General features: G+C 40.0%; 1 protein-coding gene across 3 annotated transcripts; it reads left to right on the top strand.

The window, feature by feature from the left end:
• Window positions 1-11,566: 11,566 nt before the first annotated feature.
• Window positions 11,567-50,049, top strand: DPY19L4 (dpy-19 like 4). Of its 3 annotated transcripts, none has more exons than XM_074815715.1 (19): window positions 11,567-11,775; window positions 15,185-15,292; window positions 16,239-16,363; window positions 17,016-17,106; window positions 18,818-18,939; window positions 19,787-19,932; window positions 21,754-21,877; window positions 22,442-22,576; window positions 23,858-23,989; window positions 24,079-24,177; window positions 25,427-25,500; window positions 27,325-27,483; window positions 29,160-29,279; window positions 30,422-30,542; window positions 32,044-32,100; window positions 34,507-34,589; window positions 36,366-36,498; window positions 39,146-39,304; window positions 43,112-50,049. In XM_074815715.1, exons 1-19 carry the CDS (start codon window positions 11,637-11,639, stop codon window positions 43,274-43,276), a joined length of 2,292 nt encoding a protein of 763 aa, XP_074671816.1. In that variant the 5' UTR covers window positions 11,567-11,636; the 3' UTR covers window positions 43,277-50,049. The 3 variants fall into 3 exon arrangements, with proteins under 3 accessions (XP_074671816.1, XP_074671837.1, XP_074671827.1); XM_074815726.1 differs by lacking the exon at window positions 11,567-11,775 and adding an exon at window positions 12,277-12,348; XM_074815736.1 differs by lacking the exons at window positions 19,787-19,932; window positions 21,754-21,877.
• Window positions 50,050-51,712: the final 1,663 nt, after the last annotated feature.

The following is a 51,712-nucleotide window of genomic DNA, read 5'->3' as shown; positions in this document are numbered from 1 at the left end:
ATCAGGTCAGATATGACAAGAGCCATTGAATCAATAAATCATTACAAAACTGAAGGCCAGTGCTATTGGGAATCAAACAGAGAAGAGCACAAGACTGGCTGAATTCTGCACTGATCAATTTAATAAAAATTAAGTGACAATTTGAGGACTAACGAGAATTCAAAGAAGGCCAAAGTTCTCTCACAACGGTTGGCATCAGATGGGGCATAGTGCTTGCTAGGTGAGAAAGGCTGCCCTGCGCTTCTCCACCCTGAACCTGTTTGTGGGTAAATACATTAGTTCAATGTCCCAAATGACTTCAGTATTTCAGGCTACCACTCTGACCCTCAACTCTGTCTTTCTTGAAGCCTTGTTTATCAGTGCTAACAACCCATTTCAGGGGGCAAGTCTTTATCTTGGCTGGTATACTGTGTTCTCAAAGGCTGATGAAACAAGGGCCACAAATGTCTTGTGACAAATCTCTTCCATCCTGAAAAATTCCCATGTGAAATCAGCTTGCATGTATCCTAGTTTATACAGTGCTGAGCAAGGAGACAGTGTCTTGGCACAAGCACGTTTAAAGAAGAAGAAACAAAGATTCACTACAGTAATAAAGTTGCAGCCTTCTAGGGATGAGGTCAAATGAGACCAGCAGAGTGCTGGCAAACAGGAGAGAAGCATGTTATGTACATGTGTGCCATAAATAATCCCTCCGACGTCTGTCTGTTCAGCAGGGTCCATTGAGGCAAAATATCCACCCCATCACTGAACATTTCACAGGGCAAGAAATGTTCATTGGGCAGTTTTGTAGAAGTAGGAATATTTTTTTCTGTTTGAGTTTGCTTTCTTGGCTTATTTACCTTTGAACCTGGCCAGCAAGTGATAAGTCCTGACAATTTCTGTGTGTTTAATCCAATGGAAAAATGCTATGTGATTTGGTGCACTTAACAATTCTGTATTTACTGAGAAACCTTTCTTCATAATGATGAAAATTCAGCATTTAGGGTAGGAACTGTTCACTGCAATCAAGTCTGGAAACAGTGAGAGTGCGCTCCAGAATGCTGCCCACTTCTTTTGAGTCATTGAAAACGCACGTTCGTATTCATATGATTATATTACCACATATTAGTATGTTTTTGTTACAGAGTAAACGCCACTGATCAAAATGACAAAGCAAACTGAAAAGTACAACTAATATCTAGGTTGCAACATGTTGCCATAACATTTCCGAGAAACAGGAGCCTCCTGGGAGTGGTGTAGGTGGCATTCACTCACCTCGGAGCCCCAGCCTCTCTATCAAATTGCATTTCTCTGCCAGTGCGCATGCCAGAGCCTGCCTTAATTTAGACTCTGCTCTCACAAGACCCTGAACTCCCTCCACTGCTCCCTATTGCAGGCACAGGTGGCAGCCAGAATCTCCTAGGACTGGCCTCATATGTTTCTTGCACCTCCATTCAGTTCAGCAGAGTTATGTGACATATGCATTAGCCTGGATTTAGTTCGGTACTTTTCCAAATGTCAACTGCAAAAACAGGGGGGAGGGGGAGGAGGGAAGAAAACTCCGCAAGCAAATGTAATACCTGCAGGCCGATACTTCCATTAACCTTTCTAAGGAAAAGCAAGCACACTAGTTTTCTAGCAGTCTATCAGTTTTCTCCCCATTTATATACATACTCTTTGCCCTGGCCATAAAGTGTCTAAACAAAAATTTATTGCAGGGGACTGGCTATTGATTTGCAACCCTATACATCTGGAAGACATGAACCCAAAAAAAAAAAGTCCATTCTTTGATCTAATGAAAATTTAAACTCTAGCATATAAGAAATTGTTTCAGGATAAAATTAACTGACATTTTGAAGACTCACCATCTATGCTTGGTTTTAATTTATAGTCAAATCCTGTTTACAAAACTCACCAGAGAAGTTTCAATGGCATTTGTGGGATTATTTGAATTCAGTGAAGCCACACTGGGCCCTTACAGCAATTAATTATACCCTCCTGAAGTATTTTCCAGGAAAGGGTTACGTGATTGCTGCTTCTCAGGGTCCCTGATGTCAATGGGATGGATACTGTAGTCTCTCTTGTGGCTATCCGTAATGTTTTCTGTGAATGAAATGAGTTAGTCCATGACCAAGCAATTCCAGTAAACTTCCCCTCCAGGAGGGAATCCAGGTTTCCTTCTCTGCTGCTTTGTGTTTCATTCCTTCACATCTTTGCCAAAAATGACAAGTTCAAGTACTAAGCCTAAATTTCCTGTCAATTCCTGTCCAAGTTGTTGCTGTTGACATCCCAACTCACTGAAGGAAGGTATTATCTGTCTCTGTCAACAAACGTCATTCCCTTTGCAATTCCTAGGGCAGAACCAAATCTTCACCTGTAAGGTCAGAATTACGTAAAGCTGGGAAGTATGTTTAACAAATGACTCTAACATGATGTACACAGGAAAAAGTAGCACAGCCAACTAAGCTCAACCACAAACCCTGGTTTCTGCAGATTCTCTCATCACAGAAATCATATAAACATTTGGCCATTTCACTAGCAATATGCACCAACATGTTGAATGTTTGCTCACCTGAACTCTCCATAAATTAGTCTCTTCATAAATTGCTCATTAATGATAGATCTCTCATCCACTTACCATTCAGGTTGTCTGTTTCACCTGTGCAGAAAGCACTTACATCATTAACTCAGAAACACCCGGAAAGATTTACAAGGAAGCAAAGAATCTGCTTTTGTTTTGAGATGACTGTATTCAGATTAAATGTCAAGTTTAGCCACTTTTCACTTGAAGCAAACCCATAGGTTTCCTTCCCTCCCTCCACTTGCCAATGTATATTTGCATCTTGGGTAAGCATTGCAATAAGGTATTACGGTAACAGCCACTATAACACCAGTGGTAATACCACTAATAATAAATATCTTGCACTAATATAGTGCCTCTCCTCTGGGGATCACACCGTGCTTTAAGAAAATCAGTGCAGGCACCTCCTCCAGAGTTTCCATTTGAATGGAGTAAGCTGAGATCCCTGCCTAGCCAGCTCCTCTCTCTCATGGCATTGCTCCCTTTTGCTTCACTCTCCATCTAAGCAATAAGATTTCATTCAGAGCTAGCTGAGTGAGCTAAACAAGCTATCAGGGGTACCAGAAATGTTATGATGACTTTCGCTGGAAACAGAGCACAAATTCAAGTGCGGCGAGCATTGCAGCAACACAGCTGTGCTGCTTTCTGTGACCAAGGTTTGACCAACTCAATGCGTATCAGATGGTGGGACAGTTTGAGGAGAAATATGCAACTGCAAAAATGAGACCAAGGTGAATGGCATAAATAGAAGAATGGGGAGACTTCAGATGGAGGAGGAACAAAAGAGCTCCTATGCTTAGATTTGTTATCCCAGCTGATAGAAGTGCACCTGTCAGGAGGAGTCGATCTGCAAACAAGATAGTGATATTCTAGTAACATCATAAGCTTTGACACTTGGGGTAAATCTTTCCTCTTTCTCAGACAACGCAGTTTTATCACTGGATCAATCTCTCACCTTCATTAATTACTATTGAGATTGCAGGCAGTAATCCATTTAGTGTAGAACAAGCAAGAAACAAAGTATTCAAAGTATGATGAATCAGTGCTTTAACTAGCCCAAACACGTTAGGCAAAGCGTGCTGCCGTCACTGGTGATTCCTCAAGAAAAGCATTTATGTAACTGTATAGTTATGCATAATTACAGTGATGCGTGTCCTGCTTACACATTAGGTTTACTTGTTCCATGTGTTTTTCATAATGCCCCATGTCTCATAAAAGCAGTTATACAGACTGATGTAGGTGCCAGTAAAAGTAATAATTTAAAATGCAGCAGTTTAATTCAGACAACTCCAGGCTTGGGGAGCATCAGTTCTGGGAATGAAGTCAAAGCCCAACAAAGCCAACGAGGAGTCAAGAAAACCTCAGGGAACAGAACTGGCCTTCCTAGAGGAATCACACCTCTCCGTAACACACTGCCCGGCTTACATTTGCTCCTTGGAAAATTACAGCTGGGATTCTCAGAGCTGCCCAGGAGTCGAGAATCCACATCGCAGATGGAAGTTGTACCCTACATTAGGAGAAGCATATAGTCCCATCCTCTTCTTTTCCTGCTGTCTAGGAAATCCTAGCAGACAGCAAACAGTTTGGTAGCTTGGCAATAGCTAATCTGCCTGGTTGGAGTGCATTTTGCCTGTGTTGGGAGTCTGTGTCTACTCCCTCCACTGAAAAGCAGCACCAGCTGCAGAGTGCTGCTTTAGTCCAAGATGTTTTAATAACACCGGACATAACGCTTGAGAAGGGATCTAGTGTCTGCTTAATGTTAGGGCTATGAGTTGTATTCCTGATTTATAATATTCAAGCATCAGGCCAAACTCCTTCTTGCTTAAAGTTGGACACCCATCAAAAGCAGCGATATTGCCCTTCCTCCTGCCAGCAGTAACACGGCTGGATGGGAACATGGAGCTGAGGGTGGGAGTCACTGTGTTGGGATGGGGAGATGTGCCTGACTAGTGTATTTAGTAAGACCCAAAGGCATAAATACACTAAAGATTGCATTGCACCACTTCTCTGAAAAATATTTAAATAAAAAAAGACCAACACTATATTCCAAGAGCAATTTCCTGGATGTGATCAATCATTCCTGCTGATGTCAGTGCCTGGGATGGGGCTTCAGTGACTTCCAGTCATGCTAGCCCTGCCCTGCAGGGACAACATGGTGCCTGGGAAGTGACCTGGATTCTAGTGCTTGTTTTGCACCAGCTGAAGTGTTCACTAAGCCCTCATCATCAGCACCTGTGCGATGCCACCAACTGCACTGTCATCACACAAGTGTCACCGGTGACGCCGCTGGAAGCCGGGGAGGCTGCGCTGCTTGCGGCCAAGCAGCTGATTAACGGTGAGGATGCTGCACGGGGAGGCAAGGGGCCAGGCTGCCTTTCCGTGCTGGCAGGGCAGGCTGCGGCGGGGAGCAGCACCTTCTTCCTCAGAAATGCAGCTCCAACAGCCAGGCTCAGGAGAAAAGAGACCCTCCAGGCTCCAAAATCTGCAGGGGATGGTTAAAAAAACAAAGGCTATCTATCAAATCCAAGAGGAGAGAGAAAGGGGGAAATACCATTTTGCCCAACCGTAGAAAAACAAGCACAGCTCTGACCCAGCAGAAGTGATAGTGAAATCAGAGATGTGAGCTGCAAGGGATGTTGTCATAAGCAATAAAAAACCAAATTGTGGTTTAGTAAGAGCTGACCAATGTCCTAGGTGGCAAAGTGTGAGTCAAAGGAAGTGCTGAGCTGTGAGTCATCCACCTCAAAGGGCTTTATCCTTGGATAAAAGTCAAAGAGACAGCTCAGGGAGAAAAAAGGAGTGCAGGAAAGAACAGAGGCAATGGCAGAGCACTGGACCTCCTTGCAGAGCAGAGGCCAAGCGGAGGGCAAGGCTGCTATCGGCCAGTTACGCTCCCTTACAGCTATTTCTGGCCAGGCACATAATACACTGCGTGTTTTACAAATATGAGGGTCAGGCTCCTGCCCTGGGGAACTTTGTCTGCAGCACAAACAAGAATTAGAGCAAGAGTAGAAAGAGGAAAGTGGTACAGAAAGCAAGTCACATCACTAAGGGGGGTGTGTGTGTGTTTAAATAAACAAACAAACAAATAAATATCAAGTCTTTTCTTCGATAGTCCTTTTACCATGACTTTATGACCGATATAGTGCTCTGCAGGCACTTGGGCTGGAGGAGCAATTAGCCAGCTGACGTGGCTTGGTCTTATGAAGAAAGATGAAAAGTGAGAAACTAATACAGAAAATTACAGGTCAGATGAAGGCAACTGTGATAAGGATCAATGCATTTTTGGAGGGTGAAAACACAAAGAAGGGTGAAGAGTTATTTAAGGTGGTACAAAAAGGGATGGAGAAGATGATGGGATTGTTAGAGGGAAGTAGAAGAGAAAGCGGACAGGATCAGAGGCCGTACAGCATCACTCAAATCTAAACACAGGCTGACTTATAAATTGGTTCTAGATTACAGGAAAGCATCAGGAGTGACAGGAAGAAGTAAATAAAATGAATGTGCAGGATCTCATGCTGCTTCAAGGACAGTATTGGAAAATGCATCATTGAAGACATGGTAAATATAAGAGGCAGGTAGAAGACAGAAGAGAAGAGGAAGATGGTCATGGTAATCACATCAGTAGTGTCTTCCGTTTTCAGGGGATAAAAAACAATTACAAAGGCCCCAGTAGAATTTTACCACCAGAGGACTGAAGTAAAGAGAACAGAGCCAAAGAGTGTTCCCATGTCCCCAACTCAGTTTCAGTGCGCAAATCTAAATCAGCTCCATCGATTTAATGGATATTCACCCACTTTTACAATGAAGCAGGTGACAACAGAACCTGACTCACTTATATCCTGGGCAAGGCAGCCAAGAGCTGAAGTGATCAAAAGCACTGGAAGCTGTGCTGAGATAAAGTAGGAAGAGAATTAAATAGGTGGAAAAATCCCAAAGGTTCTGTATGGCTCTACATGGTTTGTGTAGTTTAATCTTCTGACTTCTCAGGTCCAGTTTTAAGTAACGCTTCTGTATTGTCATTATCCCTCAATATCGCCTCACTTATTTCCTTGCGTTCCCCATACCAGGTTGAAGAGCACAGTGCAAAATTTTGGTCCCATAAACACTTATGTAGGCAATATTTTTTATATCCTGGTAGAACATATACAGCTTTGGGGAGGGAAGGGTCTGAAATAATTAAAATAAGCAAAACCTTGGGGTACTGATAATGCAGAACCATAAATTAGAAGCCAGAAACTTAATCCCACAAAAGGCTGAAACCAGGAGAACAACTGAAAACTCTGCAGCCATTACGTGATTATTGAAACTACACTTTACAAAAATTTTTAGGCGTAGGATCTTTACCATACAAAAAATATAACTTGGTTCGTTTACAAATGAATAAGTACACATTCTTTACTTTTGAGAAATGACAAATATGCCCAGTATTAATGTTTTATACTAAGGTACATCTGTGTCTGTTTGCCTCCTGACATCTCTAAAAGAGAGAAAGAAAGATTATTAAACTAGAAAGCATCAGTATCACAGACTTGTAAACAAAAAGGAAAGTTATGTCTGTAGGGCTTAGAAATAATGTGTAAATAGAGAACAAATACCATCATGCAGATACATGATGCATGTTTGTACAGAGAAAGCTTGGAAAAAGAACACAACATCCCCGAATTTATTCATTGTAATGTATTACAGCACAATGTTTAGGGCACATAATAAGCTGTCAAATGAAATAACTTTCATATAATATTAGTTACAGAAAGCATTTTAGAAGATTGAAGTGCAGCAGTAATAGAATTTTCAACATTACTCTAAAAATTATTTCAGCATATTCATTCTGGGAGAAAGAAACTTGCATGAAAGATGATTTTTGGTTCTCTCACCTTCAAATGTGCAGTTTTTCCATAGAAGACCTCGGAAAAAATATGAAAACCAAGTGGGCAGGCTGGATTTTTCACTTGTCTGCTATCTGTACAGTTGTGCATGTAAATAACTTGATGTGCATTTTATAGTTCTACTGAATTCAAGGTGTGGGATGATCCACATGCTGGAGCATCAGCAGAAAACTGGAGTTGCACAAGGAATGTAACAAGGTACGGTATGAAACTGCAGGTACAAAGAAGGTTTAAGAAAAACAAAGTTTAGAGCATAACTGAGCAGTCATTTGTTTTATTCTTGTCCACATAGATGGTCTGAGTACAAATATTTAAAACGATTATTATTGTTTTGATTGCCATTATTATTTGTGCTTATTCCGGTAACTTACAACAGAATCAAGTTATGAAAAAAATAAACCAGATCAAAACCAATTACATTAAAAATGCAATGGATAATATATGGATCATTAAAAACATAAGCAACTCTCTTAACTATCCAATAAATCAACAACTGCAGAAGTATTTTAGATTTTATTAAAAAATCCAGGAAACTTATAAATCTCATTTTACGCTCCAATAGGACACACAAATTGGTTTAGTTTTTCCTTGCAGCTGCTAGTCAAGTAACCAAATAATTTTTCCAGAAGTTGATCAGCCATTGGCCCAACTGCACATCAGAAGACATGTCAGAAGACATGCAGTCCCCAAGGGGACATTCCCACAAACCTCTCAGATAGCTCCTCCAATGGTTTACTTCTGAGAGGTTTAAATAAGCCCTCCCCCCGCCCCCCCCCATGAGATGCAGACAGCACAGATCCTGGCAACCTCTCAGTTATTTCACTCTGGTTATTTCTAAACTATTAGTCAGCAAATGTCCCGGTGTCTCCAGCAATCTTTCAATATTTGGTTGATACCATCCTGCTCCCAGAGATGATGATCCTAATCTGACAGTTCATGTTCAGGGCAAGACTCCCTCAAAGAGTGGCAGAATTTAGTCCAGAGCATTTATACAGGGAACAATGTCTGCGCCCTTGTAGTGAACCTTGGTGCATCTCCACACACATGCCCCAGATCATTAGAGAGAGATCCCCAACCTTCGATATTCCAGGTCTGACCTCAGACAGAGAAAAATCTAAGGTGATTTAGCTAAGTATCAGATCTTGCCCCAGTCCTCCAGCTTTTGATAGACTATCTCTGCCAAGACCATAGTACTAGAGACTCTGGAGGTTTTCAGCATACTTTCAATGCATAGGGCCTTACATACCACCTATTAAACAACTCACCCTGACTGTGTGATGATGATGGGGGTAAATCCCACAGGTAAGGGTAGCCTGTAGTAGAGCTGTGGTCTGTTGAATGGCTGCCTGCCAACTCAAGCCTGCGCCTGTGCTCAATCCATCCCCTAGAGCTGTAGCAAGACATGACATTGGGAAAGAGACAAGATGATGCTCCTTGGAAGACATGCTGCTTAGGAGCACCTTTCCCCCTGGGCTGGGTCCTGCACCAGCTGTGTTGATCTTCTCTCTGCACAGCAGGTTTGGGCAAGACTTGGAGGTCCTCCTCAGCCCTTCACAGGGCTATGGCCAGCCGCCAAAACACAAATTCTCTCTGTGGTCCAAGCAGTCCCCTCAGCCCTGAGGTGGTGCCCACCACAGAGATCTGCAAGTGGATTCAGGGCATGCCAGGGTGAGAAATTTTGTCCTTGACAATCCCAACCCAAGAATCAAGCATTTGGGTGTCTGCAGCAGCCAATACAGTCAGTAATCAGCAAGACTCCTTCTCAGCAGGACCTCCTGAGGTGTGCCCCCAGGCAGTGGTCAGGGAGGACACCAGCCCTTGCCCTGGCCTGGCATCCCACGTGCAGCACAGCTGTAGCTTATGTTGCCATAGCTGCAAAATCAGGGCACTGTCATATCGCAGTGAACCCAGCTCCATGTATATAATTAGCTCAGCTCACGGTCACGGTCAGAACCCAGGACTTTCACCACCAAAAATCCAAGCTGCTACTGCTTTGGGGTGAAATATGCTCTTTCCCACAGCATCACTACTTTTGGATTGATGCAATCAAATGCTGTGCTTCACAGACTCCCCAAAAGGACAAGGTCTTGACTGGGCGGGGGGGGGGAGGGGAAGCCCATAAGGGCTCCTGCAATAAACAGTGTAGACAAGCGTTGCTGCAGTCATGTCATCCCATACTTTGCATCTCTTCCTTGGACCCCTATCTGTTGTCATTTCAAGCATAAAGTACAGAACTTCGCTTTAAAGACCTTGTGATGGTGCAATTCTTACACCTCCCCGCCCCTCCTTTTTGGGCTGCTTGGTGCTACGTGTGATTCCACCCACATCCCCCAAGCTATACACCAATCTGTGGAGATAAGGACTGATAACATTAAGGTGCCCCCTTAAGAGCCTGGCTCCTGCCCCTCCTGATTGCTCGGAAACAACGGCCCATCATCTCCTAATGGCCTGGCACACTTGTGCCTGGGATGTGGTCAAATGGGAACAATAACAGAGTTGCACATTCATCAAGTTCTTGTGCAACTGCTGGAAGGCACCAGAAGGTATCTGACAAAAGTCAATTATCTTGGACCCTATAAATGGCAACCACAAGGGAGACCCTTTGAGCTCTCCTGGATCGCAGCGGGCCTGTGACCAGCATCTCCCCTGAGCTGGGACGCCTCTCAGGTACCAAAACCCTTAAGGTGTCGTCTGCTGCCAGAGCTGACAGAAGGCCAGGGTGAAGTCAACCCGCTTGAGTCTCAATTATCGCCTGTTGAAGAATGCCAAGGCATTGGGAGTATTTACTCTAAACTCGAGAGGGAAATTTTTCTTTGAGCTAGCTTCTCTTTCACCTGTTCTTTCTCTGTTTATTGGTGTGTGGGTATGTACTTCATTCTACTGGAACCAAATACTTTTGTTTCTGTGTGTGTGCTTGTACGTCTTGTGTATGCACATGTATATATGTATAAATTAAGGTACCGTTAAGTTAGTTAGTGTGAATCTTGTCATTTTAGAATCTGTGAATAAGTCGCTTTTCTTTCTTTCAACATTTTGGAATTATTTTGTAACGATAAATTGCTGTTAGTTATTAATAAATCTAGACTTCCTGGTAAATCATTACCATGTCAATACTTTCATCCGTGACAGACCTTCATCGCCAGTCCCGTTCTTTTAACTTTGCTACTGTCTCTAATCGCATCCATCATGAACATACTGGCTTCCCCAGATCTTTTGTTATGTTACAGGAAACACTTTTCCATGCTATCCTTTCTGCTCTGAAGGCATGCCCCGCTCACATTCCAAAACTACCCCATCTCTCCAAATCCTTCTTTGCCAGGGTGCTGACAATAGCCACGATAATCATTAGGTGGCTGGTGTGCCGAAATGCCCACCTATGCCACTGCTTAAGGATGTTTCATCTCTTATGTTCTTTCACAGGCCTCCCTTTTACGCACACACAGCTCATTTTCCCCAAAAAGCTGCCTGTAACTTCATTGGGGTTGGGGGCATTCTTTTGTCCTGCATTTGTACAGCCTTTGCGACAGTGAGGTGCTGGTACTGTGCTCCGGCAGCTCATCATGATGAAAAATGAAGCCCAAAGCAGGTGTGTGTCGAGGCTCAACCAACCGCTTCTCTCACCAGGCCCTTGCAGCTGGTCCAGAGTTTTGTGCATGACCCTCACGCCTGGACCCTCCAGATAACGCTGTGCAGGAGGGAGACCTCCCCTCCCGGGGTGAGGGAGGCAGCTCACTGAGCGCAGGTGAGGTGCCGAGCCAGAGGCACCCACAGGAGATGTTCTGATTCAGGCCCTGCGCCCTGGGTGGGCCCCTCTAACGGGGCACGGTCCCTCTGGAGCCGGGGGGGGCGGCAGGGAACTGCGCTTCCCTGCCCGTGTGCTGCTGTTGCTGAAGGCTGCGAGGCGGGCCGGGCTGACAGGCGGCCGGGGCTTCGCACCTCCCCAGCGGGCCGGGGCGGCTGCAGGCAGGGCCCCCTCCCGCCGGAAGCGTGGGCCGGCGGCCGCCGGCGCCTCAGGAACACCTCGGTGCGCCTCGGTACTGCCTCGGCAACGCCTCGGTACGCGCTGCTGCGCTCCGGCCGCCCCCGCCCGCTCTGCCACCACAGTTCCGCCAGAGAAGGCGGCCGGCGGCGGGAGCGACAGCGGGGCGGCAGGAAGTGAGGGGCCGCTGCGCTCCGCTCGCCCTGTTATGCGAGAGCGCTCCCGCCCCCGGGGTCGAGGAGAGGCGGGCGGCAGCGACAGGAGCGCGGGCGGGGCAGCGTCGCCCCGGAGAGAGCGGCGGGGCGGCCCGGTGGCGGGCGGCGGCCGCAGGCTGGCGATGGAGGAAGGTGAGGGGGGCGGCGTGTGCCACTCTTATCCCCCTCCGCCGGCGGGGGGGGCTGCGGGCTGCCCCGTCCCGCGCCCGGCGGGACCGTGCGGGGGGCGCGCGCCCAGCGGCCGCCTCGGCGCGGCGGCGTCGCCTCAGGCCGCGGAGCGGGCGGGGGCGAGGAGGGAGGTCGGCGTGGCCCGGACCGGGGCCGCGTCCGCTGGCGCAGGGCAGCGGGACCGGGGCTGGGCGTTCAGTGTCAGGTACGCGCCGGGATAGCGACGCCCGCAGGAAGGTAGAACGCCCGCCCGCGGGACACGGGGCGGCCTCCCCGGGGGTTCCGGTCCCGCCGCTGCAGTGGCGGGGGGCCGTGCCGGCTCAGGCCAGACCGATCCCTCCCCGGCGGCCCCCTCGGGCCGCGCTGACGAGGCCTCCTCTTCCCCGCCCAGGGCAGCCCACGGTTCGTAGCACCGAGCGGGAGGAAGCCGGGCGGATGGGAGCCCAGAAACTTGGGGTCTGTTTCTCTTCCCTCGGCCGGCGTTGCCTCTGTGCAGAGCACCCCGGGGCAGCATCCGTCGGCTCCGTGGATGCCTCTGTGAGTGTGCTTGTTCTTTGGCATCCCTTCCGTTTCCCCGTTTGTATGTCTTAGTTTGTCTCCACGCTCGTTTCATTTCTAGCCCCCCACACAATTTTTTCTCCAGGTCTCTTTTGTGCTAACGTCCTTTGTGGGGACTAGGAGATGACATTTAGTTTTCTTTGGGAAATCAGCAGAAACATGACTCTAGGCACTTGGAGAAATGCAAAACAAGCATATGCGATACTGTCCCGTGGCATATTCCAGCCTCCCAGCGGTTCTCAGCTGGGGTACTTTCTGAGCTGGACATGGTTTCAGTGTACTTAGTAGTCTTTGGTTGTCCTCCACAAATATGTCCATCTTCTCTTGGATCTGTGTAAACTCTTCATTTACAGAACATTCTTTGGGTAGGAGTGGTCTACATGAAGGTGATGTGCGGTGAACTGGTTCGTTCTACCCTGACTCACTGGGTTTGTTTGATAACTTCTTGTTCCAGTATTAGAAGGTGAATCACTGCTCTCTATTCATCCTGTTTGTGCACTTCACTAGCTTGTAGGCTTCTGGCATGTTTCTGCTGGCCACCCTCTTTTCCAGACTGAGGCATCCTCAACTTTCTTCCTTGTTCCTTGTATGGGAACCATTGCACACCTTTGATCATCTCCGTGGCCCTTCTCTGAACACTTCCCAGCTCTATCTTACCCTTCTATAGATGAGACGACAAGAATTGCAGACAGCGCTCAATTTGTAGGTGAAAAATGGATTAATATAGTGGCACGCAGGAACAACGAGTTATGCTTTTCTGCAATAGATACACAAAAATAAGTGGAATGCAAGTTGTCTGAACAAGAGTTGAAAAAAAATGTACTGGAAACTTACAGGAAACTGGAAAGCAATCTTGGATGAGAAATTGTGAGCTGAATAGAGAAGTATTAGAGGCTGTGTCATCAGTTCAAAATCCTAGATTATTTTTAATTGTCACCTTGTTTGACTTTCATTTCACACCATTTAGAGGATTTGTAGAAGTGGAAACAGCATTTTTCTTGTTTGAGGCAACTGCAAATGAAACAGAAGTAGCACACTTGGATCTTTGTTACTGCTTTGAGTGGGGGAAATCTGTTGAGCAGTCTTCAAAACCGAGGTGAAGATCATTTGCTGACTGACATGTAGCTGTTTCAGAATTAGAATTTTAAATTGTTCTTTCTTTGGGAGTTTTCTATTACTGCTGCTAACTCTAGACTTTTTAAAAGTGTGTTATGCTTCTAATATGGCTCACTTCTCTGCCAGAAAAGTGAAGATATGCCTTTTCTTCCAGTGTTCTCACTGCTGTTGCTTTGGTCATAACTAGAACGGCAAGGGCAGACAGCTGGCTTTCCAAGCACATATCTGCCTATTCTGGTGATCTAGGGTTTTTTTGCCTCCAATTTTATTTTGTGTGGTACAAATGATTTTTTAATTGGACTGCACTTGGTGTTTGCATTGCTGATTAACTTCATATACAGGACATGAAGAGATACTGGTGTGTATTTCATTTTGGATTGACATAATGGTAAATGTGATACTGAACACCCTAAACCTTGTTTTGTTTTAATATCTTTCCAATTCCTTTCTTGTTTTAATATCTTCCCAGTTCTTATCTTGTTGAAGAAGGTAGACATTTTCTGTTCATTCAATGAAAAACGTTATCATTGAGATCTTAGTTTGCTCAGCATAATTTATACATTGCTTTGAAAATCCTGTTAAAACACAAATACATGTGTCCTTATGCAGGCAGATACCGCTTTGACAGTTTATTTATATTACTCTAGTTTCTAACTTTTAAATCTAGTAGTTGGGAGTTAAAAGTAGACTGATTTAGACTTGAAGTAATATACAACCAGAGTAATTAAAAGCTTTGTTGTGGGATATGGATATTGACACTTCAAGTTTGAAGTTGGATGGCTTTATGAAAGAGCTGGTTTAAGTCCAGAGGAAATAAGTGGCTACAAATTTCAGGCAATGTTGGACAGTAGGTCAAACTGGAGAGCTAAAAATTCTGGAGTGTGAGTTACAGTTAAACCTTTTCATCACACTTCTAAAATGACATAAAAGTTGTGGAGGTCATCTTTAATATAGGACTTATAACAGACTTTTTGCAATGAGTCTTTTTGTATGGAGACTTGCACTCTCTGTTAGCCTCGGTGCCTTTCAGAATGTAAAATAAATGGGCCAGAGCTTCAAACTGCTGTTGTTTACAGAAGCCAAAGAAGCCCTCAGTCTTGTGATGGGATCTACATGGCCTACCAGGATGGTCTTTTTAATTATATGTTAGACTAAAAGTTCATAAATCTACTTAGTTCCAGTAGATCTGGAAGCAGGAAAAAAGTGATCTTATATTTACTTTATAAAAGATTTCACCATATAAATAACAGACAGCTCAATTTAAAAGTAATGGACCAGCCCAATTTTTGTATCACTACCAGTACACTACTGTACTCTAGCAGCGTAGAACCAGGATGACAGTAGAATGGAATTGGCACCAATTTCTCCCAGTGTCTGTCTAAACTGCTTTCTTTCAGTTGTGTAATACATTCACCATGGAATAAACCAGTTAGCTTCCTATTGAGTTCTGGGTAATCTCAGAGTATGGCCTCAAGAGAAAACTATTGTTTCTTCTAAGGAATAACATAGGAATTGATTTCTGTATTGTTATAGTATTATTTTAGTTAAGCATATGAATACTTTAATTGAGTCTTTGTCCAATACATCTGCTGTGGGATTGAATCAGTAGCGGTAACTGGCTGGTACCTGCTGCTGTGTGGATTTCTCAGAGTGCAATTTTAGGTATTGTGTTGCAATAACTTAAAAAAAATGTCTTCAGGGGCAGCAGACCTGCGACAGAGAAAGAAGCAAAACTGCACAGAATCTGACAAAATGGCTCCAGAGGAGAGAAACAAAGAAAACTCAAAGCTGGGAAGATCGCCAAAATGTAAGCTACAGAATTTTTAGCCAACTTCTGATTTTTTTTTCATTATTCTTTTATATTTTATGGGAAGATATTTGTAGCACAATAATTTCTAACAGACTTTTTTTGAATTAGGTTTTTGAATGTTTCAAGAAAAAACAGGCATGCACATTAGAATTCTTTAATAATGACATTTTATGTATTGCAGAGTAAAATGGTAGTCCTGGATTGTTTCAGGTTGGGGAAGGAGAGGAAGGGGAAGAGGGAGAGGATTTAAGAATCTACTGTTGTTACTATTTTAATTGCACCTAGAGTGATCTTTCGGTTGGGAAGCTGAAAGGCATGAAGTAAAGGTACTGAAACACAAACAGGTGAAAAGTCCTTACAGCTTTTCAAAAAACAGAACAAAAACCAGGTGTAATTTTAGGCAAGTGCTTACCAAGCTACCAAAAACTTTTATGTTAAAAGTGCATACTAACTTGAGGGAGCTACAGGTGAAGTAGATGCCCATTGATAAAATTCAGATTAGTTCCTTCCTCTTATATTTAAAAACAGATTGGAGATAGAATGTCTCAGTATTGATGTTAGATGTGGTATTGCCACCTCTTTCTGTTAATGTCTTTAAGAAGTTTGTGGTGTTTTGGGTAAAATCTAGAGTTTGCCCTGTTTATTTGGAAGACACTTCTTGGAATTCATTTGAAAATGAAGCTTACTAGAATGGAGATACATTTGCAGTGTAGTGTGTGAGTATTTTATCTGAGAGTCCTATGAAGCAATGGTAACCACTGGGAGAGAAAACTCTGTGAGAAAGGAATAACAAACCAGTTATCGATGCATCTGTGCTGCTGCTGGTGTGATAATTCTGATGCCAGTAAGTTTACTTGCTGTTCAGAAAAGAGTCATATGTAGGGCATACGGTTTGATTCTAAGTACTCTGAAATATTTTAGCTTTTTCACTGTCCCTTTTCAGATATGTTAATTCAGCGTTTTGCGAAACTTTTCTTTGGCTGTCTTGCGGCAGTCACTAGTGGAATGATGTATGCTGTGTACCTCTCAACATATCATGAACGGAAATTCTGGTTTTCCAGCAGGCAGGTAAAGAAAAAGTTAAACTACTGAAACAAAAGCCAGATTGTGTTCTTGAAATCAAAGCTGAGCCATGTCAGGTTGGAACGACTTGCTTGCAGAATTCCATGTCCTTCTACTCAGGCCTCTGTCTTTGATATAGTCTCTTTTTTTGGTTTGTTTTTTTTAAGTGTTTCTCCTACCAGCGGTAGTCTTGTCATGCTTTTGTATGTTTTTCCATGCCATCCTTTATCATTGAAATACCTTTCTAAAATTTGGAGAAAAAACCTGAAGCATATTGGGGTTGCATAAGCTAAACAACAGGAATGTATGGGTTTGTTGTTTTTGTTTTTGTTTTTTTTTAACAACTGTGTTATTTAGCAAAGTGTGGAAAGTTGAATGAAATTCAGATTTGTGAATATGAAAGGATTCTGTGGATCTTGTGCTGACTTATGATGTGGATTTAAGTTGCTCTGATTCCAAGCATGTTTGCTAAGTTATAGAGAGCATTATATACCTGACAGAGGTGCTGTGAAGATTAATGTTTTGTTGAATACCTTGAAGATGTACAGTGGAGTCATAACCATGTACTGTATTACAAAATGAGTCTATCTGAAAATATATAGTCTTCGATGGGAAGAGATTGCAGGAGGTGAATATATATATATATTTTTTCTTCTAGGAACTTGAACGAGAAATTACATTTCAGGGTGACAGCGCCATTTATTACTCATTCTATAAAGAACTGCTAAAGGCTCCTTCCTTTGAAAGAGGTACAAAACCCCTTTGTTTTATTAACCTTGAAAAGTCCTGTTCCTTTTGGAGACAGTAAAAAACTGCAGGCTGGAGAGACTGATTTTATACTCTTATATATCAGTTGAATTAATTAAAACTGCATACTGTCCTAACTTTTCAGTACCTTTTAAAAAACAATATTTAACTATCCTGTATTCCAGCAGATTGTCTTTAATCAGTACTCTGAAATAGTATTAATATTACTTTCATATTGCCCTGTGTAGAAGCTATTGTTGGGTTTGTCTATGCTACATAGGGGATTTTCTGCCATGTAAGCATAATTTGCATTTAGTTTGGGAACAGGGGATTGAAATTACTGTTTTCTATCCTCTGTCAGAAGATGGAATGGTTTCTGTCAAGAGTTGATCTGCTCCATCCTGTCTCTGCCAGAGGTTTCTACTTGTCAGCTATAATGAATAGATGTTGAAAAGCACTGAGTTATGGGGACAGAAACCAAGAGGAAGGAGAACAAACTGGGTGGCAATGGTCTCTCCTTTCTTTGCGCTCATGCTTTTTATCCTGCACTGGCTCTGGAGCTCACTGACCCTAGGTTACTAAACCAGCAGAAAACTAAAGCAATGAAAAGAAGATGGAGCACACTGATGCTAGTTTAGTGAGTTCGGAAGGGTACCTGGGCTATCATGGGGAAAAGGTGCAAACTCCAGGAGAGAACAGGGAGTGAACAGCCCTATCTCGCAGTGGTCAGGCATTGAATTAGCTCCAAAGCCAGTTAAACTTTGTAGGTATAGTTTTATTGGTTGAACAGTTTCCCAGCTGATGTGTAGCATGTCAGCAATATATAATGGGTCTTTGGTACAGTCAGTTCCTCATTATCTCTGGGGAGATTACCCATGCTGTGAATAGATGAACTGCCTCATTCAGGCATGCTGCCTCTGCAGTCAGGTAGACTCGTATGTCTACTTGGTATTGTGGGGCACCCAGTTTTGAAAGGTGTATCATAGCTGTGCTGAACCCAGTTGTAAGTCCTGCAGGACCTGGTTTAGCCTGCAGAGAGCCAACTGCAGACCACACACCAAGATATGCTCAGAGCTGGAAACATTTATCTTGTTTGGCTGTTGCATTGTTGTTGGGCTTTTTGTTCTTCTATTTTTTTCCTTTTTTCTCTAATTTGGATTATTTTTCCTCTTCCCTCTATTGTCCTATGTAATGACAAATCTTTAATATTGCAGAATGATGTATCCTTCAAGTATGCCAGCTTCAATTTCATCTCAATCCCATACAAAGCTGTATTGTGTGAAGTGAGTGATTCTTGGAAGTCTAAGAAACGCAGGGCTGAAAAGGGTGACGAGGCTGTCATATCTGACCTCTTTGTGGAGAAGGTTTAATACATCCTGCTCATCCCTGTTAGAACTTTGCGTCCTATGAAGGTGACCTGTAGGTAGCTGGTTTCAGGGCTGCATCAGTATGTTACTGAAAAGAGTGTGCTTCAGCCGGTTAGTTTTGGGCCTTCTATTTAAAAACTAGATCAAAAAATGGTAATAACTTTGTTGCTAAATCAGTAGGGTGGAATGGCATCTGGCACAGAAAATTCTCCTTCCTTTAAAATTAGGAGTGGTGAATCAGTCAGTAGCTTTAATCATCAAATCTGTTACCTTTGAGTACACTTACACCTCTTTTAAGAACAGCAATAGTAAGTGATTCCAAGAATAATTTTTTTTTTGTCTATAGGTGTTTATGAGTTGACACACAACAATAAGACAATATCACTGAAGACAATAAATGCAGTCCAGCAAATGACTTTGTACCCAGAGTTGATTGCCAGTGTTTTATATCAAGCATCTGGTAGCGAAGTATGTGTATTTCTCCTACATTCTGTGCTTTCATTATGGTTATGTATGTGTGTGTGTATGAGACATTCTATGCTGTATACAATAAACACATGCAATTTTTGTTGAATGAATTGAGCTAAGTCTCTCACCAGGTCCAGGTTCTCCTCAATTCTGATCAGTCTCTGGCATAGGATTTTGGGGGTTTCTATGCACTAAGCTTTTCTGTCTGTTATTCTTTATTTCTGCAAACTGCTTAGTAATGTGGAGAGTATCTGTGCTATCCATAAAAAACATGAAAGTTAGCTCCTTTGGAGTACAGAAATCTGTTATAGTGGCACCTGTCTCTACCCATTCCCATATAGATAAAAAGGGAAAAACACTTTTGTAGATAAACCTTTTGTCTCTTTCTGCTCTGCTCAGGCTTTGTTCTGCTTACGCTGCATACTTGTGTCCTCTCTCATTTATCTTTCTTTTTTTATTATTTATTTATTTTGGAACCATTTTTGCCACATCTTCACTTCTCCAAGTTCCTTCCCTGTATAACTTCTTCCAGTAGTCCTTTGAATTTTATATCTCACTGATGTATAGATTTATTAAATCTGACACATACAATGTTCATGCTAAAGCAAATACAAAAATCATGTCAGTAGCAAGCTGAGTCGTGAAGTGTGCTCTTAATTCACACTGCTTTGTTCTCCCTGAGCCCAAAATAAAAGCATGCTCAATACTTTTCTGGAATAGAGGCCGTCTCTTACCTGTTTGTAAAGCACCTAGCACACTGTTAGCAGTATGCAAAGAGTAAATAGTAATCATTTCCAGCTTCAGCTCAGTTGCTGCTATGTCTCTTCGTTTTTATTTGTAATTTCAGGAAGTTATTGAACCAGTGTATTTCTACATTGGTATAGTTTTTGGACTGCAGGGAATTTATGTGACTGCATTGTTTGTAACCAGTTGGGTTATGAGTGGGACTTGGCTGGCAGGAATGCTGACTGTAGCATGGTTCATTATTAACAGGTAAGAAAAACATCTTTATACAATCTAGTTTGTCAATAAGACATTTTAAAATACTAGAGCAAATTGAAATGCTTTCTCTTGAACTTTGTGTTCTCATTGTGAGAGCAAGCTTTATGCTTAATACAGAACATTTCCCAGAGATGGACTGGTTCTCCTGATGCTTTTATTAATGGAAAGGCCTCCTGTTGTCCAAACCATCCACACTGCCAGTTGAACTGACTTTTATGTATGTGTGAATACAGGAGTATTCTCACACAGTTCCATTTTGCAAAAACATTCCTCAGAAGGTTTTGGTTTTGTGCTGCTGAAGAATGAAAACAAATTTTCAAAGTTGCTGTAAAACAGAATTGCTCTCTGTGGCCAGCTCTAAATACTGTGGTAGTTGTTCTGATGCTTAGAAGAAAATGACCAAGTGCATTTTTCTTGTTCAGAGTCTTTGGTATTTTTTTAAAATCTGCTTTTTGTAGTGGGTTTTTGTGCAAAGTGTAATCCTCTTAGATGATCCTGATCTCGAGATTTTTTTATTTTAAAACATTTCACTTGTAAGAAAATGTCCCTTCCCTTTATGAAACACCACAATAATAGAGAGCCTCATTTGGGCACTGAGCATTCAGGCTCTTGGTTTGTCACCAGGTAGCTCTGAGGCTTTCTGTGAACTTGAGAGCACTTGAAAGAAAGGAGCTATGGAGGATCAAAATGTTAGAGATATACCTTTAAAGCTGAACTGTTGGGAAGCATCTTTTAGGAGTGTGAAGTCATCATGACCGAATCTGTGATTAGTAGCTAAAAATACTGTTCACGAAGCTGGTATGAACAGTGGAAAGTAAGAAAAAATGGTGAATAAATCTGTATTTTTTTTCAGTAGCAAAGAAGATTAAACAATGTTAATAAATTGAAAGGTCTAGTAGTTAAAAAAGCTCCAAATACGCCTCTGTAAGAGGCTTCAGAGGTAAAAATGAAAGGTGACACTTTCAAATATCTAAATGATAAAGGAGCTTGAGGCTCCTTTTTGAAAGCATGGTAGACACAAAGAAGACTATGTACTTCTGAAACTGATGCCTTTGATCACATTTGAAAGTGTGACTTGTGCTTCTAAGTCACTTTAGCACTTTTTAAAACTTTCTCCTACAGCTCTAATTGTGCAGATATTGTCAAGTCATTCCATGAGAAGACCCTGCATGCTCCCCATCCATCTTTAATCTCTTGTTTTGCTGGGCAGAATTTTCCCTGTAGACAGAGTATCAGCTGGTGGTGCTGCTATGAGGGAGCATAACTTTGGGTTCTAAGGATGTTGTGCTCGACCGCCTAAATCACTTATTTAATACATATTGTGTGAGAACTGACAGGAATCTTTTCTCTCAGCCGTGAGCTGATTTTCATCATAATGTGAAAAGCTGCTGTTATGGCAGCAGCAGTCCCCTGCCTATGGGCATAAGACCATTTAGCACTGCTCGTGGCCAAAGAAGGCTCTGTTGTCACAGTGCAAGTTGGCAGCAGCAGTGCGTGATGTGTCCAAGCTTGCACAGTGTTGTGGTGGGTCAGAAGAGGCTGGAGGCAGATGCTTTTTTGGCTTCAGTCCTGTAAACACCACCTAATAAGGAGACCTGCTGAATAAATGAGTAAATATTGGACCTTCCATGCTGATACTAAATTTGTGACCTGTATCAGCAGTGAAATTGTGTCAGTATTACTTTACACCTAATACAGGAATAGTTTGCTTGCAAGTCCACACTGATAACTAGAAGTGACATTTAGGTTTTCCTTGATATTTTTGGTTCCATAAATCTTTTAATAATTTTGTTTGTCTGTACTTTATTCTAGGACAGATACAACAAGAATTGATTACTCCATACCATCAAGGGAAAATTGGGCTTTGCCATATTTTGCATGTCAAGTAGCAGCTCTCACAGGCTATTTAAAAAAAAGCCTAAATTGTTCTGCTGAGGTAAAGCAAAATTAATTTCTTAATAAAGAGTTGCTGGTAGAACTGTGCTCTAGAGTAGTTACATCTCTCGCTATTGCCCTACTAGGCAGAAAACAGTAGATGTTTTGTTTTGTTCTTTTCAAAACAGCCACTTGGATTTCACATAGGCATGTGCAGTTTTTGCTAAGCTACTTGTGCCCTGCCCTGTTATGCCCCCATGAGGGTTCAGAGAGAACAGTGTGGTAATGAGCTGTGTGCTGTCTTTTTAAAATAAACTGATGCAGAATTTTTCTCGCAATGTAAACTATTTTGTTGCTCTTCCTGTTGCTCGGAGAAGATGGTGGTAACTTTCTTTCCCTGCCTCTCTGTCAAAGATGTTTCTTCTGATTGGCTTTAAATGTTTTTGAATGTTTCAGTAATCACTTTCTTCCATCTGAGACCATGTTAAATATGTCTGAAGTCAGTATTTTAATTATTTCCTAAATTAATAATTAATTTTCATAGTTTCTGTTTTAATGACCTCTTAGTGACAGAGATGCATAGGTATGAAATTAATGCTTTTTTTGTTTTTCTTTTTTTCTCTAGAAGTTTTGTTACCTTTTGGTGAGTGCTTCAACATATACCTTCATGATGATGTGGGAATACAGTCATTATCTCCTGTTTGTCCAGGCTGTTTCTCTTTTTCTGCTAGACAGCTTCGCCCTGGCACAGACAGAGAAGGTATTAGAACTATTCAGCCTACTGATAGTTGGGGACTTAAATACAGCCTCAGAGGTGCCTGCCGTAAATACTGCTCAGGAGCTCCAGAGGGCTCAGACTGAGTGATGACTCGAGTGTCTTGCAGCCCGGGTCTGCTGAAGTGCATGTCATGGCCATCGGAAGAATAAAATGGCTTTAAACTCACTCTCTTTTGGACTACTGTGTTTGGGACAGTTTTCCTAACAAAAGAGTCAGAAGCTAAACAAAGCTTCTGGGGCCTGAAACATCCTTGGAGAGCTGAAAGAGTGATTAATGATACTCAGTTGTGCATCCTTTTTGGCTTAGGTGCCTCTTTTCTTTCCCTGATTCACAGTAGGGTGGGGCTGACCAAAAAACTGCTCTGTTGGGTCTGTGCAGTTAGGGGCTCATTTTCACCCTGAATGGCCTGCCCTGTACTGGTTTAGCCAATAAATAGGCTAAACAGATGCTGAAGGCAAATTGATTTTTCAATACAAGAAAGTATTTGAATTTATTCTGCAAAATGGTTCTTAGAAATATTGCAACAATAAGCCATTTTTACTCTGCCTGTTGCAATGGTATATATGCTACTTTGTACATGTGCGCCTTCTAGTTTTATGAGATGTAACTTGTGTTTCAAACTGCATGCAATTCTGATTTCATCACCTCTTCTTTCAATTGCTTTTTTTTTCTGTTCCTCAGCAGTGGGAAATGTTTGATCTATTTTAGTTCAAAGCAGGGTCCTTGAAATATATTGCAGAAGATGGGTGTTTTGGTAAAAGTCTAAAGAATCAAATATCAGGGTTTATAAGATCTGCTTATCAATTAGTAAATAACAGAAAGTATCAGTAACAGTCTGTGTATTCCTGAGATAGGTTAAATGAGCAAGTTATTGTGAGGGGAAGGAAAGCATGTGTTTACAGTAATCAGCTCTTCCACACAAATTGTGTGTTCCTGTGTTGCGTTGTGGTTACTATTTCATGCAGCATCACAATGAGGTGTTACAGAATGGAGAGACCTTGTAAAATGCTACTACTTCTGGCATTTTTACAGAATTCTTGTGAAGTAATTGTGCACTAGTTATTGAGGCTGACGAGGGTCATTTTGATACGAAATACTTTCCACAGCCAAACAGTACCCTGCTAGATTCATGAGTTGGAGGATAGAGATCCATTAATCCCGTGATTAACAGGGGAATGGAGTGGGCTATCTACTGCTCTAAAAAGAAAGACCTATATCCACTGTAAATTTATTTTATTGTGATTTATTTTGTTTCTTCAACAGGTGTATGAAGTATACAAAATCTACTTGTTTTCTCTCTTCTTGGGGTACCTTTTGCAGTTTGAAAATTCAGCCTTACTAGTGTCACCATTATTGAGTCTTGTAGCAGCTTTAATGCTCTCTAAATGCCTTCAGGTAACTAGACTTTCCTCTAACTCTGAGTGTAGTTTTTATTATTTAAACTGAACTCCAAATGATATGGCATTCTTAAAATATTTTTGCAGATGAATATGAAAAAAGGTACATTTATGTCAAGATTGCTGAAAATAATGCACATTTATTTGGTACTTACAATAACAGTGACACTAAACTTCTTACTAAAGGTAAGATTCCTCTAAAAAGTGATTTTAATTGTCAAAATCTAAAGGAAAGTTGCAGATGTATCTTGGAAAAATATGTTTAAGTGTTGCTTATCTTATTGATCTGAGAATTCATAGCTTAATTCATTGCAAATTGGAGTACTAGAAATTGAGTAATTTTATATATATATATAAAATATATATATTATATATTTATATATATATATAAAGACTATATAAAAAGTCTTTAAGAACTCAAGCAGCTGGTTTTGCTGGGGTTTTTGTCTTTGGGGTTGAGGTTAAAGCATAGTATAGAAATGCTCTTTTTCATAAATGTGGTTTTTGTTAAAACCTGGATGGCCTCTACAAATTGGTCTGAATATTAAAACAATATTCTTGTGCACAGAGAAAACCTCTTAGCCAGGAACAGGTATGAGTAATCTCAGGGTAGATGTTAATTTTCAATTAAATTTCAGCTAGAGCATGGGAACACCAGATCTTCACTTAGTGTAGGAGTCAGCTAGGAGTTGAGATTACACATTGGGATTTTAACCCGGTCTTGTATTTTGATTAGCAACTCTGTCTTGCTGGCTCTGCTCTTTTACTTAATTTATTGTGCTTTTCCTCTATGTCTCAAACTCACCCTGGTTGTGTTAATTAACAGTGTCAACTTAAAAATAAAGATGTTAGTGAACCCTAAAAAAGTTTGAGAGAATGCTCAGATCTGATTGTTTTCATGTGCCATTCAGACTGGCTAGCCTTGCTGTATCTCCAGGAAAATAAAACCTAACCTTGAAAAATATGAATTAAATTACATAGACAGTACACAGAACTTTTGGCTGCTCAGACACTTTATGTGAAGATTACAAATGCTCATAACTTTTGCTAGGCTGCAGTCCTATTGTTTAGTGGAGCCAAATGCAGTGTTCTTTGGCTTGCTTGGGGGTAAGTCTATATCCATTTTTCATGATCCTTTTTACACTGCTCGCTAGCCTTTTGACAACTTACTGACAGCTTTTCACTTGCCCTCCTCTTGGGGTACATGAATGGAATGAAGGGAATAATATTCTCAAGGAAACACTAAAAATAGATTTATTTAAGTGAAGATTTACAATACTATACTGGTACCTTAATTGGCACACTTAATCCAATTTGTTAGTTTTAACTAAATCTTGAATAGTTGATTGTTCCCTGCCATATTGTAGTCTGAATGGAGTGACTACGTGAAAGCTGCTTCCAGCACTTGATTTTTCTCTACTAAATTAATTTTCAGATGTTTGTTCCTCATAAAGAAAATGAGCATTTGCTGAAGTTCATTGAAGTAAAACTTGGCTTAAACACAACTAAGTAAGTTTTAAAATTCTTTACACCTTCTAAGATATCCGAACTTCTGAAACTGCTCTGAGAAATGTAAAATTTCAGTGGCTTGTGAGAACTTTATAGAGGAGTTAGGGAAACATTTTATATTTGTCTCCTGGTTTTAAGATTGAATTAAAAAAAGTGCATATACAGAATTTACTCAGGATTTTGAGGTTTCTGAGGCACCTCAATATTTTTCATGCCTTGGGGTGAAAGTATTTAATATATTTTTGTTTTCTTTTGATGTTGAAGAGCAAAAACTTTCTGTACCCTGCCTAGTGTTTCTAATCAGACTTGAAAGCAAAGATAATAGGGGAAAGGTGGTGGTACTAACTTTTTATAGCCTGGAAAAGAAAGGGCTCTGAAAAGAGTCATGAACTATCGATACTATCTTAAAACAGGGTTGTGTTGCGGGGTTTTATTTTTAGTTTTGTAAGAATAACACCCCCAGAAAAAGCCCGGTGTGTTTTTGAAGAAATTAGGACAAGGGACAACTTAAAAGTCAGAGACAATTACTGTGATTCTAAGAGAAACTGTTTGCATCTGTAAATGTTGGTGTACAAGAAGATGATGTCATGGCTACAGATTTTCTGGAAAACTTCAAATGGAGTATTGGTAAGGACTGAGACACCTCCTGGACCCAAGCCAAGACTTGCAATTCTGTGCAGGAATTGGGACTCTCCTGGGAACTGCATCTCTCTTACAAAACTACTTCACAGCGTTGCAGGGGAAGAAGTGGAAAATGACATCACACAGAATTGAAATCATTGGGGAATTTTTGGAAGACAGGATGTTATGACGTGGACTGAGATGCATTGTTTAACACACATACATGCACATTCTTAAGTGTTTTGCAAGAAAAGAAGGGACTGCTTCTGGTCAGGATTTCAGTTTAATCAGCTACCAGGTATTATGGATTTTATTTTTTTCCCCCGGGGACTTGCTACATGTTACTTTCCAGGCTGTCAAACTCTGCAATGAAGCCAATGATTGAGACAAACTGGGTGCAGCTGCGCCTAGAAAATTGTGTAACTGTGGGTTGGAATTATGGTTTGCAGCACAAGAGCTTCAAGAACTGTTTCTTAAGCCCAGTTTGGACATGCCCAGCTGTTAATCTTTAAACTGATTCTGTCTAATTGAAAGTGGTTCAGTTCTCTAGTCTTCCCTTGGGGGAAAAGAAAAAGAAAAGAGGGAGGAAAGCGAAACAAAATGAGACAAGAATGCATTCACGGCATCACATGCTGCACCAATTCCAGTTGAGAATACACATTGATAGTGCTTCTTGGCAGGGCATATAATTTTTCTGCTCATTAATTGAGAAAGAAGAATGATCAAGTGGGTTCGGCTACAGAACTAGAATTTCAGCATTAAGGATTCTATTTTTGGCAGTGCCTCGGGCTTGTTTGTGATCTCAGATGGCCACTTTCCCTTCTTCATCTCCCTGTTTGGAATGAGGACAAGCATACCTTCTTGCATCAATATCTCTAAAATCTTAATCCACTGTGACAAGGAAGCGCTTTGTGGTCCCCATAATGGAGTTATGGGAGGTTGGGTTTTTGTGATGTAAAAGAATTGTAGTCTGGTGTCTTCAAATCACAGATTCTTTTTTGGAAGATAGGCTTTTGACAGTTACTCTAAAGAGTACTTGCAAAGCAGTTTCAAATGATAAAAAGATAACTTTTCAAAGGGGAATTTCAAACAGTTTCCTATAACATGAAGAGGTTAAACTGTGATTGGTTGTGTGCTGGATTTTTTTTTTCTAATCTGTGGGGTATTGTTATTGTTTTTAATGGGATGTTTTTGCCTTACTAGGAATTTTACAATGAATTGGCTCCTTTGTCAAGAATCTCTTCAGGCGCCTTCCCAAGACTTTTTTTTGCGACTAACACAGTCATCACTGTTGCCTTTCTATATTTTAGTATTAATTATCTGCCTTTTTTCTGTAACTCAGGTCATTTTTAGGAGAATTTGGTAAGTAACTTACTTATACTGAAAAATAAGTTAAAAATAAGAGGTTCATGGATATCTAAATGAATGGTCATCGTGTTTGTTACTCCAGAGTTTGCACGATTGAGCTTGTCAGGGTGTGAGCACCAGTAGAAAGGCCAACCAGAGGCTCCTAAAGAAAGTCCTTTAGTGAGGAGCTTCCTGAGCGTCCCTCCAGTCAGGACAGGGAGGTGTCATTGGTTTGTTTTGCCACAGGTGCAATTCCTGCAGAGCTCTGGCTAATGTTTTGTGATATGTTTATGTCTCTTCCCATTGACAGGGAGAAAGATGGTTTTTGTCTGTTTTCCCTTTCCAACACTAAAGTTAACTGATTGTTGCTAGAGAATTTTTTTCTCTGGTTTAGGTTTGGGTTTTTTTTTTTTCAAGTTTAGTACTGTGAAGGATGAGATGGGTGGAGTTGAGAGGATTTCAGATTGCTAATGCTTCACTGTTTGTTTTTTTTAAACTCTGGTTTACTGTGATAAGATCTGTCAGCCTTTGCTGCTCAGAACAGAGCTGAAGTAAAACTGACTCAATTCTCTTTAGTTTCACAGTGATTCACAGTTCCCTTGAGAGAAGGGGTAGTGGAGCTGTCTGTTTACAGACTAAGAATAGCAACACTAGATCCTAGTAACTTGTCTTGGAAACTCAATGACTAGGAAATTATCTCTTCCTGGTAGAAGATGAATGGTGTAACTGCTCAGGTATTAAGGCAAATTTCTTACTTGTCTGCAGCAAAAGTCAATAGATTTTTTTTTTTTTCAAGGACCAAGACTTATAATAGATAGATTATACTGCTATAAATGAAAATGTTTGTCAGGTTGGATGTGTGATAGTATATTCAAAACAATGAAACAAACTTCCAATTTTTTCGTAGTGGTTGAAAGAGCTATTTATTACTTTGTAATGAGCAGTGACTCCAGTATGTCCAACAGCTTTTTAAGGAAAAGCTTAAAATAAACCTTCTCCCCCCTCATTATTAACTGCTTCAAAATATATTAAAAAAAAAATCTCAAATATTTTTCCATTTGTTGTGAGGAAGCTTATTATAAAACTGTAGCCTGAAATCACACCATGGTAGAATAAACTATCCATTGCATACTTTGCTATCTTGTTTGCAGAAGAACATTTGTTGTAAGATTTTTGTTATTATGTTTATTTATAATATATTACTAGAATTTATAATAACGTGACTAAAAACTGGTTTTATCTTACTTTGTCGTAAAATGGTATACACATTCCATACACAATTATCATCCTACAGACCATAATTCTTCACGAAGCTAATGGTATGGAGAACCTTAGAATGCGTGTACACCATGCTTCATCTAAATGTTTGTGGAGTGTGCATGCTCTTAAATTAGACTGTCTCTTGGTGCTGAATTATCTTAAAATAGGATTTACGGTCATAGGCAGTGTTCCCGTTGTATTAATACACAGCCATTGCCACAGAGAGGTTACAGTCTAAAACAAGGGACAGTGAGTACTGATGGATCATTGATGAAGTACAAAAAACAAATAAGCAGTGCGACAATATTGCATGATATGACACAGAATGATCTCAGTGTACTGCTGACTTAATAGTCATAAAATTATTTTATTGGCACCTTTGCCTGAGATAATGTCTGAATTAAGTGATGTCTCATTTTCTCCAACTGCAGTGGTGAACCACTGAAAGAGACAGTTAAACTTGAGGATGGTCGAATTGGAGAGAGGCCAGAAATAGTTTATCATGTAATTCACACAATTTTACTTGGTTGTCTAGCGATGTGTTTGGAAGGGTAAGTCTGATTTTGATGTATCTCTTTTGAAACCAACAGAGAGTTTCTAACTAGATGTGATACACCATTCATCCCTTTGAAATTTACCCCTTTGCAGAAATGTGTTTGGTGTATAGTGGTACTAGTTAGTAGGGGAGAGAACAAAGATTATTTTGACTATTAATTGGATACAGGTATATGGTGAATTGTGCTTGGTCTCTTTTATGTGCTTGGTCTCTTTTATGTGTTTTCCAAGCTTTAATGCAGCCAAGATCTAAGACACTAACTGAAGCAAGTTTTAATCACTTTCTTTATGGTATTTAAGCATAGAACTGTCTGTAATTCTTTTAATACTGTATTGTAGCAGACCTTGTGTAGTGTTTTGATGCACAGTGTATGTTCTGGAATATTGGGATGTGGAAGATTTCTTGTCCATCTTCTGGTGTCTAGGCTAACATGAAGTATACCTTAGCTTGACATGTTAAAGCAGTAGCAAAAGTATTTTCAAAGGTATTGTGTTAGTCCTTAAAGCTACAGAAGCTAATGTGCAGAAGGCGTTACTGTTCTAATCTTGTGTCTCAGCTAAATCATCTTGAAGGTGGCAGACCTGTGTTTGTAGTACACTTATCGTCCTAAAATCTGAACGTTCACAAATTCTTAAAGTGAGCAGACTGTTGCGTTACTATGTAGTTGTTTTAACTTGACTAGTCTATCCTTAAGAGACAGACAATACCAGCAAATTGTAAATTGTTTATTAAGTATTTTCCTTTCCTTTCTTCAGGAACTTCCTTATAGTACAGTGTCTGTACAGCTTTGCTGAATAGCTGCTTTTTATCCTTGCTTGGCTGGAAAACCGCAACAGCCAAGTGACTTTACTAGTCTCTTTGTTTTTCTTTCATCCTCCCCTGAACTCTGTGAAGGATTTTGTCATCTTTTACCTTGGATCTTGCTCCTACATCTTGCAACAGATAATCAGGTGCCTGCTCTTCTGCTAGAGATTTCCTTGGTTTACCCTTCAGTGCCATCAAATTTGATCTCAGATTGCTTGAACATCCAGACTGTATTTGACATACGAAAAACATTCAGATTTTGTTATAAATAGCATTTTTATAAATACAGAGGCATGCACAGAGTGCCAGCTAAGTTATTGAAATGTTTTTCAGAATGAAATATCTATGGACACCTTATGTTTGCATGCTTGCTGCATTTGGTGTGTGTTCTCCTGAACTTTGGATGACGCTTTTCAAGTGGCTTCGACTGAAAGCTGTGCACCCAATACTGCTGGTGAGTTGCTGTTGCTGATATCTTGGGAATTACAGCTAGCAAGCATATAACTTTTCAAACAGCAATTACCTAAGACCTATAGAAGAACCCATTAAAAGAGCATGTAGTTCTGTGAGCAGTAGATCTCATATAGTCTGCTTTTTTTATGTCTTTTGTTCTTAATATTATGCTTTCATATGTCCTCTGGTACCTGGTGATAAAGTTGTGTTCACACTATACAGCCTTTCCTCATAAGAAGCAGAGCTGTCTTCATCTCTGTATCTTTCATTCATCTGTTTCATTTCTTCTAACAAATCTTTGAGACCTCAGGCTGTCTGTCATATTTAGTTGAGACTGGCCAAGAAGGTCATGTTCTTTTTAGAAGTGCAGAAGAAAAAGTACAGACATGCAGGCAAGCATCAGTATAAGCCTTGTTTCACTAGGAATGGCGCTAAAATGTGGTAGTTAGGTGTATTTAATTGCTGAGAGTAAAGCTGCTTCATAAGAAATGGTAAGTGGAATTACTCTGCATAAGATTTGTTCATGTGTGGCCATTATAGAGAAGTGTTGAGATTGAAGATGAGCTTGTGCTACAGTGCAAACAACTCCCCCACTCCAACCCTAGCTTTATTCTTAATAAAAAAAAAAAAATAAATTGCTTTGTGCAATTTTTAGCAGCCTTGTGCATTTGTTTTATTAATAGAATAAGGATAGAATATTATTTACCTTAATTTTGAGAGGCTTATAGGAATAAATATTTTATACTTAAACAGAGATTGACTATGTCACTTGTGAAAATGCCATACACTGTTACATCAGAAACATTGATAGTGTTCTTCCAATCAAGGAGTAGCAATATGTTCATGTACATGGTAAACACATTCTTTTATATACCTCATGCTTTCTGCTATATAGACCTGCTTTTTTAATATTAACACAGTAGATATGTCAATAGCTTATTATCAAGAGAATGCCATGTGTGCATTCCTCACCAAATGTTTCCTGTACCACATGAGCTATTTTCTCCTTTTTGCAAAGCAAAAATTATACCAGCTAGAATGATGGTGTGCTGAAGAATGGGTTTCTGGGTTTTGCATGTCAGTATTGTTATCTGAACAAAGCATCAACAAGATCAGAGGTTTGATATGTTTGTTTTGTACTTTTTTTCTTTCTCAGATTATCTCATTGCATTTGTATGTGAGGTGTTTACTTCTGTTCCCTACATCATGTGCACATTGCATCATTGTTATTTCAGTAGCAATTAACCATCCCTAATATTGATGGTAAAGTAATCATGGGTCAAATAAGTTCTTCCATGCTAAATTAGGCAAAATCTTGTTTGCAGAGAGTTTTTTGCCTGGTAGAAAACCACAACGTTTCACCTACTGTCACTCTAAGGTTTCAGGCATAAATGTAGCCTACTATATGAGCAGAATCAACAGATGGTCCAAGGTTGGAGAACAGAGAATGGTGCGTATGCCATTTCTTCTAAGAAGAAGAATTGTATTCTTATATTTTCTAGGCTCTTATTCTGAGTATGGCAGTTCCCACAATAATTGGATTCAGCTTGTGGAAAGAGGTAAGAAAAGTACCTTTGTGGTTTTTATTTTGTATGTAGGAACAATATGAGTCAAAATGATGAGCAAATATAATGAATTGTACTTGGTGAAATGAAATATAGATGATGAAATAAAAGCTGTCATCCACTGAAAATATGGGGGGTTTTTTGATATTTTTTTTTTAAACAAAACTGTTTACATTTTTCAGGATGAGGTGTTTGCCAATTTAATTTGTTAACAATTGCTTATTGTAATTAAGAAATATTTAAATTTAAATGAAGACTTTGTTATATTCAGCTATTATGCTTTGGATATATAAACTGACTCAACAAAGAAAATACTGCCAAATAAAAACTCAGGAAATTGAAAACTGTTGCCCCAGTCTTGGTTTTAGTAAGAGGGAGTGAGGTTAGATGGAAGTAAAATTATGGGAGGCTTACGCAAATAATCTGTTTGCTCAAAGCTTCCATCACATTCTAATGGAGTTAAATCCTTCGTGCAGAGCACTGTGTAGAGGTATGCATATACTACAGTACAGGGATTGTAGCTACAGATGTTTCCATGTTTAAAATACTTAGTTCTTTATTGCAAGTCACAGGCAGACTGGAGAAAGAGTACTTGAAAATTATTTTTTAAACTTCTGGAAATGCAAAAAATATGGGAAGTATCCCATAAAGTGTAACCCTCTGCTATACTGACATAGCTTCAAAATAATTAGTTTGAATAGTTTTATAAGAATTCAAATAGAAAAGCCAGTCTTGACCAATGGTATTTTAACAGATCTTGTAACACCTGTCTTATGATAGAAATTTTGGTCGCAGTGTAATCTGGCTCTACACATTTCTGCTGGAGCAATAGATATATTCTCCTGAAAAAAAGCTACAGGTGCTCAAAAGAGTTACGAAATCTGTTACAATAGAGGAAACTAGTTGAGTTGACCAAATCTTTTCAGATTACTTTTTAATAAAAGCAGTGTGGGGGTTTGGACTCTAGAGGGCTTCATCCATTGCAGATCCAGCTTTTGGTTTTAAGCAGTGGTGAACAGTTTGCTCTTTTGGTTCATAACATCCCTGATCTTGGAAACTTTGATTAATAGTAATGGGACTGTGCAAATGCCTTGGGACTCTTAATCTGTTACCGTGGCTATAAATGTCTGAGTGTACAGCTCAGCATCTTTCCGCTTGGCTGCCTTCTGGCTCAGTCTGGCGAAGTCCCTCATCTAACTAGATTCTTCTAAGGGCTCTGATTGATAAGTGAAGCTGGTTCTCCTTGGGGTGACAGTAGCAGTTCCTCTTCTGTGTCCATCTGTTGTCCTGGGGACAGTTCAGGTAGGTGTATAACAGCACTGCTACAGCTTTCAGCCCTGATGCAAACATGGCAGTTGTTCTTGTGTACCCTAACATGTAGACTGCTATCACTTGACAGCTGAATTGTCCAGGTAATGGGGTGAAAACTCCTCAGTTAAAAGCAGGCTTCCACTTCCAACTGTCTGTCCACTATGGCTGTCCCAAAGTTAGTTGTCTGTTTAGTCGGGCATAACCTATAAACTTTATCCTTTTCAAAAAGAACTGGCGTCTGGTTGCTTTCACTTAGCATTTACAACAGCATGAACATGCTCCAGCCCCTCAAGGCTGGCCAGCTTCTAGCCATGCCTTCAGATAAACACGCAAAATGGCTAAAGGACTAACAAAATCTACCATCTTAATAAAGGCCCTGTTGTTCCTTCACCCCTCAAACCTGACAGGATAGGGAAGCCATGGTGCAGGCTTGCAGTCTGGGCTGGTCTGGAGGAGCCATTCTGTCTGACGTCCCAGAATCCCTCCTTTTCCCAAAATGTATGTTTGAAGAGCATAAACTGAAATATCCTACTTCATACAATATAGCATACTTTCCTTCACTGCAGTGATTGAAGTAAAAGTCAGAGGAAAGTCCAGGGCAGATTACCCACAATGCTTTTCTTGGAAATGTCTTCTCTCCTGTCCCACTTGCATAGCACCTTTCCATTAAGTCACAACAGTCCAATCCCTCCAACTCAAGCAGGATTACCATGAGAGATTTATCAGCTTCTTCAGTGCCTTATTTATATGCCTTTGCATATGAAAATCTGAACTATGGTTCTGATGCATTTAAGGCCAGTTAAAGTTGATGACTGTTGTTGCCATGTAGGTAGGTTTCTGTGGGTTTAAAAAAAATTTTTTATTATAAGTATTCTAATAAAATAGAGAGAGGGGACTTATTTTGGAGAAGGTCTGCTGTCAGGTAAGTATAAACTGTGTTTTGCAAAATATTCAAACAAAAATACCAATCAGGAGGGAAAACTCAGATGAAACCTGTTTCTGTTGTGTTTCTTAATGCCTGAATATAGTGAGATGTTCTATAATTCTGGGTTTTTTAACTGTAAGTAACCAAAAATACATTTCCTTCAGTTTTTCCCTAGGATAATGACAGAGCTTTCAGAACTACAGGAATTCTATGATCCTGATACAGTAGAACTTATGACATGGATAAAGTAAGTGTGAAGGCCTACATTTCTGTTTTACTGGTTTATGTCAGGGTATTTTTATCTCAGCATTTTGTGAAGCTACCTCTATTAATCTGAGTTTTCCCTTGCTAAGTCGTTCCATGATGTATGGGAGGAGAAATGTGTATTTTAAGTTTGGTAATATTCCCGTAGAAAGAAACAGGAATATATCATTGATTACAAGAGGAGAAAATCCTGAAACAGGCAAGCAAATCATGTTTAATATCATTACTAGACCTAATTTCCAAATAAAGGTGGGCATCTTAGTACTTGGTTCTTTGCATGCTAGCTTTTCAGTAGATTAGAGGATTCATGTTGATTGTAATGCCAGTGGGGGACAGAAACACTGAAATTTTTGTGTACATGAGCCAGTAAAATGAGCCTGAGTGTGATGATGTAGAGACTTCAGTCAAGATATGTGCAGTGTAACATGTACAATTAAAACTTTCCCTTTGACCAGAAGACTGAAAGGTCTGTCTAGGCAGGGAATAGCAAATACTGAGCTATGTTATGTAGTTCATACCGAGACATATAGGTAGCTAATACAGAGTCAGGTTATTTTCACATATATGTTTTTCTTCTCACTGAAAGTTTTAGAACTGGATTCTGGACTCATTCAATCTGACTTTGAACTATGTCATTAGGAACGTGCACTTATCTGAAAATTAGATCCCCTGTGTTCAGATAACTTACTTACCTTTAACTATGGTTTTTTAGAATATTATTTTCTGTATTTATGTAGTTTTAATGTCAACCTGTTCATCTTCAGAAAAGACAAGGCTAGTAATTATGGTGTTCCAGCCAATTTCTTCTTTCTGTTGATAGTAGTGTATGTTGTTTGTCACTGCTGTAGCTTTTCCAGGCAGCAAGTGGAATAATGCCAAGTACCTAATGGCTTTTACATTAGTCTGCATATATTACACTTCAAGTACATAATTAATCATGGTGAATTGCATTGGGATTCACTCAGCTAAGAGCAATTTGACTGCCCTTATTTGTAGCAGCTGTTCATATTTTTAATGAAAATAAAGACTTTTTTTTCTTAAGGATATACTTAGATACCCATACTGGAATTTTAATTGGATGTCATTATTACAGTATATTTTCTTAAAATTTTCTCTGATAATATAAATTTATTTTGAATTTTCTCTGCAGGAAGAGTTGCCCAAAGTCCAGTAAAATGTGACAATGACTGTTTCCTTTCACTAATGCAGGAATACAAATAGTCAAAAGATGAAACCAAACCTAGAAACATAATTACTGTAGATATTATTCTGTATCATGACATTGTTTACTCATAGATGATGAAATACATGGTCCTAAAGATCAAATTAAAATAATCACAAATCTTTCCCTTACAAGATAATATCATGTTGTTTCTCCTTCTACCTACCCTCCCTCCCAAGCTTGTTTTGTCACAAGTCAGCAACTGTTCAGAAAAGCAGTAGCTTGATCCATTCTGAGATCACTCTGAATGGTGCTCCAGGGATGGCAAGGAGGGGAGGAGAAGGGCCATCAGCCCTTGCCCCAGCAGGAGACCTTCCTTGCAGACTCCGTATTGCTGCAGGTCTGGGCTTTTCCCATCAAAGAAGCTACTGCCCCTGCAGCATTAACACCGGTGTAATTAGCCCCCCAATGATATCTTCATTTACTCCAATTCATACCATAGCACCTTAAAAGACGCACACAGTGTGTAAAATTAAAAACATTGTTTGGAGAAATACATCCTGTACTCAGACGCGTATGTTGATGTTGCTTTTGCAGACGACAGGCTCCCGTGGCTGCTGTGTTTGCAGGCAGCCCACAGTTAATGGGTGTGATTAAGCTTTGTACCGGATGGATGGTGTCGAGCTTGCCTTTATATAATGATGATGATCTTATAAAAAGAAATGAAAATGTGAGTATCCAATTCCATAAATGTGTGTGTATTAACAGTGATTTATAGACTGTTCCATCATGTAAGACTGAAGTGCCTGTCTGAGATGAGTGGGAGTACTGTAAATGTTAATGCTCCAGAGAAGATGACCTTGTAACATTCCTCATGACACATATTTGCATTGCCCTTCTGTGCTGCCCAGGCCACCTGGCAATGCAAATTATTTGTTTGGTGCCACTCCCAATACATGCGAGCAGCATTCCAATTACTGCCTTTTCTTCAAAGTGTTTACAGTGTAAGGTGAGAACAGAGCATGATGTCTTGTAAAGAAAGTTAACAAGATAAAACCAATACATAATTTATAAGCTCATGAACAAGATTCGTTACTGAGCAGTGTGACCATATTGAGTTTTAGGCAGGCTGTAATTTCTGAATGATTGTCTGCAAATTTTATTCTGCGTATTTTGTCACAGAGAAGATCACAAAGCAGAACAGACTTGCCCAGTGACTGCTTAGCAAAGAAATCAAAATTGCTAGTCTACATTAGTTCTTAGTCTTTATTTGAACACGCCGGGATTACAGTAGGCAAATGGAAATTTCTAGCAAGATACTTGTCTTGGAAAGCATCTCACAGGAACTGTCTTCCTCTTCACCCAAATGTAGTGAGAAAAAAGAAGTCAAATATATTGGAAGGAAAAAGAACGTAGGAGTCCAGCAAACAAGGAAGGGAGTATCAAGTAGATTATTAGTGGTTCACTCTGGACTGAAACAAATATCAAAATATTTCTGAAGACTTTTCAGACCACTTGAAGTATATAAGATGAGAACATGCCATCAGCAGAGACAAATGTCTGGCCATTACCTGACCTATTTTGGAGATTTCACAGAATCATTCAGGTTGGAAAAGACCCTTGGGATCATTGAGTCCAACCATCAGTCCTACTCTACAAAGTTCTCCCCTACACCATATCCCCCAGCATCTCATCTAAATGACCCTTAAACACATCCAGGGATGGTGACTCCACCACCTCCCTGGGCAGCCTATTCCACTGTCTGACCACTCTTTCTGTGAAAATTTTTTTCCTAATGTCCAGTCTGAACCTCCCCTGTTGCAGTTTAAAGCCATTCCCTCTTGTTCTGTCACTAATCACCTGTGAGAAGAGACCAGCACCAACCTCTCTACAATGTCCTTTCAGGTAGCTGTAGAGAGTGATGAGGTCTCCCCTCAGCCTTCTCTTCCTCAAACCGAACAGTCCCAGCTCCTTCAATTGCTCCTCATAGGACTTATTCTCCAGGCCCTTCACCGGCTTCGTTGCCCTCCTCTGCACTCGCTCCAGCACCTCGATATCTCTCTCATATTGAGGTGCCCAAAACTGGACACAATACTCCAGGTGTGGCCTCACCAGTGCTACAGGGGGACTATCACCTCCCTACTTCTGCTGGTCACACTATTTCTAATACAAGCCAGGATGCCGTTGGCTTTCTTGGCCACCTGGGCACACTGCTGGCTCATGTTCAGCTGCTTGTCAATTAGAACTCCCAGATCCTTTTCTTCCAGACAGCTCTCCAGCCACACCTCCCCAAGCCTGTAGCGATGTATGGGGTTGTTGTGGCCCAAGTGCAGGACCTGGCACTTGGCCTTGTTGAAGGTCATCCTGTTAACGTTGGCCCACTGATCCAATCTATCCAAGGCTCTCTGTAGAGCCTCCCTATCCTCATGCAGATCAACACTCCCGCTTAACTTGGTGTCATCTGTGAACTTACTGATGATACACTCTATGTCCTTATCAAGATCATCAATAAAGATGTTGAACAGAAATGGTCCCAACACCAAGCCCTGAGGAACACCACTTGTGACCGGCTGCCAGCTGGGTTTAGCTCCATTGACCACCACTCTCTGGGACCGTCCATCCAGCCAGTGCTTGACCCAGCAGACCGTTCGCTCATCCAGGCCATGAGCAGCCAGTTTTTCTATGAGAATTCTATGGGGAACTGTGTCAAATGTTTTTCAAAAATCCAGGTAGACAATATCCACACTTTTTCCCTCGTCCAATAGTGGGGTCATCTTGTCATAGAAGGAGATCAGGTTTGTCAGGCAGGACCTGCCTTTCATAAACCCATGCTGCCTAGGCCTGATCCCCTGGTTGTCCATTATATGACTTTTAATGGCACTCGAGATGACCTGCTCCATGACCTTCCCTGGCACTGAGATCAGACTGACAGGTCTATAGTTTCCTGGATCATCCTTTCTGCCTCTCTTATAGATGGGTGTCACATTTGCCACCCTCTAGTCCAACGGGACCTCCCCAGTTAGCCATGACTTCAGGTAAATCATGGACAGCAGCTTGGTGAGCACATCTGCCAACTCTTTCAGCACCCTTGGGTGTAACCCATCTGGTCCCACAGACTTGTGTGCATCCAAGCAGTGTAGCAGGTCTCTGACCACTTCCTTTTTAATTGTGATGACCTCATTCTGCTTCCCCTCCCCATCTTCCAGCTCATGAGGCTGGGTGTCCAGGGAACCATTTCAAACCCAAACATTTTATAGCATGGTGTGTACATATAATTTGTTGTTGCAACTAGGTGGTGTTGTTCCCCGCCCCCCCCCCCAAGTATTTAATTTATCACTGATTTTTGCATTGCGTGAACATGTTTTCTTAATTTATAGATTTATCAGATCTATTCAAAGAGGTCAGCAGAGGATATTTATAAGATACTCACATCTTACAAAGCCAGTTTTCTGGTTATTGAAGATTCAATCTGCAATGAAGTGGGACCTGTAAGAGGATGTAGAGTTAAAGATCTATTGGATATTGCTAATGGTCATGTAAGTAACAGTAAAGAAAAATGAATGTTTGAATACATAAATAATTAATTTTAAAAGAAATCTTCTTATAATGGTGATCTTATTTTTCTAATTGTAATCAACATGTAGACAGACTCATAAATTTTAAAAGCGATCAATTTTGGTTTGTCTGTTTCTTACACACTTGTAATCTTACCTCAAACTATTCTTTAACTGTGCTAGTCCCTCCTAGTACATTAGTATCTAGCTGTGCTGCTTCTCTGCCAATCATTAAATGCCATTTAACTATATATAAATGTTTAAGACTGTAACACCTGAATAGATTATTACAAAAGTAGTGAAGCCTTGCCCCAGAGGGCATTCTTCACTAGCTTTAAAGATGAAATTTTAAAATGGATAAACTCAGTTGTTCTAAAACTCTGCCTGGGTTGAGGACCGGGCTGTCATTCAATTCAGTGCAGCCTGTTTGGTACTGATGAGGTTACAAGTCTATTTGGTTCAGTCTTGCAGATGGGTTAGCACCCCATAGACAGTCTAAGCCACAGCTGATAGAAAGATTGGTTGAATAAACTGTAGAGTTACGAAGATATCCGTGAATGCTACTGCAGTGTCTGTTCTGAATGCTGATAGTGCTGCTCTTGCTGCTGAAGCAGGGAATGAAATGGGGTTTATAAAGTGATCTCTTTATCACTTGTTCATCTGATTCCTGGGAATCCAGCAAAAGTTTTGACTTTATAAAGGCATGAGTGGCCCTAAACTCACTTAGGGTTTGGTTGCTTATTCTCTGGTCAAGAGGAGAGAGGGAGTCTTCAGTTACTTCTAAAGCAATCACAGGTTACCTTCACTTAGTTGGTTTCCTGACTAAGAAAAAGAACTTCAGTTTCTGTTTGACATTACAGCCTGTTGTGTATTAACTATACCAAGTAAATCCTTAGCTTGAATGCTTTTTCTTTTTTAATGGGGAGGATACATATGTTTGTGTATAAAATTTTTGTATTCCGTTCTTGGGGAGAAATCCAAACTGTTCATCTGTGTTAGGTATTTTATAAGCTCTACTTTTGATGATACACGTTTCAAAAGAACTTGTAATGCAAGCATGTAATTTCTGTAGTTGCTTTCATTTGGGGGAGTAATTATAGGGGTGATATGTTTTTAGGGGATTACTTCTTAATTTCCCCAGGAATCTACAACTGGTGTCAGTTTCACCTGTAGGTTTCCTGGCCAGTTTATACATGGAGGATATTGTCTCTGTTTTTCTATTAACTTCCTTACCTGTTGTGGTTTAACCCCAGACAGCAACTAAGCATCATGCAGCCGCTCGCTCACTCCTCCCCCCTCCCAGTGGGATGGGGGGGGAATCAGAAAAAAAAGTAAAACTCATGGGTTGAGAAGAACAGTTTAACTAAAATAAAATATAATAATAACAACAATAACTAGGATATAATATAATGTTACCAATAATAAAATATAATGACAATACTTAATACTATTAATAATTGTAATGAAAATGAAGGTAACAGAGAGAAATAAGACCCAAGGAAAGACAAGTGATGCACAATGCAGTTGCTCACCACCTGCTGACTGATGCCTGAGCAGTGATCCGCCCCTCCCGGCCAACTCCCCCCAGTTTATATACTGACATTCTATGGTATGGAATGTCCCTTTGGCTAGTTCAGGTCAGCTGTCGTGGCTGTGCCCCCTCCCAGCTTCTTGTGCACCTGCTCACTGGCAGAGCATGGGAAACTGAAAAATCCTTGACTTAGGATAAATGCTACTTAGCAACAATTAAACATCAGCGTGTTATCAACATTATTCTCACACTAAATCCAAAACATAGCACTGTACCAGCTACTAGGAAGAAAATTAATTCTATCCCAGCTAAAACCAGGACACCATTGCTGAAATCTATCCTTCTTCTTTCTTTGTCTTGCTGATAAAATCATGCATGCCATGATTATTCATGTCATAACCAATATACTGTACCATAATAGAGAGGGGTGTGTGTGTATATATAACCTCCATCATTGATAATCAGCGTGTTATCTCTCAGTTTCTTCTCAGATCTGTTTTTACATGAGTAAGTTCCTTTTCCCTCTTCACATTTAGGATTTCAGCTGGAACAGTTAACCACAATTTCAGGATTCCATTCCCTCATGCCCTTTCATCTCTTATCTCCATGCTTCTGCATGCTTCTGTCTTGCACATAATCCTGATCTCATCCTAACTTCAGCAGCACAGTTTTACTGTCAGGTTTTTAAGTTTTTGTTTGATTCATATAACAGAATAAGTTTATTCCTTCTTTAATTCCTAACACCCAGCTATTCAGCAGTTCATCCTAAGGAACACTTCCCAGTACTTTTCAGAGTGGTTGTTGCTTGCGATGCTAATTTCAATCAAAGGGGGGAAAAAAACCATCGAAAGACAATATCCAATGCAAGGAGCCTGTCTTTTATAAATGCCACAAATGGTGCTGTCAGTACACAAAAACAGTCATTTACTATTTTTGTCTAATTAGAAGTGACAAGGGTTATCCTATTTATAGTGGAGAGATTAAGAAGGGGAAAAGAAGGTTCATGATGAGAGCTTCGGTTAAAATCTGTTCTGCTGAATGTCTGTAATCTAAATCTGTAATAAAACAACTGGTGTATACATTTAAATGTAGACAACTGAGTGTCCAATATTTTTAGAAAAAAACTGGTTGGCTAGTAATGAACAACACTTCTGCTTCCTGTCTGTGGCTGAGTCCATACTTGGTTGGATGCTAAAAATGATAGTTGTAGAAGAAATATTGGAATGGTCAACCAGGAATAAAGTATTTTTTTTCAGAAAGTTGACATAGTTTGTTCCTGAAAGTTAATATAGTGTGTTGTCTCAGGAAGCTTTGAAACAAAACTCTCAGTTTGCTTGCTAACAAAAATTGTCGAAGTCATACTGAAAGATTGTCAAGACTTTCCAAACCAGTGGAAGCTAGTGTACATGTAGTTTGAGACTGCAACATTTACTTATTCCCAGAGTAAGTGAGACAGTGGACAGGCTGTTATGCTCTTGATGGGTCTATGCATGTTTTCTAAATTGCTGTGTTTAAGAAGGTAAGTATTACTTTCTAGCTTGGACTATGTCCTATAGACCTAGTCTGATATCTTGTTTCTGACACTGGCCGAGAGCATATCATTATTGATAGGGTAAGACAGATGTTTTCCAGCGGTCAGTTGCTGAAGGACTCTAGTTCAGGGGAAATACCTTTGTGTTTGGTAGCCACCGATAGATTTTTCTCCATGAAGTTGTCCTACCACCTTTTTTTAAGCCCATGTAAATTTGTGCCATCAGAAGGATTGGCAAAGGGATTTCTTCAAGAAAATCACATAGTAGATGCTAAAAAGCACAAGCAGTTTGCTTCCAAGTCAATTGGTTGGAATTTATAGGGTGATATGTGTGTGTGTCTTAAGTCTTTATTAGATATGTCAAACTCACCTGTCCTGGAAAAGGTAATTGAGAATTTCCTCCCCTACATAGGTGGTATGCTATGTGCAGGTCAGATTTGAAGTACTGGGTAAACAGGGCATGTGGATAATTTCCACTGTTGTTGTTCTTTATTGTATGAATAAAGCAGACTGTTTTTACTGTCTGCTATCCTGACAAAGGTCTTAATTCACAAAGGCTATTTTAGATGGTTAAGCAAATTATAGGGGAATATGTTTTCAGTTTATTGGAATCATACAATATCTATCATAATGAAATTTACAGAATACAGGAGTAAGTTAAATGTACAGAACTACATTCTGTAACCACTTATCTTCAATATTTTAATTAGATCTTCTTTTCTGACAGGTGGTTTGTGAGGAAGGCGACAGCTATGCCTACTCAAAATATGGACGATTTTGTCATGAAATCAAAATGAACTATTCTCCATATGTGAATTATTTTACTCGAGTATACTGGAATAGATCCTACTTTGTATATAGAATCAACACTGTGATATCCTTCCAGTCATGAAAAAGCATGCAAGCTTCTTTCTGAGGATTGATTGTGAATGAAATTCAGTTGGAAAAGTTCCTTTTGATCAAGGAAATTATTTTTGCAGATACATGTGCGCACATGCAGTGTATTGACAACTTTATTTTAACAAACTGGAATTCTTTGAACTACAGATCAACAGACACAGATACCACCCTTGAAGGAAACAGGAAAATTTGTCAATTTTACAGTCTCTACAAAGTGTGACAGTCTTCCACGTTTTTGCATTTTTCTTCCTGTTATAAATCGTCCTAATCTTCATGTAAATGAGATTTCTAACTTTAGTGTTAGAGAGCTGCTGTGGATAGACTTCAGTAAATGCAGAAAAATCATTTAAAGAGCTCATTTAAGTCATACTGCTTTTATTTTCTAGCAAGAAAGCAATTGGTATCCTGAGTCCTTTCAAGTAAGTGTTTGGAGGTTTTTTTTGTTGCTGTTTTAATTCTTCCCGTCTTCCACTGTAAACATTTCTGTGTTTATCAACACACATTCATACATCTTATGTGTAGCTATAGTGTTTGTTTAAATCAAATAAGGAAGATCTAATTTAAACAACACTTCCATAGATGAAGACGCTGGTCTCTACGTGTCTTAGAGACGTGTTGATGGAAGTGCTTGTGCTTAGACCTAGCAGTAGGAGTTGACAAGGTCAGATCTTCAGTTTGGAAAGAACTTGCCTTCAGGATTTTTCCATGCTTAAATGTGTATGTGTGTATGCAGATGCGTGTCTTAGCAGCCATCAGAATGGGCCAGTATACAACCATATGCTGTACTTGTTTTTAGGCAAGTGTAGCAGGACAACTAGGTTTGCTACTGAGACTTCTGCACTTCTGTTTCACCCCCTCTGTGTGCGTGCTGGTATATTTGTGTGTCTGTATGGGGATGGATCAGTGATACTCATTTCATTCAACTTACTATGTGATGGTTATATTGAGATAGTGCCATAACTGTAATTTAAAACACTATAATCACCACCATTAATAAATAGTGGTTCATAGCTATTTCTATATCAGTTATGCAACTACACTGAGATCTTTGAAAATTTGGGAAAGTACTCTGCAATCTTGCTTCCCTTTAAAATTTGTCTTCCTTATATGACTCCCTTTGCCTCTACAGCTATTTTTCTTAAGAAATTATCTGTTCATCCTGTTTGTTGCTGGCTGATATAGTTTCAAGAAAATGAATGATGCTTTAATTCCAGCTCTGGGCCTAATCCTGGTAAATGGAAATTGTAAATGGAAAATCCAATAAAAGGTAACGGTAACTTTGCTTACGAAGGTGTAGCTGGACAAAAAGCCAGGACATAAGCTTTGGAAGAGATTATTCACTCGTTAGGAGTTACCTGCAGTTATGCATTCATGTTCCACCTGGCCCAGAGACCAGTCTATCAGGCATGTGGGAATGATTCTTTGGAACCCGGATATCTTTAATGAAGGATCTGGCATAATAGGATGAACCTCCAACTGAAAAATCTGCAAACCATTCTGCAAACAAAAGCTGCAAAACGATCCTTACTGCACTTGTTGATAAAATGCAAATTCAGAGATTTCAACACTGAAATTATTAGGAATTGCAGCATGCTGGTGTATATGTGTGATTCTTATCTGCTCTATGCAGATATATTTGCTTACTTTACACTAAGAGGCAGTGCTGAGATTTTTTTAAAACCTATTATCACTAGTGGAGTGATTTGAAAGAAAAAAGCTTTACTGTTGTAAAAGTCAACATGTCTAATCCGTTTTTTACTTTCAGTTATATTTTTAGGCATATGAGTCTTGACAAGATGTTAAATTATGCATTTAATTTGAAACCAATGTTCAGATAAATCCATCTAATATACTGGATGTAATCACTGAGAGAAACTTTTATCAATGTAACTGAGTTACAAGTTAAAAGTAAATATCCTCTCTGGGGTTACAGTCATTGTGTTGAGGGCAGTGTGTATGTGCGTCTCTGGTCAAATGCAGCCCGCATTTATTTGCTTATGCACAAGTGCATATGTTTTACTGCACTGGACTGTTTCAGACTTCCCAATTACCTTATAACAACAGAAGCTAGTGTATTAACTTGAGCTATGGCAGGCCTGCGGGAGCCTTCTCTGTATGTGCTAGTATGGATGTAGAGGTAATATTTGGAAGTTTAGAGTTTCTTACACAATTTAAATTTGTTTGAATCATTGTCAAGGAATTACATGTCTGTGTGTCAGTCATTTACCCGCTTGAAATTAATCATTCATGAATATCATTTCATAACAGCAATAAGGCATTGCAGGTAGCAAACTTCAGGGTTACAGCTGCACTTGGGTGGATGAAGTCACTTACGGCTTCATGCCTTAGACTGCCATGCCAAGATGCAATATTTAACTATCCTTGACTGCCTGTTGTGTTTTACCGCAGTGCTGTATGTATGCGTTACCACACAGAACGTAGTTTGAATACTTACATGTAGAGCACACATGTTAAGAAAAATGCAAATGAGGCCATCGTACATCTAAAGAAAAATACCTTGTAGCACGTTGGCCTTTATACATGTTTAAACAAACATGTTGAACTTTATTTGAACTGTGACATAGTTGTTATTATTAGTTTTGTCATAGTTTTTAAGATATATTCTTGATACTTCAATTGATCCTGCTTTAGGAGAATCATTTAAGATTTTTACCTTGCTTTTTATATTAGAGAAAATTGTATTGCAGCACCATTGGCACAGCAGCCTTAAGTAACAGAAGGAGCCTTTTATGTGGGAAAAACAGTGCTGTTGTTCCAGTAAAAAGGCGTAATTTTTAAAATGAGTGACTGGAGGAATCATATCTTACACAGAAAATGATGAGCTTGAATTTCTTATCCAACTATGGGTTAGCAAAAATATTACTGTCTATTCTAATCTCTACCTTCTGTGAAAAATAAACAGTAAGTTTCATGGTATCCCTCAGAAGAACAGCAATAGGGCATAATTACTTCGGACTTGTACACACAACCCTAGCTTGGTTTTCAGCCAGGTCGCAGGTTTAACTCCCTGAAAGGGCTGGGGGAACGTTTTGCAAATTTTGATCTGTTTTGCTGTAGATGTTGCAATTCAGTTGAAACATGTGCCTTGCAAGCTTTTATTAAACGAAAATTTGTGTTTCTTTTTGTGAAGATTTCTGGTTGTTTTAATTCCTGTCCCTCTGATTTCTAGAACTTCCGTTGTGTCTTAATACCCCAGCCTCCAAGGATGCTCATGTAGTAAGTGGTGCAGCTATCGAACAGCTGTTCGCTGGGAAGAAATTGCGTAGCAATTTGTACTGCTACTTTGCTGGCTTATTTCCTCCTTCAGATTTCCAATTTCTGATATGCTTGATCTTAGTAAATGCAAAAAAATTACCTTGAAAGAATAAATTGAGTATAGTATTTTCAGGCACTTACCTGTTACTGTTAGACTTGTGGATTAAAGTTAAATCAAACCACAACTAAACTGACATGTACAGTTTTGTCTTAACTTATAAAAACGCTCTTTCACTTCCTGAATTACCACGTACTTGAACTCAGTTAATAGATTTGCCAGACGTTTGAGACTAATTAAGTAAAGGCATTTAAGAATATAAGCTTCTATTCATATTATTTTAAAAAATACTGATTTCATTTCTTCCAGAGTAAATGGAAATACAGTTTAATACAATACAATCCTAAATACAATTTCCAGCGGTGGGGTAAGGAGGAGATACACAAATATGGAAGAAAGAGGGCCAAAAGATTTACAGGCATTGAAAATTCTTCACTCTATTTGCTCTGGTGGCATTACTGTTTACTGAAAAGTAGAAGGTTAGGGACCAATTCTTGTTCTTACCACCTTATTTTCACTAAGACATCTGCAAATGTCCTAATCTTGTGACCCTTCATCAGCTTTTCCATGCAATTTGTGTGGTTAGGAGCTGCAGATCAGGTGGTAGGGATTGTAAACTGTCATTGAAACACTTCTTTAATGACTGCTGTAAACGGCATATAACCTATCCTTTAACCAAAAATCTAACAGGAGAAAGCGTAGGCTGTTCGTGTGAATGCGAGGGCATGCATGTTGTATTTGCATTTAGAGAGGTCTGTTTTACTACTGTGTTTTGGAGTTGTAATGAGTAACTTCTGTTATTGCTAATGGTGATTGAATCTATAAATCTAAATATTGATGGGCAGGTGGACTCTAGAGTACTATGGTATTAGAAATGAAAGAAAAGCTGAGTTTATTCCAACACAAGCAATATTTCATGTGAACTAATACCTCAACATAAATCTGTATAATCATGCCTTTAGTACTCTTTTTAAAACTTAATTTTAGGGGGGCAAAAAGTGAAAATTCTGAAAGATGCAGTGTGTGTTATTTTAGTAATCGTTTCTACTTCATCAGTACAGCTAAAAGAAAATATCACCGTTACATTGCTGCACTCTTACTACGCCAAATGCAGAGCTAGTGATGCCTGAAGGTCTTCTGAATTGTTTGGTACCTCAACTAGATGTTAAATGTGTAATTAATCTGGCAGTGTTTTTGATTTCAGCGCAGTTAAATGTATGTAATTCTGCCTTTCGAGTGATGTTTAAGGTTACCTATTTATTTTATGGAAAAGAGGTGGATGTTTAATGCCTTTCAAAGTTTCAAACTTCGTTACTTCAGTAATGCAGAACAATTATTGGTGGTGCTTTACTTGTTAACAGTGACATTTAGCAGTAGCGTATATGGCATATGGACATATCTATGTGCAGCTATTTAATAACAAATCTAAGGAATCCAATTCCTTTTATCCTGTTTGTTGTCTTAGACAGTTTTTTATCAAAATAATGTATACATAGTAAATATTTTTCTCTTGTGACAAACTTTTTTTCTGTGAAAAAAAATAAAATTGTAATAAAAGCCAAGTCCAGAAAGTATGGAGTGTTTGGGACACAAACCGTTTTATGCTTTCTTTTGAGAAGTCTGATACTCTTTCACAAAAAACGTGTAGTTCATAATGAATTAACCTCCTTCCTCTGTTGCGGTAATAAAATGATTTTTGTATTCTGTTGTATTATTTGCATATGCAATTATCAGTCAAGTGAAGACTGTGCAGTATAGCTCAAATATCTGTCTTACCGGCTGATGGAGCAGCGTAAACACTCTTGCACCTCTCGAGGATTAGCAGCCTGCTCAGACTAGATCCATGTCATGCTGACTGTAACTACCTGTTGAGACACACTGGCATGAGGATGAGGGGCAAAATATGGAATTCTTGAACTCTGACTTTCTCCCTAAAGATCTTGCTACAGCAAGCATGTCACCTGGAAATAAATTGCTATGCAACATCAAATGCTTACTGCTTTATTTTTTTAATCAACTAATGTATCATCTGTCTTGAATTTTTACAGATCATGATTACATATATTGGAGCCTTCTATCATTTTATAAGATATTATTAGTAAGAGTGAAATCTTTGAATGCAGACTACTTTGTAATAATTTACCTTGTAATGATATGAAAACCTTGAGATTATTTTAGTTAAGCTCAGAAGATGGTAGAAATACACTATGAAGTGCTTCTCCAAAAATCAATCATACAGCACCTAAAAAATATGTATTTATGTCTTAAATTTATAATGGTTCTGAGTTTGAACATTCATCAGACTGCTTCCTTTTAGACCAGTCAGGAAATGTGCTGATGTTGAAGTATTCAGGTTTATCCATGAATTCTTCAAGCACCCAGGCTTTGTGATTGCTTAGCTGAAAGGGGAATGGAGCTTCCTGGCACCATGAAATCTATGTTGGTGTTTGTGTACTCTTCCATGTCGTTATCCAAAACTGAGACCATGGTTACCAGCTGTGAAATACAGAATATTCCATTATATATAATAGAGTATATATTTATTTGTGTATATAAATAGGTTTATATAAAAGTGTGTATATGTATTTTATGTGTGTATATATCTCTGTATAAAATATATATTCTGATTATAATTAATGTTTGCGAGGTGTTGGGTAAAACTACTGTTGGTTTGGGGGGTTTCCCCCTTCAACGGTAACTCTGTAATCTGTTTCTAGGACCTAGTTTCCCAGATTACCCAATTTTTGTGGTGACCCAGACTACCATACTTCCAATTCCCATATGCATTCAGATTGCTTAGGTAACAAATGTGGTAGACACTTTTTAATAGTAATGAGATGACATGCATCTCTATTAATTAAACTGCATATATAGAATATACAAACGTAGAGTAATACTGAACTATTCAGTAGATTATAACACCAGCAGTACATACATTTACCTTCAGAATTTTTAGCATCTTTTTAACGCCTTGGAATTTCGTCTTGTTTCAAAGTTATAACTGTAATGTCTGTTGTCAAGCCTTAACTCCTGATGGTACTGTAACTGATGGGTTATAGGAAGACCAAAAACAGGTCAAGACTGACTTTTCTACACTGTTGCGGTAAATACCAGCAGATTCTGTAAGATGAGGGTGAATATAAAATCATGCCCTAAGCCATTCTCCCCTCTGAAGAAAGTTGACAAAGGCCAGGCAAGAGTGCAGCCACCTGCTCCTTGCTGCCTTGTGTGTTACACTGTCTGCGAGAGCCTGAGTGCAGAAGCTGTGGTCTCCCTGGAGTAATTGCTGGATGTTGGAACGAGCACGTGTGGTTTCCTTGGTTCATCTAACTTCAACCCTGGATGGCAATACAAATCACTGCTGCAGAAGTGATTGACCTGTTTATGCAATTTTAGAGAGGTACATTAAAATCAAATCTTGTTTTCGTTTCATTGTGAAAACTTATTTCTGAAACGCACTAACAGTGTAATTTGCATCTATTTCTGCATTATTAACACCTGGATAAATGCTGCTGCTTTTATTTCTTTTTTCTTTTTTTCCTCCCAATTTGGCCAATTTTACGATGAACTGAGCTGTAGTCTGAGCTGCTGGCTGCATTCTAGGGACTTGTCCCAGCTGTGAGAGAGCGCCAGAGGAAGGCTGTTGGGCTTGCTGGTAGTTTGGCCTCTGAATAGCAATTCTTAGATTTAGTGGTTGCATTTCACAGTTCTCAGTTCACCAGATATGGTTTCCTAGAGAAGAATCCTAAAAATAAATTTCACTATGATTCTTTGGCAATAGAAGCTGACAGTGTCCTGAAGGTATTTAAGGAGCTTATTCCATTGTTTACATTTATTTCTTCCCTGTGTTGTTCCCTATAAGAGCCAAGAGCCGTCACCTCTTGGGCTAATGCAGTATCAGTCTGTGGTTTCTGCTTCAGTTTCACAGGAAGAGTCAAGTTCCTTTGGAAAATACAGCTACACGGAAAGAGCCATACCGTTTTCTTGGCAGTGTCCTCAAAAGGATATGAGGTTACTCCAGAATGGCCAGTCTTGTAGCATTTAAATATATACTGTACATGCCTATACACATATAATACAGTTTTTGAGAATTGCTTACCCTTCCTTAAACTGTTTAGCTGCCAGTTGATCCTTGACGAGCACATAAAGTCAACTGTGAACAGTGGAAAATTTTTTTTCCTGGTTTTCAAAGTGGTTACTAGAACAGAATATCACCCACTGACCGTAGAGAGCCCCAAACACAAGCCTGTGCTTTGACTTCCCCAATCCTCATCAGCTGAACTGCACCTCCCTGCCCACCCCTCAATTCCAGAAGAGAAATGGTTTTCATTGAAAAGGCTGATATGACAGAGATGTTTAATCTTTTCATGGAATCATAGACTGGTTTGGGTTGGAAGGGACCTTAAAGATCATCTAGTTCCAACCCCCCTGCCATGGGCAGAGACACCTTCCACTAGACCAGGTTGCTCAAAGCCCCGTCCAACCTGGCCTTGAACACTGCCAGGGAGGGGGCAGCCACAGCTTCTCTGGGCAACCTGTTCCAGTGTCTCACCACCCTCACAGTGAAGAATTTCTTCCTTATATCTAATATAAATCTACCTTCTTTCAGTTTAAAACCATTACACCTCATCCTATCACTACGCTCCCTGCTAAGAGTCCCTTCCCATCTTTCCTGCAGGCCCCCTTTAAGTACTGGAAGGCCACTACAAGGTCTCCCTGGAGCCTTCTCCAGGCTGAACAACCCCAACTCTCTCAGCCTGTCCTCATAGGGGAGGTGCTCCAGCCCACTGATCATCAATACTTTCCTATTTCTAACAAAAAAATGTAGTTTGGTCCTTTTGTTATTGTTTGAAAAAGCATCCAAACAGCCCGTTATAAATAACTTCTACCATTTGAAAACATTTAACGCGTGTATAACTGCCCGACACCAGTAAGAGCAATATTTCAGCCGTGCCTGGCTGGGATGCAGCCACATAATTTTAGAGCTGGTAATCACCGTCAGTCGCACCTCAAGGGTGTTTGTATCTCTTTAAATTGTAGGGTAGCATTTGCGTCCACAAATATATATATATTTGTTTTGTCACAGCACAGGTT

This window comes from Strix aluco, chromosome 1 (assembly GCF_031877795.1).
Source record: "Strix aluco isolate bStrAlu1 chromosome 1, bStrAlu1.hap1, whole genome shotgun sequence".
Taxonomy (NCBI): Eukaryota; Metazoa; Chordata; class Aves; order Strigiformes; family Strigidae; genus Strix; species Strix aluco.
This window is presented reverse-complemented; position numbering and strand designations above follow the sequence as displayed.

What these genes read in the sequence shown, in the direction of transcription:
- DPY19L4 (XM_074815715.1), top strand. Translation starts at nt 11,637, where the DNA reads ATGCGAGAGCGCTCCCGCCCCCGGGGTCGAGGAGAGGCGGGCGGCAGC. An exon ending in CTGTGCACCCAATACTGCTG is followed by an intron (nt 30,543 to 32,043) that starts GTGAGTTGCTGT and finishes TATATTTTCTAG; the next exon opens with GCTCTTATTCTGAGTATGGC. An exon ending in GATTCAGCTTGTGGAAAGAG is followed by an intron (nt 32,101 to 34,506) that starts GTAAGAAAAGTA and finishes CATTTCCTTCAG; the next exon opens with TTTTTCCCTAGGATAATGAC.